The 59,157-nt window shown below is 48.3% G+C and overlaps 3 protein-coding genes across 9 annotated transcripts; 2 read left to right on the forward strand and 1 right to left on the reverse strand.

Moving 5' to 3' along the window:
* Positions 1-698: 698 nt before the first annotated feature.
* Positions 699-22,008, forward strand: FAM83H (family with sequence similarity 83 member H). 3 transcript variants are annotated; one of them, XM_059869350.1, is made up of 5 exons: positions 699-721; positions 14,654-15,114; positions 16,465-16,629; positions 16,940-17,064; positions 19,131-22,008. In XM_059869350.1, the coding sequence occupies exons 2-5, from the start codon at positions 14,668-14,670 to the stop codon at positions 21,772-21,774; spliced, it is 3,381 nt and encodes a 1,126-aa protein (XP_059725333.1). In that variant the 5' UTR covers positions 699-721; positions 14,654-14,667; the 3' UTR covers positions 21,775-22,008. The 3 variants fall into 3 exon arrangements, with proteins under 3 accessions (XP_059725333.1, XP_059725314.1, XP_059725323.1); XM_059869331.1 differs by lacking the exon at positions 699-721 and adding an exon at positions 2,003-2,283; XM_059869340.1 differs by lacking the exon at positions 699-721 and adding an exon at positions 2,003-2,278.
* Positions 21,772-36,136, reverse strand: MAPK15 (mitogen-activated protein kinase 15). The gene is made up of 13 exons (XM_059869361.1): positions 35,995-36,136; positions 32,806-32,904; positions 32,514-32,543; positions 30,406-30,496; positions 30,143-30,273; positions 29,441-29,604; positions 28,381-28,520; positions 27,929-27,986; positions 27,016-27,153; positions 26,690-26,795; positions 25,995-26,298; positions 25,607-25,749; positions 21,772-24,166 (listed from the first exon to the last, which is right to left on the reverse strand). Exons 1-13 carry the CDS (start codon positions 36,118-36,120, stop codon positions 23,960-23,962), a joined length of 1,737 nt encoding a protein of 578 aa, XP_059725344.1. The 5' UTR covers positions 36,121-36,136; the 3' UTR covers positions 21,772-23,959.
* A 2,154-nt stretch (positions 36,137-38,290) lies between these two features.
* Positions 38,291-51,119, forward strand: THUMPD2 (THUMP domain containing 2). Of its 5 annotated transcripts, none has more exons than XM_059869381.1 (11): positions 38,291-38,417; positions 38,869-39,001; positions 40,150-40,565; positions 41,689-41,766; positions 43,143-43,195; positions 43,496-43,583; positions 43,777-43,890; positions 44,239-44,310; positions 44,992-45,106; positions 47,701-47,818; positions 49,993-51,119. In XM_059869381.1, the coding sequence occupies exons 1-11, from the start codon at positions 38,319-38,321 to the stop codon at positions 50,609-50,611; spliced, it is 1,905 nt and encodes a 634-aa protein (XP_059725364.1). In that variant the 5' UTR covers positions 38,291-38,318; the 3' UTR covers positions 50,612-51,119. The 5 variants fall into 5 exon arrangements, with proteins under 5 accessions (XP_059725364.1, XP_059725372.1, XP_059725380.1 ...); XM_059869413.1 differs by lacking the exon at positions 38,291-38,417 and adding an exon at positions 38,542-38,595; XM_059869406.1 differs by lacking the exon at positions 38,291-38,417 and adding an exon at positions 38,615-38,637.
* The last annotated feature ends 8,038 nt before the right edge of the window (positions 51,120-59,157 follow it).

The following is a 59,157-nucleotide window of genomic DNA, read 5'->3' on the forward strand; positions in this document are numbered from 1 at the left end:
TACTACAAGTCATCACTATTTAAGGATATAAGGTTTGTAAAGCCACACACTGAAACCTTGTAGAAAAACTAAGGAAGCAGTTTAAACCTGACTTTCTGAGGGTTTTCACCAATTCATATTTCAGTATCACACAGGGAAAAGCTCCAAACTCATATTGAAACTGGCTTTCCTTACAGGCAGGATTGGTTCAGCTCATTCTGAATCACAGGGGCACTGCTTATATCCCATCTACGTTTATATGTGAGATACCAGATAGATGGTGTAGCTCTCATGTATCCAGTGGGGTTCAGCTACAGTTCATCTTTTTGGCCTGGAAGGTCTGAATTGGCCCCATGTACATAGTGGCACCATTCCAAGGTGTCTGGGATGGCTGGTGTTGATACAGCCACCTCTGCAGCAGTCACCAGTGTTCGGTCTGATAGGTCCTGCCTTAAACAGCCATATCATAACCATGACACTACCAGCAATGCCATCATTTTGGGGCCTCAAAACAGATCCTTTGCAGTTTCCTGATGACAGAAGAGGGATTATATCAAAGATGTAAACAAAGACAACACTGCATTCCGTTAGAGAGCAGAAGTGTTCTGTCCACAGAAGAGAAGCCAAGCCGTTGATGAATCTTTACTTTGATTCCAGTGCCTGAAGGGGCTCCAAGTGATCTGGACTTTAGACAAGAGCCTGGAGTGACAGGACAGAGGGGAATGGCTTCCCACTGCCACAGGTGAGTTTAGTTGGGATGTTGGGAAGAAATCCTTCCCTGTAAGGGTGGTGAGGCCCTGGTACAGGCTGCCCAGAGAAGCTGTGGATGCTCCATGCCTGGCAGTGTTCAGGGCCAGGTTGGACAGGGCTTGGAGCAGCCTGGGCTAGTGGAAGTGTCCATGGCAGGGAGGTGGATGAGATGTAAGGTCCCTTCAGCCCAAACCGTTCATGATTCAATGATCGCTGAGTCCAACTGCTCCCCCAGCACTCGCAGGACCAGCACTAGCCCATGTCCCCAGGTGCCACAGTCACACCACTGTTCAGTCTCCTCAGGGATGGGGACTGGCAGCTGTGCCAGGGCTTTCCAGGAGGAATCTTCCAAATATCCCACCTGAACCTCTTCTGGTGCAGCTTGAGGCCATGACCTCTGTCATTTATTAACTGGCAGCAGAGCCTGACGCCCACCTGGCTCTACCCTGCTGTTATGGAGTTGTAGGGAGCGAGAAGGTCCCTCCTGAACCCCTTTTCTCCAGGCTGAGCCCCCCAGCTCCCTCAGCCCGGTGCTGCAGACTCTTCCGCAGCTCTGTTCCCTCCTTGGACACGCTCCAGCCCCTCAGAGGAGCCCGAGCCTGTCCCCGCACTGCAGACACCCCGGCCCGGGGGCTCGGCCCTCCGTCCCTGCGGACCCCCAGCCCCGCGCGCCTCCCCGCCCCGCCTGAGTCACCGCGGGCCCGGCCCTCACGGCGGCGGCGGCCGGGCGGGACGAGCTGGGACATGAAAGGTGGAACAGGCGCTGCCACGCCCGGGGCTGCGGGGAATCTCGCTTAACCCTTCCCTGCCCGCGGGGCCGCGGGAGCGGGGAGGGTGATGGGGGTGGACAGGAGGCCGCGGCTGTCTCCTCAGAGCCCCTTCCACGGCACCCCCGGGGACACGGGGCCACGGTCCCGCCGCAGGGGAGAGGGCGCTGCCCCCGGCCCCTCCTGTCCCACGGTGCCACTGCCCAGGAGCTGCCGCTCGTCTGTCCCCAACAGGCACAGAGCACCCCAAGTGCCCGAGGAGCCCAGATCCCCCTTCCTGGGAGCCGCAGGGCCACGACCGAGCTGGGGCCAGCGCCCAGGGGCCCTGCCCGGGGCTGGGGGCCGAAGGCCGGGCCCGGGGCCCGGGGCTGGGGGCCGTGTCACGGGCCGGGACAGGAGCGGGGCTACGGCGAGCCCTGCCCCGCTGCCAGTCCCAAGCTGGTCTGACAGGCTCGGGGCAGACGGAAGGGAGAGGCCTCCGGCGGCTCAGGAATGCGCAGCCCTTATCTCTGGCTCCCTGCGCGCCTGGGGAGGGAACAGCTCTCCGGAGTTTGCCTTTCTCTCGCTGTTACTCACCCCCGCTCTGCCCTGGGTGGAGCCTCGCTCGCCTGGCTCCCAGGTGAATCAGGTTCCAGGCACGTCCAAGTGAGCAGACAGTGACCCACCACCTGCCCCAGCTCACCTGGGAAGGTAGAGAAGGGTGGAGACCTCGTGGGTACCTGCATGGCCGCCTGAGCCAGAGAGCGACCCACTACCTACCCACCACCTGGCCGGCTTCCCTGGTAAGGTAGGAGAAGGGCAGGTACCACCTGGGGTACCTGTACGGCTGCCTGAGGTGGAGGGCAAGGGCTGGGGAGGGCCTGTCCTGCTCCTCTGCACAGAACTGGGTATCTGGGACAGGGAATTCCATAGGCAATCCATGGGCTGGAGGTTGCTGCTTCTGTGTGGGAAGGCTCCAGTGGCAGGAGCTCCCAGTCACGCCATGATGGCAGGAAGGGAGAGAGACAGAAGGAGATGAGAGAGGCAAGGGGGGCGAGAGAATGTCCCAGTGCTGGCAGCAGGGACTGGGGATGGGGAAGGAATGGACTCAGGACATCCCAGTACAGGCAGCAGCATTGGAGATGGTGAAGGAGGGGACCTGGAATGTCGCAGCTGTGTTGGGGATGGCAAGGGAAGGGACCCTTCTGTCCTCAGATCAGAATTGCTTATCAAACACTTCATACAATTGTGTCCCTTCCTCTTTGAGAAATCCCTCAGGAGTGGATATTCCCAAGCCCAGCCTCAGGCTTTGGGAAGAGTCTTGCAGCCTGATTGAGCTCCCCGTAACAAAGCCCAACCCGGTCTCCTGTTTGGACCAGGAGTGCTGTAGGGATGTATGGTCAAGAGACTGGGACAGAGGGGATGTGCTGTGAGGGCCGAATCTGCGGTGGGCAAGGAGCTGGGAAGCAGCTCTGAGGCCCCTGCATTCCAAACACAGGGATTGGGTGTGCACGGAGTGCTGACACGGCCCACGAGCCCTGGCATAGCCATGCACGTACAGGCAGGAGCATGGACAGATGCGTGTGGACAGGCACACGGGCTAGCACTTGCTGAGTTTTCCATAGGTGTGAGCCTGACAGACCTCAGGACTTGTGTGTGAGGACAGGAAGGGGATGGTTCCGTGTTGCTCACTCTAAATTGGCCGGGGTCAATAGGGGTCAATTGTGGATCTTGCCTGGCCTGAGGATTGGGTTCTCCATCTAGAACAGTTAGAAAGGGAAGAGGCACCTGTGAATGAACAGAAGTACTGATCACATCATTCTGCTGCTCAAAACATCTAGTTTATGGAAGCTGCAATAAGATCAGCTGCAAGAGAGGCCACAAATAGGTCAGTAACAGCAAACTACCAAACTGGAGCAGTGACAGTGGCAGCAGTGCTGAGCACCAGTTCCCATTCCCTGTGCAGATGTTCTCCCTGGATCAGGAGGCAGGAGAGCACAGTGTGTCCCAGCCGCGTTAGGTGAGCACATGGGAGCTGCATTTTAGGGAGAGAAAGTTGTTTCCATTTTGGTCTCACTCCTATTTACCTGAAGGACTTTAAAGTTGCATTTGAGGGGTAAAAGAGAGTTAGATTTGCTGTGACCTGGCAATAGGAGTATTCTGAGGGGGGGAAAAGGTCTTGCTCTTCATATGGTTTAGGGGAAATTGCATGCCAAAGGAAGAAGTTGTTGTTCCCCCATCCCTGGAAGGTTCAAGGCTGGGATGGGGCTGGGAGCAACCTATCTGTTGGAAGGTATTCCTGCCCATGGCAGGGGGGTGAAACAAGAAGGTCCTTTCCAACTCTAACCAGTCTCTGATTCTGAGATTCTGTAAGTGTGGAAATGTCTGTATGCTTGTGTCAGAGCAGGGTTGTGGCTCAGGACAGATTCACCCATGTTCTAGACATAATTTTTCTGGCAACCAAAACTTTCCAGGCAATGGAAATTTGCCTCCAAACCCTGCAGGATTGGAATTCTTTGCTTTTTACAGTTACATGGGAACACATCTGAATTGCTTATCAGGCCCCATGTGCTGGATTTTTGTTGTCTTAATGACGAAGAGGAGATTGATTAGTGCATTTCTAAAATCAGTGTAGGGGGAGGTAAAAGTCAAGGGCAGCACATGGTTTTCCCCAAATTAGACCTTACACTGATTGTCTTTTTATTTTTAAGTTCTCCATTTTAGACTTCCTTATACTTGCTACCTTTTGAATAATAACCCAGGGGAAGGGATTGGCTGCAGGATAGTGAATGTGACATGAGCACTGCTGTCGTAGATGTGGCACTGGGACATGGGTTAGTGGTGGCCTTGGCAGTGCTGGGAGAGCCGTTGGACTTGAGGGTCTCAGGGGGCTTTTCCAATCCAAAGGACTCCATGATCATTCCGATTATCTGCTAAGAGATGCCTTTTGCCTGCAGGATGACATTTAATTTCCAGCTACTGTAAACATCAGGTTTTGTGTTGGTGACTCCCCACAGCTGAGATTTCCCTGTCTGCTCTGTACCCTTGCTGCATGGGACAGTTAAGGCTGACAGGTTCACATGCTGCCACTGTGGGACACGTTGACAGGTGTCTCAGTAATCACTTCACAAAGAAAATTACAACATGTAACTCTTCTGCCACTTTTCCCTTCCTCTGGCCTGCAGAAAGATCCCCTGGATATTCCGAATGTCTGGCCACTTTCTGATTCTCCAGAAAGAATGTTCTGTGGAAACCCTTGCCCCAGTAAGCAGAAAGGAGTGAGAGTCCAGTGGGTTTTGGAGGTGCAGGCCAGGCACCAGTTCTACTCTACCACATGCCTGCAGCATTCAGGGCATTCACTGCTCACCTGAGACACAGAAAGTGTTCTGGGAGCCATTTATCAGGGTCAGCTGCCACAGCTCTGAACACAGAAAGTGCAGCTGCCATCTCTGGAAACTCAGTGAAAACTTGATTAATTGAAGCAGTTTTTCATCTGATGGTCAAAACTTCTGCAGTGAAACTCCCAGCAGCAGGCAGAGGTACTCTGTTTTTTAATGATGACTGAGATCCACATAAGACCAGCCAGAGTGAAGAATGGGGTGGCATTCTCTCAGATGATTAACACAGAGGGATCAGCTGTTCAGATGACCAAAGGAGAATGTCTGGGAGCATTATATGGCATTGTAACAGGAATAACAAATTCCGACCAGAAATTCTGACAGTAACCCAGACTTTGAGCCCACTGCCTGAAGAGGACATTGAGAAGGAGAACATGGAACTCATCAGGAAATGCAGAGAGAAGAATGGAAAGAGAAAAAATAAGAATTAGGACTTGACAGAGGCAGTTGTAGCTAAAAAAGTGCCTAGTCCAGGTTATTTGCCATATTTCCCTGTCCTGTTGTGAGGAATGTGCCTGAGTCCTGCTTGGTGAGAAGAGCAGTTCATGGGAAGGTGTCCAGCATCCATTATCACGCAGCCACGGGATGGTTTGGGTTGGAAGGGACCTTCAAGACCATCTCCTCCAACCCCCTGCCATGGACACCTTACATTAGCCCAGGGTGCTCCAGGCTCCATCCAACGTGGCCTGGGACACTTCCAGGGATGGGGCAGCCACAGCTTCTCTGGGCAGCCTCCTCTTTGCCCCAGCTCTTGTACAATTCCATGTTCTGACCAAAGTAGGAAATTCTGGGCTACACTTCCGAACTATGGATCCTGCACCCCTGTAAGACTGGCAGGATCCTTCTCAGGAGAAGTCCAGCCCTTGGGACAGAAAATGAGAAGCAGCTTCTGGAGAGGACGAGCATGTCCTGCTCTTCATACAGGTTCTTCCTCTGCAGCAAGATCAGAAGGCTCTGGCTTGTCCTTCCATCACACAGTGCAGAATTAAAAACCCCACACCTTAAACCATATTTGAGGAGACAGGTCCCTTCCCAGATCATTTACCAAGTACAACATTTTCTTGAGAGCAAGCTAACACTTTCCATGTCTCATTGTCACCATGTCTGCTCCAGTCATTTTCCCTCAGGCATTGCTGTCCTCTCCTAAACCCAACCCTCCCAGAGCATCAGAAGTTTGTTTGCTTAGGGTCTTTCCTATTTTTTTTTTTTTTGAGGCTAAAGATTTTCTTTTAAATATTTGATTTGTAAACTAGGTGTATAGAGCCATTTTGGAAACATGAATTTTTTTCACAGCCCACCCTAAGAGATGTCAGTGATGCCACTGAATGTGGTGTACAGGCCAGGTGAGGCCCATCACAGGGATCAAAAGTCCCTTGATTCATTTCTTGCCCATAGTTTGGAAGTCCTTCGAGTGTTGATAGCACAGAGGGGTTTGTGGCTGGCTGTGCAGAGTGTGCCTAAAGAACAGTTTGTGTGTGCTGCCTTTCTCTTCTTGGTGCTGTCTAGGGCAGTGAGAAGATGAAGTGGTTGAGCCCAGGAACTTTTGTCTGTACTTGCACGTAAAGGGTCTGGGGAACAGCTTGGGTCTTCCCAGCCCTTTGCAGACTCTGGGATCCAGCCCTGCTTCCTCGCAGGCAGTTCCTTCCTGGGTGCTCCAGGCAGCCTCGGCTCCTGGGAGTGTCCCAAAGCAGCGGAGCAGGTCCAGCCAGGGAAGGGATCACCTGAGCGAGGCAGCCTGGGAACTGGCTGTGCAGGCAGAACACGTAACAACAAGCACTGGAGTCAGCACAGGGAGGCAGATGGAGCCAGCCCCAGGTGCTGAGGCATCAGCAGGGCTGGCACCAGGCACAGCAGATGAGAGACAAAGGGAGCACTGAGCCAGTTCCCTTTTGCTTAGACTGGGCAAACATGGTCCAGCGCCCTTGATTCACACCTGGCAGAAAGGCTCTGGAGAAAGGCAGGTCCTTTTATTTATTTATTTTAATCTGTAGGGCTTTGTGGTGATCACAGCATGTCTGAATCTGTGATTTCCTGCTGCTCTGTTAGGAAAAGAAACAGTAAAAATCTGTTGAAATGGAACATAATATGGACAGGCACCAAGTGCTGCCCACATCAACAGGTCTGTGCTTTTCCCAGTTTCTGCTCCTGTAATGAATCCAGAGGTAAAGGGACAGTTTTTACCTCCGGCTTCATCTGTCAGCCACTTTTCCTTACATTAAGTATTCCATGTGATTGAGTGTTTTTCAGTGTGGAGGAATCTGCAGGCTGTGATCTGACTCTTCCCTTTATTAAGGGGGTCTGACAGCTTTTGGGAATCTCAAATCCGAATGCATGTGACAGGTATCACAGCCAGTAAAGTCACTCCCATTTATACCAGTGGGAACAGGGGCAGATCTCAGGCCAAGCTGAAGGGAAATTTCCTTTGGAGACTCCCTCCTCACCCCCACCTTGATCATAGCATAGGGATGGCTGAGACCTGCCTGCTCCTTCCTTTCCACCTGTTCCTCTCCTCCTGATGGTTTTTTGGCCGTGGAGGGGAGTGACTCCACTGGGACTCCCCATGCTCCGCTGCAGCAGCAACCACAGCAGCAGTGCAGTGTCTGATGCAGCAGCAGCAGCCGCAGCAGCAGTGCAGTGTCTGACGCAGCAGCCGCAGCAGCAGTGCAGTGTCTGACGCAGCAGCTGCAGCAGCTGCAGCAGTGCAGTGTCTGACGCAGCAGCCGCAGCAGCAGTGCAGTGTCTGATGCAGCAGCTGCAGCAGCCATAGCAGTGCAGTGTCTGACGCAGCAGCCGCAGCAGCAGTGCAGTGTCTCACGCAGCAGCTGCAGCAGCCATAGCAGTGCAGTGTCTGACGCAGCAGCAGCAGCAGCAGCCACAGCAGTGCAGTGTCTGACGCAGCAGCTGCAGCAGCAGTGCAGTGTCTGACGCAGCAGCCGCAGCCGCAGCAGCAGTGCAGTGTCTGATGCAGCAGCCGCAGCCGCAGCAGCAGTGCAGTGTCTGACGCAGCAGCAGCGGCAGCTGCAGCAGTGCAGTGTCTGACGCAGCAGCAGCCACAGCAGTGCAGTGTCTGACGCAGCAGCAGCCACAGCAGTGCAGTGTCTGCCACAGCAGCCGCAGCAGCAGTGAGGTGTCTTTGGCACAGGCCAGGCAGACGGGCGGAGCAGACCTGGATCCTGCTTCTCCTCAGCCCATTCCATCGGCCTTCATCTCCCACTTGTTGGCTTTCCAACAAGCTGCTTCGTGCTCTCCTTTATCCACTGCCCCCGAGCATGGGAGGAGTTGCTGCAAACAGCCACAGAGCTGCCTTCTGTTCTCCTGCAGCCTCCTCCTGCCAAACCCAGCCACCGGCCCAGGTCTGTGTGCGGAGCAGCGTGCCAGCAGCACTCATACCACCTTCTTTCTGTGGGCTTCTTGGGGCTTCCTGTGCAGGGCCCGGAGTTTGGCTTGGTGGCCCTTGTGTGTCCCCTCCAGCTCGGGAGATTCTGTGGTTCTTTACACATCGTTCTGTGTACTTGTCTGTGCTCATGCTTGTCCCAGCTGTTGCATTAGGAGAAGGATTTCTTGGGGAGAAACTAAATTTTGCAGGTTTAGTTCTAAAGGTTCTGATCATGAGTGCTGATACTTCTAAATTTATGGACATAATTTCATAGAATGATCACTTAGGATAGCAGAGATGTGCATGAAATGCCAAATAATGGTAACAAACCTCTAGAATGTCTGAAGAAGTAACACTGTGACACCTAAGTGTGGGCTGGAATCCTGCTGCTCTGGAGCCAGGCTGGGACAGCTGGGACTGTTCAGCCTGGAGAAGAGAAAACTCTGGGGACACATCAGAGCCCCTTCCAGTGCATAAAGGGGCTCCAGGAGAGCTGGAGGGGGGCTTTGGACAAGGGCCTGGAGTGACAGGACAAGAGGGAATGGCTTCCCACTGCCAAAGGACAGGGTTTAGATGGGGTATTTAGATGGGGTATTTATTTAGATGGCAAGGAATCACAGAATGTTTTGGGTTGGAAGCATCTTAAATTTCACCCAGTCCCCCACCCCTGCCATGGGCAGGGACACCTTCCACTAGCCCAGGCTGCTCCAAGCCCCATCCAGCCTGGCTTTGAACACTGCCAGGGATCCAGGGGCAGCCACAGCTCCTATGGGCACCTGTGCCAGGGCCTGCCCACCCTCACAGGAAGGAGTGTGTCCCCAATATCTGACTCATCCTCCTGTCAAAGCTGCCTCCCATCCTCTAGGTAAATTCTGGTATAAAGCACTGACAGTTCCAAGCAGGATCTTGGTAGGATGGATTGTGTGACAGGGTAAGGAGGAATCTCTGAGTTAAAACAGTTGAGGTCTGAGTACTGAGTCTTTAGCAGGCTGATTTGTTAATGTATAGGAGAAAAATTAGGAGAATATTTGACCAAACATGAGCATGTCTGTTAGAAGATGAATCCTATCCCATATCTCTTGGATATTACCTGTAAGGGGTGCAGATAGGCACATTGCACGTGTGTGTTTGGTCACTGATCCTGGAAGAGTAATCCTGGTTCTGAAACCTGGGGGTTTTGGGACATTCCAGGTGCCTTTGGGCATCTAAAGCTCAGCAGGTGTGACACCTGCCATGCAGAGACCCTCAGCCTCCTCAGCAGCAACTGGAGGCCAGGCCAGGTACCTTTGGGCATCCCAGGTGACATGGAGAGCCTGTGTGTGAGCACCTCAATTGCTGCCCTGGCTATGGCTTGTTTGCACTTTAGTTATTGTGACTTTCCCAAGGCCTAAGGGCTCGGTGATGGGGAGAAGTAGATTTCCCTCCTTGCTGCCTAGTTTACCTTCTGGAATTTTTCTTTCATCGAAGCACCAGGGGCTTGGCTGGAATTTTTCTTTCTGGAATTTTTCTTTCCTTGAAGCACGAGGGGCTTGGCTGCAGGATCAGTAGGGATGTTGCCAGTGTGCTCAGTGGTCTGAAGAATGTCTGGTCCTGTATCAGTGTTTTCTGCTCAAAACATCCAGCTTCAAACAATTGCTGGAATTTTCTCCCAGGTCATATGGTCAGGATGTAGCAGGATTCCTTTCCTTTCCTGTCTAATGCTGGGGCAGTTCTCTCCCACTCTACCTGGGAAGCTTTTCCTGGTAAAATTGTGGCTATTGAAGGCGTGGAGGACATTGGTGATGTGCTTGAGCTTTCCTCTTCCCTTCTTTAGGTGCACTGCAGGGTTTTTGGAGTAGGGGACTTCAGGGCCTTAGTTTTCCAATATTGTTGTGGGAATGGAAGGAGGGATGTTCAGGGGTCCCTCTGGCTGAACACATCTCACAGCTGCAGGTGCTGGGTTGGCAGGAGCTCCTCTCCTCCTCTACCCACTGACAGTTCAGTGCCTGAGCTGTAACTGCACACAGAATATCTTGTTACCCATTATAAAAAAATATTATGTTACCCATTATAAAAAATATTTTGTTACCCATTATAAAGACCCCCAAGCAAATTGCCACACCTTACTCTTTTTAGCATTCTCATTTCTCCCTCAAATCCTCATTACTCATGTCAGAAGATTTTGTAAACTGGGACCAGCAATTAAAATAAAATGAAATTCCTAATTAAATAAAATAAACAAGCATGTAAGTAAGTAAAATTCTCGAATAATCAGCACTTACAGGCTGAAATCTACATTTGCGGTATTTTCGGTTTGTGGCTCAGTTTCTTTGACAGTTTTGATGGTTCAGAATTCCAGAAATACAACATTTGTCGTTTTCTGGTGTGAAAGAAACTGCAGAAAATAGATTTGCAGGTGAAATTCAAACAAGGAGCCAACCCATGCTTGGAGTCACAGAGTAAGCTGAGTTGGAAGGGGCCACACATCGAGTCCAGCTGCTGGCCCTGCACAGGACCATCCCCAGGAGTCCCACCCCGTGCCCAAGAGTGTTGTCCAAATGCTTTTTGAACTCTGCCAGGGAACCTGCTCCAGTGCCCAACCACCCTCTGGGGAAAAACCTTTTTTCAGTTTCCAACCTAACCCTCCCCTGATCCAGCTGCAGCTGCTCCCTCGGGTCCTGTCACTGCTCAGCCCAGAGAGGTGATCAGTGTCTGCCCCTCCTCTTCCTCTCATGAGGAAGTTGTGGAGTGCACTGAGGTCTCCCCTCAGTCTGCTGCAGGTTGTTTTACGTGCCCCTGATCAAGGAGAACCCAGCCATCAGGGAAGAAGAGAGCTGATAACTCTCATAACTGATGTGTGTCCAGGCTCCTGTCCCTCTGAGGGGAAACCTGACCTTGTGCTCCCTGAACTCTGGTTGAAAGGAACCGAGGCTTAAAACATGGAATGCCCTACAAAATACATGGAATACACAGTTCTGGAGTAAGAAAATAGCAGGGCAATGTGGCACAGTAAGTAATCCATCTCCTATTTCCTGAGGCATGTGAACTGCTCCTCCACCAAATCCAGCCTTGCACTGGGATAATGGACACACTTGGAATGGAGCAAGACTGCTTAAGAGAGAAGTGAAAAGATAGGAGTTTAGAAGCCAGTTCTGTCTTAGAAACCTCCCTCTGGCACACAAACACCAGTCAGAAGTGGCATGTGATTGCTTACATCTGATTTGGAGAGGAATTGCTTTCCATGTAGTGGATGGTTTGATCCAGAACTGGAGAGCAGGCCTGGCAGTCAGTGGCTTCATGACACCAAATCTGACCCAGGGCCTCAGAGCTCTGCCAGCTGCAAACAGGTCATCCCAGGGGCTGGAACAGAGGAAAACAAAATTATAAAAATCCATCAACTAACTGTAGAATCTATCTGAAGTCAGCAAGATGGGGTGTAGCGGGAGAAATTTCATTTATTCCTTGACCTGAACTCAGCTCACACCCACCAAAGTGACGAAAGGTCATAAATATCCTTTGGGGTTCCAGGTACTTTCTTCCCTTCTGCTTTACCTGACAGGGGAGGATTTTGGGAGATAAATGAAGTAGCCAGAATTTTGTGCCTTTGTGTATGTATATGTATGTGTGTTTATATAGCTATTTATTTATTTATTTACATAATTACTTATATGTGCAAACCAGCATTTTTCATGCAAACTGAGAATTCATCAACATGGTGTTGTTCTTGTTGCAACCCAGGGAATTAAAGGATGCCAGCAATTTTTTGGCATCATTGAAGCACAAGATGGTTTGGGTTGGAAGGGACTCATCTTGTTCCACCCTGTGCAAGGACACCTCCCACCAGACCAGGTGGCTCCGAGCCATGGAACACGTGAAGAGCTGGGGCAGACACCTGTGGGGGCCCAAAGACAACTTCTGGTTTTTATTTCACAGTTATGAGCCATGGGTCTTTTCCAGGCCCCTTCCAAACATCCCCTGCAGGCTCCCCCGATCCTCCCTGATCATCCAGGCCAGCAGCCCACCCCCACTGCTGGGTTCAGTGATACCAGGACACCCCCAGCTCCGTGTCCATGTTCTCCCGGCGTCTCAGGGAGCCCACAAGGAGCAGTTAGCTTTCACATCAAATTTACCTCTTCACTGGTTCCATTTTCTCTGCTTATTCACAAATGTACTCAGTGCTACTTGGGGAACTCAGGTGACTCCTCACTGTAAACTCTGGGAGCAGAGCCTGACCCCCACCTGGCTGCAGCCTGCTGCCAGGGAGCTGCAGAGCAATGAGAGTTCCCCCAGCTCAGCCCAGGGGTTTCCTGGTGGCCCTCGGCCACCTGCAAGGTTCACCTTCTGTCCTTCTGGTCCTTGTGCTGGCAGCTGAGATGCCCTGCTCACAGTTTGTAGGTGTCTTCACCAGACTGAGGAATCGTAGTTCAAGCATAAGCCTCCCTTTTTGGGAGTTGAGGAATAAAACATCCATATGCCCAGCCCACTCCAGCTGTGAGTTCCTCCTGAACCTTTGTAGTGCTGCTGTTTTCTGTGGTCCTGCCCAGTAACAGTCAATATTGCCTGCTTCTTATTTAAAGCTCAGTCTTCTCCCTCTTCATTTATAACTGTAGTGAAATAATTATATTAATCAATATAAAATTGCTTTGCCACTTCACCAGCGTGACCTTTCCTCTGCTGTTTTGATTGCCCAGCAGTACAGAGGGTTCTTCTGATATTCTTCCTTTTGATGCTGCACTTGGTCCTTTGTCTCTCACACGCCCATCTCTGAGCAGTGTGAGCAGTTTGCTGTGGGACCTCTGTCCCCTTCCTGGGTCATGTATGAATGAGCTGGATATGTTGTTCTTCTGCCCAAGATTGATTCAACGTGGGAGCAAGTCCTTAAAATGACACTGCTGAAACAGTTAAAAGCAAGAACATTGGTGACTTGAGCATCCTAAAATCCCAGAATCCCAGGATGGTCTGAGTGGGAAGGGACCCTAAAGCCCACTTTGTTTCACACCCCTGCGATGGGCAGGGGCACCTTCCACCAGAGATACATCCTGGAATGCTCTCTACTTTCTCCTCTTACACAGAGAAAATAAGACAGAATTAGAGAAGGAAGATAAATGCAGACAATTCAGACTGTGTAGCCAGCTGCACGTGAGAACTATAGAGATTATTATCTGTTGCAATACCTCCCATATGGAGCTGTTGGATTTTCTTATCCTTACATTAAGACTATAATTTTTCCTGTTGTATCACACAGATTTACCAGGAGTTCCAGTTTGGAGCAGGAGTAATTTGTGGGAGGTTGAGGCAGGAGTAACACAGCACTGCTGTGTGCTGGGCAGGTGGTCAGATAAGGACTTGAAACTGGTTTATCCTTACAGCTCCTAGTGAGTGACAGTCCGAGTGTGAGGTTTGATCTTCTCCCAGTCCATGGCAATCCCTCCTGCTTTGGGAGCAGATGTGTTGGATGGCAGCAACAGCAGCACCCCTCACCTCCTGTGCTCACTCAGTAACCCCACTCAGCAGGAGTCACTCACTCTTTTGGGATCAGGAGGAAGTCTCTGCTGGCACCTCAGTGGTGGGGTGCAGGAAAAGAACATTCCAGCATTGACATTAGTTCAGAGTCTAAAGCCAAAGTGCTTTGAGCATTTTGTGGATCAGTCAGATATTACTGTTGTGGTAAAACAAACTTTTCTGCCAAAAATGGGTTAAAATCAGATTTGTCAATAGTCTCAAATAATTGTTCCCTATTGACAATTACCAAATATTGCGTGTGAGCCCCTTTCAGCTCTGTTTTTTCTTAGCATGAGGAGACTGAAGAAGTGATCACATCCCTTGTTTTTTATTTCTTCATTCATCTCATGGAGACTCCTCTGCCTTCTGACTGTGTTACACCAGCAGGACACTCCTGCACCCCTGCACCACCTGCTTTGTTCACGTGCTGAGGTGGTGATGACACCCAGTCTGTAAGGGTCCAGAGGGTGCCCTTGTGTTCAGGCAGGTGCTTTTGGTTTAGGGCCACATTACACATAGTGAATAACTTCTGTAGCATTTGGAAATTAATTTTAATGGGGTGTAGATAATAACCACCGAGAGCTTTGCTCTTGACTTTTAAACAAATGATAAATGGAAGCTTAGCCACCAGCAACCTAAAAGAGAAAGCTGATCATTCTGTTGGATGCATTGGCCTTGCTTATCCCAGGGCTGCCTGGCTGATTTGTTCCATATTTTGGCCCAAAACAGTTAACTGTGTGAAGGTAATGGTTCAGTGACTCACACCCCTGCCTAACTTTAGGCTCCCATGCCTTTGGATTGAACTTTCTCCAGCATTGCTCCATGTTGTTTTTATCTCTGCCTTTGCTCCCTGAGGAGGATGTGTTGGGTGTGTTGCTGTCATGACACTGCTGTATCTCATGGATGTTTTTGTTTCCCTCCAGCTCTCCCTCTGCTGATGGCTCGTCGATCCCAAAGCTCCTCACAGGGGGACAACCCCCTGGACCCCAACTACCTTCCCCCCCACTACAAGGAGTACTACCGCCTGGCCCTGGATGTGCTCACGGAGGAGGGCAAGGAGAGTTACCAGCGCTTCCTGGCCGAGGAGGCAGCCCCTGATTTCCTTTGTGACTCCGAGGTGGATCACATAATCCAGAACCTCCAGAAGCCCCAGTACGCCAACCAGGAGGGCAGCACGGACACGGCGGGGGACAATGACATGGACGGATCCTCCGGGACTTACTGGCCCATGAACTCAGACCTGGCCGTGCCTGAGCTTGACCTGGGCTGGCCGATGGTCTTTGGCTTTAGGGGGACAGAGGTGACAACGCTGGTGCAGCCACCCCCGCCAGACAACCCCAGCATTAAGGAGGAGGCTCGCAGGATGATCCGAGCAGCTCAGCAGGTGAGACAGGGAGAGCCCAGCTGGAGCAGAGGTAAAACCACACATGTGCCTGAGAATCATCAGGATAGAGAATCACAGTGCAGTGGTTTGGGTCAGAGGGACCTTAAAGCTCATCCAGGTCCAACTCTCTGCCACGGGGATGGACAGCTTCCACTAGCCCAGCTTGCTCCAAGCCTCCTCCAACCTGGTTTTGGATACTTTAGGGAATGGGGCAGCCAGAGCTGCTCAGGGCATGCTGTACCAGGGCCTTATCCCCCTCACAGGGAACAATTTCTTCCCAATATCTCATCTAACTCTACCCTCTGGCAGTGTAAAGCCACTCCCATTGTTTTGTCACTCCAGGCCCTTGTCCAAAGTTCCTCCTGAGCTCTCAGAGCCACTTGAGGCACTGGAAGGGGCTGTAAGGCTTTCCTGGAGCCTTCTCTTCTCCAGGCTGAGCAACATCAGGTCCTCTGCTAATTTCCTGAGCTTTGCTTCCAGAACCTGACAGAGGAACAGGATGATCCAAATCCACCACTGACTGCACCAAAGCTTGTCTCTGCTCTGCTGTCATGGCACTGTGTCCTAGGCCTTGCTAAAATACACCAAGAGTTCACAGAATCCCAAAACATTAGAGATTGGAAGGGGCCTCTAGAGCTGGTCCTGTCCACCCTCCTGCTCAGAGGAGGTCAGTTAGAGAGGGTCACTCAGGATGTGTCCTTGAGCATCTCCAAGGGTGGAGACTAAACCTTTCTGGACAGCCTGTTCCCATGCTGATGGTCTCCTTACAGTCCCAGAGGCTTTTCTGTAACTGAACTGTAATTTCCTGTGTTTCAGTTTGTCCTTGTCCTCTCCCTGGGCACCACTGGGAAGAGTTTTACTCCTTCCTTACGCCCTTTCCATCAAGTATTTACGTTCAGGGAGCTGGGAAGGACAGGAAGGTAGACCTGTGAAGCTGCTTCCCATAAAATCAGCACCTGGATGCAGCTGAGTAATGACTGCCTGAATGCTGGCCAGGAAGTTACCTAAAAATGGCATGGGGATGTTGGAGTGGGGGGACCAGCTCCATACACCATCCAGTGTGGTTACATGGCCAAAAAATTGATGGAATTATTGGATTGATGAGTCAGGAAACATGCAGGGAGGTTCCCCCTCACCTGCATACCCGGAGCAGGCACCTTCCTGGGCAGAAATTCTCCTTCCAGTTCGGAGCCCACCGTGCTTAACGGGACCTGTAATTGGGAGGTTTCCTGTTTCAAAAGGAAGCTGAGATGGGGCCAGTGCAGCTCTGGGGTGTGAGAGGCTGGGATACACGCTCGGTCAGGGCGTGAGGCAGCGCAGTGGCTCACGTGTCCTGCATCCCTTCCCCAGGTGGTGGCCATCGTGATGGACGTTTTCACTGATGTGGATCTGCTGTTTGAGGTGCTGGATGCTGCTTCTCGCCGGGTGCCTGTCTACATCCTGCTGGATGAAATGAACTCCCAGCTCTTCCTCGACACAGCTGCCAAGTGCAGAGTCAACCTGAATTATGTGGAGGTGAGCAAAGACCTGCCCTACCTGACTGGGGTCCTGAGGGGGTGTGTCCTGCCACGCAGAGGGCAGTATGGCAGGAAACACCTGAGAAGGGGGAGAACCTGGCAAAAGATGAGCGTGAAGAAAGTGAGGAGAGCTGGCACGACATGGGGCGAGGGCTGGAGATGTGCTGAGAAAGGGGTTTACAACCTGGTGTACAACCTGGAGCTGGATAACCCCAGTGGGGGTGGATGGAGGCTAAAAGGAGGCGGGGAAGGAGGGGCAGGGGAGGGAATGAGGGTCCCACCTGAGTCAGTGCCTTTCTGGTTCGCAGTTCCTGAGGGTGAGGACAGTGTCTGGCCCAACCTACTACTGCCGCACGGGGATGTCCTTCAAGGGGCACCTGAAGGAGAAGTTCCTGCTGGTGGACTGCATGGTGGTGCTGAGTGGCAACTACAGGTGAGGAGCTCTGTCCAGCTCAGAGAGAGACTCAGGTGCTTCGTGCACGGGGCTGGCTGCAGAGGAGCTCAGCTCCCATCTGATTCCCAGGGAGAATTTGCCATGGCATAAGGAGTGTAAGATTTGCATCTTAGCCCTGACCAAATGAACTTTGAGCTTCACTCACAGAATCATCAAATCACAGCATGGTTTGTGTGGGAAGGGACTTTAAAGCTCATCTTGTTCCACCCCCACAGCCCCACATGGGCAGGGACACCTTCCACTAGCCCAGGTTGCTCCAAACCCCATCAAGCCTGGCCTTGGACACTTCCAGGGATGGGGCAGCAGAGAGGTGGGTGGTTTTAGTTAGGATTGAGATCAACCATTAACACATTACCATCCTTTTGGGAATAACAATCTTACCTTACCAGCTAAGGCATTTATTTCTGGCAGAATAAGTGTTTTTAGTGAGTTGAAGAATTTCTCCTTCACATCTTAAAAGGGTGATGGGATAAACACCTGTCATGCTCTGAGAATGTAATCATAGAATCACAGAATGGTTTGAGTTGGACAGACCCTAAAGCTCATATGGTTTCTCCCCATGCTGTTGGCAGGGAAACCTTCTAAGCCAGGTTGATCCAAGCCTACCATGAGTTGCTTCTCCTAGTGGAAGTTAAGCAAATAGAATTAAGGGTCTTTAAAAACACAGTATGTGAAGAAAAAATTGTAAGAATCTGATTAAAATGTACATTCCATGACAGTAAGATTTCACTTTGGTTTTTTTCCTGATGTTTGAAAAGAATTACTCACATTTGATGCTGTACCAAACAACTAACTGTTCCGATTGGATCATTTCTTGTTTATGAGAGCATCAAATAAATTGTTCAGGACTACGTCTGCCACACTCCCATGTGCTTTGGGCTTTCCAATTTATCATTTCTAAAGTGGGAAGCTGTGGAAGTGTTCAGGATGAGGCTCACTAAGGCTTGGAGCAGCCTGAGCTAGTGGAAGGTGTCTCTGCGCATGGCAGTGGGGTGAAACCAGGTGTGATGGTCCCTTCCAACCCAAACCAGTCTGGGATTCTGAGAGACAGGCTGGTGAATTGGTAAAGCAGCATTCTTGCACTTCCACGTGGATATCAGGGACAAAAGTTTTGCTCGCTGAAGGACACTGAGTAGCAATTTTTGGGGAAAAATACTCCATTTTGCAGTGGAGGTAGATAAACCAACTGAAGAAGGCCTTGAGCCCAGACAACCCCAAACCAAGCTTCCTTCACATTAAGAATTAAAAAATTTTGGGGGGGGGAAAGACAGTAATTCTAAGGGTTTTGGTTAAGCCCAGCAGGCAGCCAAGCCTCACAAAGGTGTCCCTCATGATTCCCAGCAGGGTGTGGTAGAGAACTGTAAAGGTGAGAACACTCCTGGGTTGTGATACAGTTTAAACAGCTGCAGCAAACCTGCACACACAGGCAGGGCAAAGTAAGGGATCCCTTCCCTGCTTCCCATCCCTCAGCACTTGGGAAAAAAAAAGCAGAGCTTGACTTGGGAAGATGAAGACCATAACACTGAACATCTTCCTCCCCCATTTCCAGCCCAGCTCCTTCTGTTCAGTCCCCTCAAACTGTGGGTGGAAAGGCTGTGCCACCCCAGGAGTAAGATCTTGGGTTTGTCTTTTCAGAGGTTCTGTCCACACATCTCCCAGCCTTTGGGGTCCCCCTGACTGGTGTCACCTGCCAGGCGCTGAGGGGACACACTGACTGTTGTCCAGGTCATTACTGACAGTGCTAAAGACAGGAACGCCTGCTTCACACAAGGGTTATCATCAGCTCACTCTCGGTGACATGACTGACTGGCTTTTTAGCACAGAAATCATTTATTGCCTTGTAAAACTCTCTGCAAAGATGTGATTCCGAATCAGTCAAGGTTTGGGGACAGTCATGTGTAACACACAGCTGCAGGGGAATCGTCTGCCGTTATTTTGCCCTATTTCTGCCCAACCAGAAAATTTAGAATTTGCTTCAGGTGAGCAAATGTTTTAATGCAAGCAGGTACAGCTGAGTTACTCCATCACTTCTGTTCTCTCTTCAGTTTCATGTGGTCCTTTGAGAAGATTCACAGGAGCATTGCACACATCTTCCAGGGTGAGCTGGTGGCCAGCTTTGATGAAGAATTCCGCATTTTGTTTGCGCAGTCGGAACCTCTGGTTCCTCCAGCCAACGTCCTGGCAAAGGCGGAGAACGCGTTCGCCATGGCTCCCTTTGGCAATAACATGCCTTTCTTCCCCAAGAAAGGCCCCCTGATGTTCCAGAGGGACGAGAGTCTCTTCCCCTCCTTCATGGACAGGGTGGATCCGGACAGGTACTTCCTGTCCAACTTCCGGCGGGACGACATGCTGCGGCACACGGTGGAGGGCTCGGCCATGCGGATGTACAAAAAGGTGGAAATGGAGAACTCCCAGATGGATCCGGTCAGGGGCTTCCTCCGTTCCAAGCAGCTGGAGCTGGACGCTTTTAAGAGACACAGTTTTGCGGAAGGAACGTTTGAAAATTTTGCTTCTGCCAAGCAGTACACCCGGCAGATGTTCATGAACAACATGGACGAGTTCAAAATCCAATCCAGTCATTTCCAGAAGGACCAGTTCTACCAGTACCAGTTTGAACATCCCCATCTTCCTGGCAGACCTCAGGGATTCTTTGAGAGGATTCGAGGGGGGAGGCCGGGATTCAATGAACTGGAAGACTATGGGGAGGGATCCCGATACCCTGAACTGGAGCCCAGTTTCCCACAGGAGGGTTTCCCCCTACGGCTGGATTACGTGCCCTCCAACTCTTCCAGGGAGGTGAGACACGGCTCCGACCAGCTGAACCCCGCGGGCAACGGCCCCATGGGAATGATGTTACGGAGGCAGAACATAGGACAGAAATTCATTTGCCAGACTTCTCCCACGCAGAAGCAGAGCCTGGAGCAGCGCCTGTTCCTACAGGACAAGGATGAAGAGCAGGATGACGACAAGAACACGCAGGAAAACAGAACGGGGTTACGGAACTGGAGGATTTCTTCGTACCTCAGCGCATACCAGTCTGAACCGGATGAAGGGCTCCCGATGCCGATGGAGTCCGAGGCGTACAACGATGCTCTTGGGGATCCCCTCACAAAGCACCCCACTGAACTCATCCCAGCCTTCAAACCCCCCACGCCCTTCAATAGCAAGCCACTGGGAATTGACAGTGCCAAGGAATCTGCAGATTCTGATAGAGCAGGTGAAGAAACCTCGATCATGAAACCAGATGCCTTCAGGTCCAGGATAAATCCCTTGATCCAGAGGAGCTCCAGGCTCAGGTCCTCTCTGATTTTCAGTGCTGCCAAATTAGATCAGCCCAACACCACAATAGAAAAGGTGCAGATGATCCAAAAAGAGCAAATGTCCAGTGAGTTAACGAAGGACAATGAAACCATCAAGACGGCTGCCTCCTCCAAAGTGGCCGAGCTGCTGGAGAAGTACAAAGCTGTGGGCAAGGACATGGAACGGGTCACCCACACCAAAGCTGTTTCGGGTTACCTACAGGAGGAATCTCAGAATACGGAGAAGAAATGTACCAAAGCTGTGCAGTATAAGATTCTGGAGAGCAGGGTGCTGGACTCCAAAGACTCCTGCAGTACTTACAAGATGCATGGAGATTTGGACAGAGCATTTGGAATGGCCTCATCCACCCCCCAGCTTGGGGATGCATTGAGTAAAGATCCCCTGGCACATCTTGGCACTAAGGTGGACAAGCTGTCATCCCGGTTTTACCCCATCGAGAACAAACCTCCTCTTCCAGAGAAGGAGAGCCTGATATTTGTAGGAGACACTCAGAAATTGGCTCTTCCAGAGAAGAAGGACAGAGTGACCTTCAGAGAAGACTCTCCAAAATTAGTCAACACAGAAATGAAGAAACCACAGGTGAGGACAAGTACTACATCCTCAGTTCTAGAAAGCCTGTCTAGAAGTCAAGGGTCTGACAGCTCTCTCAACAAATCTGAGGAAGACTGTTCAAAACAAGAGCAAAATCCCATGGAGTTTTTAAGAAAAGGGTCACTACGGCTGAAGCAGCTTTTGAACCCAAAAGGTGAAAAGAAATTGGAGGAGGAACCTGCTTCTGAGAGTGGGAAATGTGACAAGCAGGCAGTGGTGCTCAAACGATCATCCATAGGGGACTGCCAGGAAGCAATGGAGGAAGAAAAACCCCACAAATTCGCAGCACCACTCCCCCCAAAGAGCAGCCAGACAACGCAAGGGAGGTTCCCGTCCTCCACAGCCAACATCCTGTACAGCAGCAACCTGCGTGACGACACCAAGGTGATCCTGGAGCAGATCTCTGCCAACAGCCAGAAGAACAGAGCCGAGCTGGCCAAGCAGCTGCCATCCACCAGCAACCCCGACCTCTCCAGGTCAACCACAAGCTTGGAAAGAAAAGGGGAAAAGGAGAAAAGCTGCAACATCCACAGGTCTGAGAGCTTTGGGAGCCAGAAACGGAACCTGCAGCGGCAGCCGTCGGAGGACAGAGACACCCTCCTGAAGAAGATGGAGAACATGCGGAAGGAGAAGCGAGTCTACAGCAGGTTTGAGGTGTTCTGCAAGAAGGACGAGCACACGAGTCCCAGCGAAGAGGAATATGACACAGATGCCAAAGACAAGAAAATGGGAAAATTCATGCCCAAAATCCTGGGGACCTTCAAGACCAAAAAATGATCCTAGAAATCCTATTTAATTCCATTTAATCACTGACTGTCACAGGGAAACGAGAGAGAAACTTGTCTATGATGGCTACAAACCCCAATGGCAATGCTCTTGATTAGTGAGCAGAAATGTCTCCAGCATGAGCCTCCCACGGCACAGTTTGCTCAATAAAGTCAGGTGGTATCAAACCTTATCACAGTATGTTCCAAATAAAACAATTAAAATGCCAACGTGCTTAAAAAACAAGTCTCTGTTACTGTACAAATCTAAGTGATAGTCTCTGTTAAACCCAAGGAATATTTTCAGCAGAAAAAACATTCAAATTTCAGAAAAAAAATGAAAACAAGAAAATTCAGTACTTGAGTTTGGGCCAGAAAAGATAAATACATACAGACACACACACAGGTATTAACTGGAAAAAAATATTTAAAGCTCAGTGTTTTCTCAGGTGCAGTTAGACTTTTTCTGTATTTCACAATGAATCAAACACAGGAGGCACCGTTTGAAGGTTTACATACAAAAAAAAAAAAATAGTTGTAATCAGCGTTTTGGCCTAATCTGTGGTTCTGATCTTCTCCAGCTTTTGTGTTTACCAGCTCCTGAGCCTGCGGGGTCTGGTTTGTTCCCTTGTGTAAAGGGAATTACCTGCTTTAGGGGCTGAGCTCAAAGAAGCTGCTGAGGTGCTACTGATGGAGAAGGGCTTGGTTTTAGGAGGCCTTTCCAGGTGAGTCTGAGTTTAAATAAGCATCTGAAGTCCTGCCTTGGCCAAGCAGTGACTTCCTTGAGAGTGTAACTGCAGTTCATGAGGTGACAGGTCTGGAGCAGCTGAGAGAGCTGGGGGAACAACAGTCAGTCATCACAGGTAGAGTAAAACCTCAGGGACAGAGACAAGAGCTTCAAGTTAATGAGGAAAATGTATCCAAAATCATCATTGAAACAGGAATATAAAATTTCCTGTAGTCCCACTGTAGACTGGCAACATCTTTACGATGTCTCAGCAATAGTATCTCATGAAACTTTGCTTTCTGAAAGCAAAACCAATAAAAATGACCAATTATTCTTTGAAGAAGACAGCCCTACCAATAGGCAGTTTCAACACAGCAAATGCTGCTTGAAAGACAAAGGTTTTCTGCAGCGCAGTATAAAGGATTTATTATTACAATATTATTACAATATTACATACTAGAGAATGTTAAATATTATCGAAGAGCCCACCTGTATTTCAAATGTTTTTCTACTTGATTTTAACAAAACCAGACCATAATGAATTATTTTCATCTAGCCTAGAACAGTCATGGAAATGAGTGAAGGGCTGTAAGATTATCTGTGAAGAGTTAGGTCTTCGTGGTCTTCAGAGAACAGTTACCTGTTCTGCTCAAAAAATACCCACCACTTAGGCAGACTGCTGAAGAATCCTGGAATGGTTTGGAAAGGACCTTTTAAAGGTCACCCAGTCCCAACCCCAGCCTACCATGGCAGGGACACCTTCCACTGTCCAGGGCTGTTCCAAGCCCTGTCCAACCTGGCCTTGGACACTTCCAGGGATGGGGCAGCCACAGCTTCTCTGGGCTCTCTGTCCCAGGGCCTCACCACCCTCACAGGGAAGGATTTCTTCCCAACACCCCATCCATCCCTGCCCTCTGGCAATGGGGAGCCATTCCCCTAGTCCTGTCACTCCAGGCCCGTGTCCAAAGTCTCTCTCCAGCTCTCCTGGAGCCCCTTCCAGCACTGGAAGGGGCTCTGAGGTCTTCCTTGAGGCTTCTTTCCTCCAGGCTGGACACCTCCAGTTCTCCCAGCCTATCTCCAGAGCAGAAGGACTCAAGCCTCCAGGGTACTTTCTTGGCCTTGCACTAGGCCTTGCTGAACTTCAGGAGGTTCCCCAGATCCTGAATATGTCTAAAAACCACTCAAGTATCAGAATAATGCAGTTTTCTGTGTTTTTTGCAGTAATTCAAACAAGGAGTGGGAAGTGACAGCATTCAGTGTTCTCAGGGTGTGAGAGCTGTGTCCTTGCCTGCTGAGACTGGAAGGCAGAGGAGTGGGATTCCCTTTTCCATGAGCTTGTCCAGAGCAGAGGAGGACAGTGTCCTAAGCAGTGAATAAAGCATTTCCTCACAGTTTGCTCTCCCCTGCTGCTCTTGCTCAGTCAGGGGCTGAGGGATGAGCTGCACTTCACCTGTCTGGAACATCTCCACAGTCACTGCTCGGGGTTTTTGGAGGCCTTTGCTATTGGAAGGCTCTGCAGTGCAGATTTACTGATGGTTCCATAGGCCTGGGAGTAGCTGCCCATGGATGCCCTTGGATCACCTGCAGCTCCCACATTGGCAGTGATCTGGAACATCTTTTTACTGGGCTTCAGAAGGGGACGAACATCTTTGCTGGGACACTGAGAGGTTCTGGGATTCTGTGTGAGAAAGAAAAGTCAAGAAAAGGTAATAAGCTGGAATCAGCTTTCTGGAGTGCAAATAGGACACAGGTTTGGCTTTGGTAAGCACTATCCTCTCAGGAAACAAACACAAACTCAGGACATATGTAGGCTGATCTTCTCCCTCTTCTGCTCTTCTTGTCACAGAAAACTGGTCAGAATTCCCTAAAGATCCTTACAAATGCATTGGTCATGCCTACACCTGCATGTGCAGCAAGCTCCACAATCCCATCCTGGGGAATTAACGGCTTCTCTTTCTTTGAAAACATTTTGGAAGGGATTCCAAATCAGAGGGGCTGAAAGGTGGGCTACAAGTGTGCTACTGGAAATGCTTGAAGGTTTCTGACAACCTGGACTAGTGGAAGGTGTTCCTGACCATGGCAGAGGGGTGGAACCAGATGAGTTTTAGGGCCCTTCCAACCCAGGCAGTCTGTGATACAGTGAATCTGTGCTGCCTCCTTCCATACTCTTCCTTTGTCACAAGCTTCCTCCATCACCTCTGCAGCTGCTAGCAGTCACCAGGCAGCAGACAGCCAGCTCAGGAAGGAAAAAAGCAAGAGCAAGAGGTCATTAAACAACCCAGTGAGGGGGAGGACTTTTCCAAGGAAGCATGGCCAAAATCAGATAAGAGGGAGAGCAGAGAGGAGAGGACTGACACCCTCAGAGCTCAGCAACAGTAACTCATTAGATCCTCAGAATCATGAAATCAGAGAATCACTAAGGCTGGAAAAGCCCTCTGGGCCCACTGAGTCCAGCTGCTCCCCCAGCACTGCCAAGACTACACTGACCCATGTCCCCAGGTGCCATTAAATCCCTCCAGGGATGGGGGCTCCATCACTGCCCTGAGGCAGTCTGTGCCAGGGCTGCACAGCCCTTTGCAGGTGGGTTTTTTCCAGTATCCAACCTAAAGCTCTCCTGGAACTACTTGAGGCCGTTTCCTCTCATCCTGCCACTTGTTTCCTGAGCAGACCCTGACCCCCACCTGCCTGCACCCTCCTGTCAGGGAGCTGCAGAGACTGAGAAGGTCCTCCCTGCGCCTCCTTCTCTCCACAGCTGCTGCTGCAGCTCCAGACCCTCCCCCAGCTCTGCTCCCTTCTCTGGACACACTCCAGCCCCTCAATAGAGCCCCTCCTTTCTTGTTGGGAAGAGCCCAAACTTGCCCCCAGGACTGGAGCTCCCTCAGCAGTGCCCAGCACAGGGGAAGGTCACTGCCCTGGGTGTCTGGCCACACCGTGGCTGCTACAAGCCCGGCGCCACTGACCTCTTGCCCACCTTGGCACACCTGGGCTCATGTTCAGCTGCTGTCATCAGCACCAGCAGGTGACCTTTTCAGCTTTCCAGCCACTCTGCCTGGAGCACTACAGGGAGTTGCTGTGACCCAGGTTACCACAGGTAAGGGCTAGAAGTTAAGCTACTCACATTGTAAAGGTTCTGCACACTTGTAGGAGAGAGCCGAGTGTTTGGCCATGTGGTTTGTCTCCCTAGTTTCTCATTGCTGGAGATTCTGGACTGTTGAGGTGGTGCAGAACAGTTCCTGATCCCAGCACCAGGATTTGCATTTCCTGCAGAAGGAAAAACATGAGAGAAAGTAGGAAAATCAGAAGAACACAGAACACATTGACTGAGGCAGGGACAGTCCCACACTCAACACTTATTCAACAGTGTTTTGTTCTTGTCATTTCCCTCCCACACTTCCAGCCCCTCATTTTACCATGCCAACTCCATTTATTTTACAGCACTCACGCTCTCTTCCCCACACCAACATCCCAAGGTGGGTCACACCCCAGTGTAGGAGGGTGGTACCCACTCTGCACAGTGGTGTGTGTGATGGGGTTGTATATCATCACACTCATCTGTGATCTCTGACCCAGAGTTCTGGCCAAATCCTTGCTCTGGCTGGACCCTGCTGGCTGGACCCCAGCTGTGGATCCAGGGTGCACATGTGAAGGGTTTAGCAGAGGGGGTGCTGGCTCTTGCTGGCCTTTCCTGGTGGGTGCAGCCTCTGAGCTGAAACCTGGCAGAGGTGAGCTGGACTCAGACTGGCTCAGCTGAACGTTTTCTCTCTGCCCTTGCTCCTTTGGAAGGCTCTTTGACTTCTTTTCAAGGATCATCTGCAGAACAGAAAAGCTAGTTAGACTTAACACAGCAATACAGCAGAAAAATAAAACATCAAAACAAAGAAGAATACTTATAAATATCTGCAAGGGTAAGTCAAATTTTGGAACTAGATGATCTTTAAAGTACCTTTCAACCCAAACCATTCTGTGAATCTTTCTCAGACATCATGCTTCAGAGATTTTTCTTTGCCCTGTGGGAATTTTACATGTAAAGGTCTCTCAAAGATTAGGACAGTATGGAACTGATCAAACACCCAGCTGTACCTGTGCCAGCAGGTACAGAAAGCCCAGGGGAACACAGAGACAAGACGATGACAGAATTTGTTAAGTGTGTGTAAGAATGGCTGGTTACCTGGAGGATTAGGATTTGGGAAAATGAAAGTACCTCATATAATTTACTTCTATATTCTGCCACAGACAGCTGGACATCATCACCCAAAGGAAGGATCACATCAAAATCCAAAGAGGGCTCCCTGGAAGGACAGTGGAATCTGAGGGAATGAGAACACATCATGTAATTCACTGACTGGAAACAGATTATTAAAATTTAAACAGGATTGTTAAACAATCTCGTGTAAATAGGGTTGGAGAAAATAAAGAATTAGCTTTGCCATTTTTTCTGTAATGCATTTAAAGAAAATGTGTGCCAAGAGCAGGTTTGTAATGTCTTAGAAGCCATCAGGGGAAGCTGGACATTGGTGTCACTCTCACCTGCTCACATAAGGATGCTGCAGAGCCTCCTCTGCTGTCAGCCTTTTGTCAGGGTTAAAGACCAGAAGTTTCTTCAGCAGATCCAAGGCAGGCAGTGGAGTGGAGGATGGGAAAATCTCCTCAAATGCTACTCGCTGCCTAAAAGTCAGAAAAAAATGATACAAGCTCTCAGTGTCTAACTTCCAGTGAAGGCAGGAGTGACAATTCCAGGATCATGTCAAGGTGACACCAGGCACAAGTTAACTCACTAAGTGTGCCATAATCACTGAATCTTAGAATGGTTTGTTCAGGAAGGAACCTTAAGGCTCATCACTTCCCAGCCCCATGATCCCACAAATCTAGACCTGAGATTATAGAAACATACTTCTCTGCAATTTACAGAGAAGATAAAATTCAAAAATTTTGGTTTTGCATTTTGAAATCCTAAATACAATTGTGAACATAATGAAGAAGAAAGTATCTTGAAAAAAATCAGTTTTAAGCACCAAATCTTACTCATATTTTAAATAATTTTTATTTAAGGAGACAACTTAGAGCCCCTTCCAGTGCTGTAGGAGGCTCAAAGGCAGCTGGAGAGGGACTTTGGACAAGGGTGTGGAGTGACAGCACAAGTGGGAAGGGCTTCCCACAGCCAGAGGGGAGGGTTAGATGGGGTACTGGGAAGGAATTATTGCTTGTGAGGGTACTGAGGCACTGGAATGGTTTCCTGGAGAAGCTGTGGCTGCCCCATCCCTGGAAGCCCAGGTTGGATGGGGCTTGAAGCAGCCTGGTCTAGTGAAAGGTGTCCCTGTCCATGTCAGGGGGTGGAATGAGATAAGCCTTGAGGCTCCTTCCCACCCAAACTGTTCTGTGGTTCCATGACTCCAGGGTCCTACATTAGATGATCTGAGACACACAAACACCTCAGGCTTACCTGGAACTCATGTGCTTAATAACTGAGGCCTTGTACTCCGACTGCAGAGCCAAAATATCTGCAAGAATAAAAAACCATACTGTTACTGCCAAGAGCTGCACAGTTTACAAAGGAAAGCCAATATTTGATACTAATGTAGGAAATTATCTACACAGAACCTGGTCGGAGATCTGTGGAAGAGGGATGGAATGCTTAGGAAGTTTCTAAGCTGATTTTTGAATTCTTATTTATTAATCATACAGTTAATAAACTCGCATTTTCACAGCAACAGATGCAGAGCACCATGATATCTGAATTTCTGACTTTCTCTAACACTAACAATCAAGATGAAGATTTTAATTCCTTTGGAAAGGTGCCAGAATGAATGAAATACCTTCTTCCCTGACCCAGCCAGGCTGCTTTCTGCCACTGAGCCGCTTCTCCAGATCCCTTTCCCCACAGCAGAGTCCTACCTTCTGGGGACGGAGCAGGGATGACCCTCAGGATCTGCTCTATTTGGTTCATTGTTGATGTTCCAGGAAAAAGAGGCTTTCCAAGCAGCATCTCTCCAAGAATACAGCCAATGCTCCACATGTCCACACCCTTAGTGTAACTACAAACAGGAACAGAACAGAGGGAGGATTAAATCAAGCAAATAGTTTCCTGTACCTGGTATTCACATCACCTACATTGATTTATTCGTTAGAAAGTGTGCTTAGTGACTTCTCAAACATCAATTTGAACTATAAATTGAATAACATTTGGGAATCCTGAGACTGGCAAGCATGAAACAGAAAGGAGATTTATCTTACTCAAAGTCTAGTCTAAGAAACCATAAAAGAAAATACATTACAGGGAAATGCTAGAACAAGGTAATATATTAAAGGTAATGCCAGAACAAGGTATTATATCCTTTTCATATGACCAAGAATGAATATAAACATTGTTCTTTGGTCATAATGCATGTACCAAGTAGTTACAATTACTTAAGAATTACATTTTTAAGCAAAGTAAATGCCAAACAGTGGGTATGGGACAGTTTGCAAAACACCCACATTTAAAAGTTGGGATACTACCCCGCATCTGTTTATTGTCTTTTCTGGTTTTTCGTATTTAATTTTTATAAAAAGTACTTAGCCCAAGGAACAGGCAGCTGGTTTAACATTCGATTAGGGAATATTTTGTGAAGGTCTATCAAAAAACACTGCTTCAATTTTGAAAAGAAGATTGACATTCTCAAGCAGATGTTGTAAAGTTGTGGGTTTAAGGGAGAAGCCATAAATCTGGTGGGAGAAAGGGTGACAAGCAGATGAGCTGCTCGTGTATGTCCATTGACACTATTAAGAACACAGGAAGGACATGTACATGTTCTTAAGAGGTTTTTGTGTTGCAGAAGTTTAATTGTTTACTGAGAAAACAGATTACTGACATGACACTGCATCTGTTGACACTGACAATGGAAAGACTGAAGACGTTTAGACAAAGCAATGTGCAAGTGGTGCAGTGCCAGGCTCCCCTGCCCCCGAGACTCACCGGCGGGAGGCCAGCAGGATCTCGGGCGCTCGGTACCAGCGCGTGGCCACGTACTCGGTGAGCGCGGGGCCGGCCTGGGGCTCCCCCCGCTGGCACAGCGAGCGGGCCAGCCCGAAGTCACACAGCTTCACACGGCACTGGGCATCCAGCAGCACGTTGGAAGGCTGCGTGGGACACAGCACAACTGATGAGCCTTTTACTCTCTGAACAGCAGATTATCAAGGTTCTTTTACTAGTCTCGTACATTCCTTCATACTTTTCCTACGGAGACAGGCTGGGACAGCTGGAGCTATGCGGAGAAAAGGCTCCAGGGGAGACCTTAGAGCCCCTTCAAGTGCCTGAAGGGGTGCCAAGAGAGCTTGAGAGGGACTTTGAAAACAGCCTGGACAGCACAGGGGGGAATGGCTCCCCACTGGCAGAGGGCAGGGTTAAATAGGATATTGGGAAGGAATTCTGCCCTGTGAGAGTGGTGAGGCCCTGGCACAGGTTGCCCAGGGAAGCTGGGGCTGCCCCATCCCTGGCAGTGTCCAAAGCTGGACAGGGCTTGGAGCAACCTGGGATAGTGGAAGGTGGCCCTGTCAATGGCAGGGGGTGGGAATGGATGGGCTTTGAAGGGCCCTCCCATCCCAAATCAATCTGTGATTTTATTTAGTGTTCAACAGAAAGCTGGAGTGAAGGATACAGACCATGACTGAAATGTACCTTCTGATCCCTGTGAATAACATTCCCTGAGTGGATGAACTTAGTTGCCTTCAGGAGTTGGTAGAGAATGTAACATTTGTGGATGTCTTTCAGCAAATTCCCCTTCTTAATCACAGCATGTAAATCAGTCTCTGTAATACACCAGTAATATACTGACATCAGTAAATATCAATAGTATCATGAGCATTCACTACCAAAGTGATAACAAAGCTAAATCCTAAGAGAGGCTGGGTTTGACTGGCTAATGCAGTGCTGAGTCTCACCCATGGACTCGAAGATGAGGTAGATGTCCTTGTCATTCTCTGCTGGGATAACATCGAGCAGCTTGATGATATTTGGATGTTCTCCAAATTCCTGCACAGGGAAGAGACACAGCTGTCAAAATCATGTGTTTTATCGTGAATTAGAATTATTGTGGCATGAAAATAGATCATAGCTGTCATCAACAATCAGAACATGTCGATCTGAGGGCTGGCTCAGACACTCACAGGCTGCACGGAGGAACTGACTGCATGTAGATCAGACAGAGATACCTGAACACAGGTACCACAGGTACCACACTGCAGGTGGAGGCCATCCTCACATTTCCCCATGACTGACATTTCACAGACTGACATTTCCCATGACTGACATCATAGGATCATTAAGTTCATCCCCAGCTTTAACAGCTTTTATTCCCAACTTCTGTGCAGCCAGGGACACCGTAAACACTTCATAATACTGAGACATTTTATAACATGTAACATCCAGGAAAGCTCCCAAAACAACACATGCACCTGCAGCAACCTGTGAAAACACTCACAAGGCAGTGAGACACAGCCAGCCCATCATACACTTTGTTTTCATTCTGAGCACAGCCACAATACCCATCCAAATAATCTAAAGAAGGTTTTTACCCAAAAGGGGGTATTGTTCTAGAGATGCAGCTAAATCTGGGCAGTGTTACTTGAGTACTATTTAAGAAGGAAAATTCCACTGTCTCACACTGCCTTGCCCTGGGACTGATAACAGAAAGTCATGACAAAACTTCAATCTGTACTAAAAAATAACATTACCTGGAAAACAACCTTGTCAGGGCCAGTTCTATTAATCTTTGCTTAAAGAATAATAATGCTACTAACACACTTACCAAAATGACATTCTAAAATTGGCCTAAAATACACCTGAAGATCTACAACTACACTGAACAGCAAACACAAAACCTGCAAGCAATGACCAGAGCATCAGAGAATCATTCGCACCCCAGATTCTACAGCAACTTCTCCGTTAGAATAATTGAGATACACAACATAAAACAATAACCTAGTCCATCAAATGACCTTGTGATCAACATCAAGATTGAACAAAACAATTATTATGCACAGACAAACAAATAAAGACAAACATGCCATTAGGAATAACAGAGTATTTTTCACATCTTTTCCTTTCTGAGCCCTCAGTCTTGAACCTCAAGAAAGAGCTTTAAAATAGGAGGGGAAACTAAAATTCTTAAAGTCTATTGAGCACCAGAAGTTATGGAAGTGTGGGCTGAGCAGCACATTAACTTCCCTCTCTCTGCCCTCCTCTGCCAAGTGACTCCTCCTTTCCTTCAGAAGAAATATCCTTTTTCCCCTGCTCCTACTCCATCCATCCATTCCAAGAGTGCTGAACCTTCAGAGATGATCAAACTTCTAAGGTAGTTCATTTCTAAGGAACTGTTTCTATTTTTAGCTTTAAAGTTTGCAGCTTCTATTTCAGGCTTCAAGAATGACTAAAAAGTTAAAAAAAATAATCTCTTTCCTACTTAAACTTGGCAGTCTTAGGAAATACCTCTTCTATGAGCCCTGCCTCACTTGTGTCCTTAGAAAATCACAAGTTATAACAACATTATTCCAAAATATTGATGTTTCTACATTGTAAGTCTAAAGAGGAGAGGACAGATAACTGAAAAGCCACTGATAAAGTCAATTATATGAAAACAACAGTAGTCTTTATTCCCTGCCTAACTTCCCTTTTTTTGGTTAGATTATTTTAAGTGATTAAATTGCTTACTGCATGATGGAGGAAAACAATTTTGGAGTGTAAATCCCTCTCCTACCCTAGCTGTCCTCCAATCATGGCAGTTAAAATATAAGAGAAAACAGTTTCTATCCACAAAGCAGCAGTAAGTGACAGAAGGTGCTGATGTGCTGTGCAGCAGACACATTGCTAAAAATGGGGAAAGAGTAAAAACAAACCCAAATGGAGAGTGTTTTATTCAGGTGGGTTCAGCCTGAAAGGCTCTTTGCCAAGACGGTGCAGAATGCACTATATTTTGGAAAACAGTGGGAAGAAAATACTTAGACATCAGAGATAATAAAAAATAAGAGAAGAGGGGGAACATGGACATTACCTGCAGGAACATAATCTCTCGAAATGTTCTCTAGAAATAAAGAAAAAACAGTTTATTATCACCTCAAGAGAACAGCAGAACAGAGATGCAGTTCAATGACAGGGTTAAATCCACTCCTCTTTTATACATGCCATGATACACAAAGCTTGATATTTATTGCTTGTTTTTATCCCAATATAGCTGCAGACTGTATTGTTATGTGCATAATTATCATCTTTCAGAGACAAAAGTCCTGAAAATACCTATGGAATCTCACCACATCTCAGAACACATCAGGACAGTAATTTCTCACCTGAGCATCTGTTCTGTTCCTGAAAGCATCAAAAATCTTTTTAACAGCAACTGTTTCTCCTGTCTGGCGGTCGGTTGCCCTCCAGACGATGCCGTAGGCCTGCGGAGAAGCAGGGCAGGTGAGCAGGGGGCCAGCACCTGCACGCAGCCCAGGCCCAGACACCAGAACGGGCGCAGTGACGGACTGGAGCAGGGGTGATGGGAGCCACACAGGAGACAGAGAGATCAGGCCAAGGAGACAGACTCAGGAGACACACTGAAAGGGTTGGGGTTGGGCAGCCTGGAGAAGGCTGCAGGGAGACTTTAGAGCTCCTCCCAGCCACTGAAAGGGCTCCAAGAGAGCTCAGGAGGGACTCTGGACGAGGGCCTGGAGGGACAACACAACTGGGAAGGGCTTTCCACTGCCAGAGGGTCGGGTTTAGATGGGATTTGGGAATAAATCCCTCTGTGTGAGGGTGGTAAGGCCCTGGCACAGGGTGCCCAGAGAAGCCGTGGCTGCCCCATTGCTGGAAGTGTCCAAGGCCAGGCTGGATGGGGCTTGCAGCAACCTGGAACAGTGTAAGGTGTCCCTGCCCATGGCAGGGGGTAGGAATGAGCAGGCTTTGAAGTCTCTTCCAACCCAGAATGTTCTGTGGTTCCAGAACTCTGTATGGAGAGCAGCCCTGAGGACTTGGAGGTGCTGGTGGAAAAAAACCTGGCAATGAGCTGACAATGTCCACTAGCAGCCCAGACAGCCAACCATGTCCTGGGACGCACCAAAAGGAGGACAGCCAGGATTCCACAAACCAGGGCATTGGGCCCAGCTGGTGTGAGGCTGTGACAGGCAGGTCCTGCCTGATCTCCCTCTGTGCCAGCATCACCTGGAAGGGCTGCAGGGATGGGATGGGATGGGATGAGATGGGATGGGATGGGATAATGGGATGGGATGGGATGGGATGGGATGGGATGGGATGGGATGGGATGGGATGGGATGGGATGGGATGGGATGGGATGGGATGGGATGGGATGGGATGGGATGGGATGGGATGGATAGGCCGAGGCTAGTGGTGCACAGGTCAACAGGGCCACGGTCTTGCTCTTGGGCCACAACAACCCCATGAAACATGCCAGGTTTGGGACAGAGTGGCTGGGAAGCTGGAAAGGACCCGGTGGTGCTGGTGACAGTGGCTGAACATGAGCCCAGGTGTGGTATTCACATGCCCTCTGAACAGAGAGATGCTGTGAGACAAGCAGAGAAGAAGGAAAACACAGTTCTTATCTCGCTTGCTGTGCCTGTGTTGTGCTAAAGTAGAATGCAATATGGAGATTGTTTACCCAAAGTGAGGATGTTTTGTTCCCTTGGCCTATCAGGGCCCAGAAGTGTGTGTGTGTGGGACTGTCATGGGACAGTCACCAGAGAATCAGAGATGAGTGCAGTTCTATGCAGTTGTGAGCAAGAGTGAGTGCCTGGCAGATTCAGTTTAGATACAATGTACATAGGACAGTATGATAAAGTAATTCATTAGCCTTCTGATGGTGGAGTCAGATGCATCATTCTCTCTCCCCTTCATCGGGGGATTTACAAAACCCAGGTGTGTCCAGGTGGCAGGATGCCAATGGCACCTGGCTTGCACCAGCCATGGTGTGGCTGGCAGGTCGAGAGAGATCATTCTGCCCCGCATTTGACTTTGGTGAGATTCCCAGTTGGAGCACTGCATCCAGCTTGGAGCTGCTCAGTACAAGAAGGACACGGAGCAGTTGGAGCAGCTGCAGAGAAGGGCCACGGAGGTGCTCCAAGGGCTGGAGGCCCTCTGCTCTGCAGCCAGTCTGGGACACCTGGGGTGCTCAGTCTGGACAAGAGAAGGCTCCAAGGACAACTTACTCTGCTCTTTCAGAACTGAAAGGGGGGTGGTAAGAAGGATGGAGAGAGACTTTTTACCAAAGTCTGTAGTGACAGCATCCCAGAATTGCTGAGGTTGGAAAAGCCCTCCAAAACCACTGGGTCCAACCACTAACACAGCACTGTCAGGTCCAACACTAAACTTTTTTTTTCAATTAAAAGCTGTGTTGTCTGTTAAGGGAACGGGAACTTCTACTTGTGTTTTCCCTATTCTGCATGACTGTGATACTTGCAAATGATGATTACTCATTCTCACTTGTGGTACAGATCCAGTTTTTTCATTTTAGGCCATAGATTTGAATCTGGACTTTTCACAGCCTAGGAGCTGCCTTACCTTTACACAAAGGGATCACATCCTGCTCAGAAATGCCCATTTACTGCTTAAATACTTGTACAAAAAAAGAGCAGCAATGTATGATTCTAGTGATTAAACACTCATGTAAGGACATCAAGGAGGCCTCCCAGTAACATGTGTGGTTCCCAGCCATCAGGCAGTACAAACAGTTGTACAAGTACCTCAGATAAGTGGTACATTACTACCCTGCTGGCAACTGGGAAACAGCCTTGAGTTGTGCCAGGAGAGGTTTAGGTTGGATATTGGAAAAAAAACTTTTCTGCAAAGGGCTGTGCAGCCCTGGCACAGACTGCCTCAGGGCAGAGGGGAGTCCCCATTCCTGGGGGGATTTAACAGCCACGTGGATGTGCACTGGGGGACAGGGGTCAGTGGTGGCCTTGGCACTACTGGGGGAGCAGCTGGACTCCACAGCCTCAGAGGGCTTTTCCACCTCAGTGACTCCTTGACTTTGTGAACATAATGAGGGAAATACTTAAATACTGTTATCAATGCAACTAAATGATAGCAAAGAGCTGCCAGAATAGTAAAGCAGATAACTCGGGAGGGTTTAGAGGCTGTCTGAGCAGTCATATATTAGAAGTTGCCACTGGCTTACGTTTAAAAATACATTTTATAGAGAAGATATGACTTGATGCAGCATGATCCGAAGTGATGGGGTCACAGTAAATGTAGAAAGATTTGGCAGGCACAAAGAGAATGTACTTTGAGACTCAGATCTATTTTACTATTTACTTTTTAGAGTCCCCTAGAGCTCCCCTGGGTCCCAGAGGGCCCTGAGCGACAGACAGAGTTCCCACGGGCGTCTGAACTACCAAACACCCCCTCAGCTCCGCCGGGCCGCCTGGAGCCCGCACGGGTGCCCTGAACCCCACACGGGCCCCCCGAGCTCTCATGGGCACTCCGTGCTCCCACAGGCCACCCCAGCTCCCCCAGGCCAGTCCCCGCTAGGCACTCACCCCCTTGCCCAGGCGCCTTTTGATTTCGTACTTGCGGCCCACGAGCGGCTCCACCTCGGGCGGGCTCATGGCGGCACCTCCCTGTTGGCTCCCGCTGCTATGGCAACGGCCCCGCGCACCGCGCATGCGCACACCCCGCGGGGCCCGCCAGGGGGCGCAGTGAGACTGAGTGCTGAGGGAGGGGAAAGAGCGGGAGAGGAGAGGGGGAGGGAGGAGAGGAGAAGGGAGAGGGGAGCAGGAGAGGGGAAAGGAGGGGAGAAGGGAGAGGAGAGGCGAGGGGAGGCGGGGGAGGGGAGAAGAGAGGAGGGGAGAAGGAGAGGAGAGGAGGGGAGAAGGAAAGAGAGGAGAGGAGAGGAGAAGGGAAGAGAGGAGAAGGGAGAGGAGATTGGGAGGAGAGAAGAGCAGAGCAGAGCAGAGCCCCTTGTAGGGCTCTGGGTGAGCCGGAGGGCGGCTTGGGGCGCGGGCCCGGAGGGACGGCACAAGGGGACTGGCTTCCCACTGCCAGGGGGCAGGGCTGGGATATTGGGCAGGAATTGTTCCCTGGGAGGATGGGCAGGCGCTGGCGCAGGTGCCCAGAGCAGCTGTGGCTGCCCCCGGGTCCCTGGCAGTGCCCGAGGCCAGGCTGGATGGGGCTGGGAGCAGGCCGGGACAGTGGGAAGTGTCCTTCCCGTGGCAGGTTGATGGGACTGGACGAGTTTTAAGATGCGTTCTCAGGTAAACCATTCTGAGATTAAATGATACTTTTTAGGGTTTTTTCTCCCCCAATTTTGATCCTTCCTCCCTACCCCCACCCAATTCCAGCTTTTCTGATTCCAACTTTTCTGATGAGGCTAAAGTTTATTCAATGACACTTCAGTGAGAGTTAACACTTTTGTCACGTTCTCTAGAGCTTTGTTTTTTTCCTTGAGTTTTATAGCAAGAAGAGAAGATTTCTGATCCATGTCCGAATTAGATAGTTGAAATCAAAATTGCCAAGCCAAATGCACTCACTAGATACTATGTTGTGACTTTTTTTAAATGAGGATATTGTGGACATAGATTTAGTGCAGTGGATTTGTATGACTGTAAATGTTTCTCTGAGATACAAATTCAGATTTGTTAGTGAACTGGCATCTTCTGTCATGCAGGGATTTGGATTGCTGGTGTATGCTTCCATCACTGACATTCATTATGTGTGCAGATTTCTTTTATATAATAAATATATATAATATATATAATATATTATATAATAATTCTGACTCTTGCAAAGAGGCTTATTCCTCTCAGCCCATGATTTTTAAGAAATTGCGTTCAGTTTAGTTTTAAATGTTCATTTAGGATTCCCAAAGGGACTCACTAATTCCTTTAGGCTGTATTGTTCCTGTCTACTGGGATACATTTATCTGCCTTATCCTGCTCATAGAGACATAAAGCTGTGTGTGTGCACTTAGCAGCAGACTCCAAAGTTCAGGTCTGAGTTGTGACAATTGAGGATTAGATTGTGGACAGTTGTGACTTAGTCGTGCTGTCCTGTGGAAGGTGGTAATGAGAACAACCCTTGAATTGTATGAGCTTCTGCTCAGGCTCCTAAGTCTTTGTAAACTTGATGTTTGAAGTTTATTTCTAGAAGAAACTTTAACCTATTGTAGTGAAATTTTCTGGATTGTTAAAGATGACGAATTTTAAAGCAGGATTTGTGTGGTGATTTTTCTGGTATTTTTCTCCTGGGTAAGCTTTTAAACAGTCCAGAAAATATTTCTGTATTTGAATGTACTGAACTCAGTAAGAACAACACAATCTAATGTTTTCACACCTGTTGGCTGTTTATTAAATACCATTGTGGAGAGGGGGTGGGTGCTAATTTACACTTTCATTACCTTTTTTTCATTCACTTTACATTATTTGAGTCTTGTCTGTTGAATAATACACACAACTGCACAAAAATATTAAATGAGTAATTCTCAGACATTTATGCTGAAAGCTTTTCCGTGAGAATCTTGAAGGTTTCTGTCTTCTCCAAATGCTTCGGTTCCAATATGATTGCATATTGCATTTGCAGACTCCAGATGAAAACTCTGTTCTCCATTAGTAATTCCCAAAACTCACACATTTATCTGGCAATTGAGGCAAAAGCAACTTGAACTTCTCAAAAGTAGAGAGCTGTTCAAGTCTGTGCTGCCCTGTTTGAGTGAAAGAGCAGTTACTCAAATAACAGTATGGAATTTTGCAGGGAGCTAACTAGGATTTTCAAAATTTACTTTTAATTTAATTTAAATTTTTTAGTTAAATTTTAATTTAATCTGACTGAATTGGGCCCCGCCCCCAGCAGGCCACGCCTCTTCAAGATGGCGTCGGCCGAGCCCGCGCGGTTCTTCTGCACGGCGGGCCGCGGGCTGGAGCCCTTCCTGGCGCGGGAGGTGCGGGCGCGGCTCGGCGCCACCGAGGTGAGCGGGGAGCCGGAGCCAGTGACTAGCCGGGGTGTCCGGGTGAGCTGAGTGTCGGAGCCAGTGACCAGCCGGAGGGTCTGGTCCGGGTGAGCGGGGAGCCGGAGCCAGTGACTAGCCGGGGTGTCCGGGTGAGCTGAGTGTCGGAGCCAGTGACCAGCCGGAGGGTCCGGTCCGGGTGAGCGGGGAGCCGGAGCCAGTGACCAGCCGGGGTGTCCGGGTGAGCGGGGAGCCGGAGCCAGTGACCAGCCGGGCGGTCAGGTCCGGCTCAGCAGGGAGCTCCGCGCCCGGAGCTCGGCGAGCACGGCCCGGGCTGTGCCGTCCCCCCGCGCGGTGATTGCCCGGGTCGGAGGGGCTCCCCTCCGGGGAGCTGGGGCTGCGCTGCCCGCGGGGCTGCGGGAGGACCTCACCCCTCCCGCCCGGCCTGGTCCGATGGGTGTTCTCCCCGGAGGTGGACTGCGTCTCGGGAAAAGTGTTCTTCAGGGCGGCGGCGGGGCCCGGAGAGCTGCGGCAGCTGCGGTCGGGGGAGCGCCTGTTCTTGCTGCTGAAGAAGCACAGCCCGCTGCCAGTGTCCGGGAACAGAGGTACGGACACGGGAAGCCTTGGTTTGAGTCCTGGTTATAACATTGAAGTGTTTTTTTTTATTTTTACTGGTGGCTGTAGTTCTAATTGACAGTAATCGATTCTGAAGTGTCTTTCACCCATGTGTGTTTTCAACATGTTTTTGACCTGAAAAGGGCTTTTAAATTATTTCAATAGCTACCTTGCAGCCTGTATTCTGCCGGCACTGAGTGTATATGTGTATTTTAGAGACTCTCTCCCCGCCTAGCCCCAAAAAAGAGAATAATACTCCACCCGAAAACCAAAGTTCAGTCCTGGATCTCTTGTGTTTATTTTAACAAGTCTTATTTTCTGTTAAACAAGGTGAATCCCAACCTATATATTGTGTCAATTTACTCCTAAGTGCGCAGCTTCCTTCTAAGTCTCAGCTGCTTGGGTCATGCTCTCTGTCAATGTTGGAGTGAGAGTTTCAAGTTAGATGGATGGATAGCTGCCTGCTGCTGGATTTTTATTAGGGAGATTACCTTCAGCTTTGAGGATGAAATTTGATCATGATTCTAAGATTTTAAGTGATAACTAGAAAGACCTTTATTTTTTTTCCTCGACCAGCTTTGACATATTTAAGTGAATTGGCCTCTCTGTTCCTCATGCCTCTCTTGTGGCTAGCTTGGGACTGCCCACACGTGTAGGTGTGTGTTGCAGGATTGAAGGCACAGTGATGAATGGGAAGCAGAAATTTTCTTTCTGAGAGAATAAACTTGGTTTTGCCTGAGATGACTCAAAGTAATTCATGTTTGTATGTCTTTCAATTCTGGAGAGTGTTCTGCATCACTTAAACCTGTGCCAAGTGCTTTCTGGGGAGGGTGGCATGGTAGACTGGTGCTCTGTCCCTGGGAATGACTCTGGCAGGTGCTCTGGTTTTCTACAGCTGCTGAGTTCTCATGCACAATTCAACCCTTGTGGGATTTAGTCCTGGTTGTGCAGAGCTGGTAATCAGAGGGGTGCCTGTGTTGCTCCTGGTGGGTGCTGAGAGCTCAGCTGTGCCTGGGATTCTGGACTCACACATGAATGAAATCTGAACACAGCTGCTGTGAACAGCTGTTCTCAGTCCCTAGGGAAGTGAAATGCTGAGGTTGAGGTACTTAACCCAAAACTGCTTTTTTTCTTCCAGGGAAAATGCTTCATGAGATTAAAAGCCTTGTCATTGAGAACCCAAAATACTGGCTGGATATTATCTCTGTTTGGAGAAAGCTTCATGGACTGGAGGGGAAAACAGATGATGGCTCTCAAGAAAACACATTGGCTCTGAAGAGAAAGTCAGAAGAAGAGACAAATACTGCAAGTAAAAGGCAGAAAACGGAACAAGTGAGGGCAATTGTGTCTGAGGAGTGTCAGGTGGGAGCTGGAGAGACCTGTGAGGCACCAGACAGAATGAGCAGGCAGGAGTGCTGGCCTGAGAGCAGGACTTGCTCAGAATTGCCTTCCAGAGGCAGTGGAGAGGATCCTGCTGCCAGTGAGGAGCTTAGCTTCAGCTTCAGAGTGTCATGTCGCTGCAGTGGAGCGATTGCCAGAATACTGACTTCACAGGTATGCTGAGGTACCTGCTTTAAAAGAATTCAGCAAGGGTGAACAGAGAGGTGTAGTTTGTTTGTCATTTCACTTGTGTTGTGTCTTCTGGAATAATAAACTGATGTAAGCTTTTTCTGTATTTTCTCAAAAAGCCCTTAACCTGCATTCACCTTAAACAAGTGGAAATACAAATGCTGGTTTTGATTTCTGTGCACTATTACCCTTCATGTTTTTCAAGTCAATACCTTTTGCTGAGGAAAAGCAAAGGTAAGAGTTTGAGGCTCTGGGCCTCTACAGGCTGAGGAGTAATTGGATAATTTACAGCTACTTGAAGGGCCATTGCAAGGACTGTGGGGCCAGACTCCTCTCAGCTGTGCGGTGTGGACAAAGGGGTAAAAGCCAGAACTCACAGCTTCAGTTGCCTCTGGTTGGGTATTGGGGAGAATTTGTTCTTCAGGAATACAGCCCTGGGAATCTTGGGAGAAGTGGAGCTTGGTCCTTGGAAAAGAATCGTGACATGCAGTCCTCCAGGGGTCTGTTCCATTCAGCCCTCTTCCCATCTGGGCAGGTTACTCTTACTGGAAGGTGTCAGTAGTTTAGATTTTTTCCTACTAAAGCTAGTACCTTGGTGAGGTGAGACTTTGTGCTGTGTTTGAGCCTATACTCTGAAGGTAATCAGAGCTTTCTATATGTAGTGAAAGCATTAAAACTATGAGCTGTAGTTGTGCAGTTGCAGGTTTTCTGTTGGATAATCTGCCCTAGAGCCACTGGAAGTGTTTTGTGCATGTGATTAAGGATTCCAAAATGGTGGCAGTCACAGAATATTCTCAGTTGAAAGGGATGCACAAGGATCAAGTCCAGCTCAGGTGGATGTTTTATTGTGACTCGGTCAGGACTGGAACTTCTGCCTCTCCTCTCTTGCTGCAGCTGAGCATTGGTTGTTTGCCTTGTGCTATGTTTGCTTTGCCCCTCACTCACCTGCTCTGCCCTGTTCTACCTCTTCTGCTGTGAGTTGTGTGAGTTACTCTCTTAGGCATAGACTCTTCCCCATGATTTCTGAGGGTTGTGCATCCAAGGCTGTGCTCTGCAGTTTCCCCAGTTCTGTGGTTTTTCGTGCCTGTGACTGTTCTCTCCCTCGCAGGAGGTCGGAAGAGCCATTGGCCTGGCGCTGGTGAAGCAGTGCAGGTGGCGTGCTGATCTGCGGGACCCTGACCTGGAGGTAGGACTGCTTGTGTGCTTGTGGATGCTTCCAGACTCATCCTGACGCCTCTGGTTTGGTTCTCCGCTCTCTCTGCATGTGGGACCATGGCCTGTCCCTGCTGGTCTTCCTGCTGCTGAATTTACCCAAAAATCAGCATGTGTGTGGCCCTGGTGTGTGTGTGTGTGTGTGTCTGGGTCTGGGTCTGCCTGTGTGGGAAGGGAAGGATCCCCTGAGGAGCAGTTGCAGGATCCAGCACCCTCTGACTGTGTGAAAGTGGAACTCACTTGAGCCATGGGGTGTCTGTGAAAGGATCTCCAGAGGAGGCGTTTCAGGATCACATACTGCTGGGCTCTGACTATGTGAAAATGGAACTCACCTGAGCCATGGAGTGTCTGTGGCCTCTGGAGGGGAAGGGAGCAGGCAGCATGGGCTGTTCTCAAGGAGCTGGACTTGAGAGTAGGGCAGAAAAGGCCTGGGGGAAGGCTCCTCCACATATAGCAAACAGCTCCCTTTGTGCACCCTCGCTGGTGCAGCTGCCTGGAGACCTCCCAGAGGACTCCTTGCTCCTGACAAGGAGTGTTTCTCCAGGGATGTTTGTCCATCCCTGCCCTTGGCTTGTGGAAGCTGCTCTCAGCTCTGATGCTGAGAGATCCCAGACCTGCAGAAACTCTGGAGTTCATTTCCTGGCACTGGTGCCCACACTGAGCCCTGTGTACTATGTATAACTTTGGTGAGGCTCATGTGCACCTCCTGTTCTTGCTCAGGTTTTTGTCTGAAGCTGTTCAAGTGCTGAGGACTGGGATTTTCCAGCAGTGTCGTGTTTCTCTTTGTGCTTCCTGGGGGCAGGGATTGCAGTCATGCAAGACCTGCTGGGGAGCTGAGTCTTCTTTTGGGATGTTCTCTATGGTACAGCAGATCAAGTTCTTGTAGCTGCCTGCAGCTGCTTGTTGTTGTTTGTTTTGGGTTTTTTTGTTTGGTGGGGTTTGGTTTGGATTTTTTTGTTTAGTTGGTGTTTTAAAAATATTTATTATTTTGTTGCTAGTATACAGTGAATAATATTCTTCCACTTGCAGTAAATGGATTTATAACTAAAAATTCCTATGCTGTGTTAAGGAAAAATAGGCCCCCTTATAAATTCAAGTGCTTGCTGATGGATTCCTGGCTGACAAAATACCCCTCAGCTTGATTAAGCATTAAATAATCTGTAAAGTGGCATTCAGATAATCTAGTAGGATTTCTTCCAATTAATTGTTATTGTTTATAGTATGCATTTTTGTTCTTAAAAACTGAAATCAGAGGTTGTAGAAGCATCTATTTCTGGTTTAAATGAGTTATTGTCGTATCAGTTTGAGACTTTAAAATGTTGGAGTTGGTTTTTTTTTTTCCTCTTCTAGATCTTTGTACATCTTAATGACATTCACTCTGTGGTGGGGATTCCTCTTTTCAGGTAAGTGTTCTCCCCACCGGATTTGTTGTGGCAGTATCAGACAGGATTTGTAAATCTTGCTATCCACCATGAGTATTTATCTTTTGGTTTGATAATCACTGTTGTCAAATAAGTCTTGTGATCTGCCTGGGTTTTAAATGAACACACAGACCAGACTTTGCAGTGAATTATGGTTAAAAGCAGAATTCTCTGTCTCTCAGGAGATCTGTCCTGTTCATATGTTCTTTGGCATCACATGGGCTTTTCTGGGTGATTCTGCTGCTGTTTTAGTTAACTTTTTTGGTTTTTTGCTGTCTGCAGGCTTCCATTGGCAAACAGAGAGTATATCAGAACGGCAGGACTGCGGTCAACAGTGGCATGGGCCATGGCATCTCTGGCTGAAATCAGGGTCAGTGAATGTTCCTTGTGAAGAAATGGGTCCTGAATTAAGGGAATGGGGTGCTGCTTGTGGGGTCTGGAGCTGGGGAGGAGTGGGGTGATTTCAGTGCCCCATCCTCCCCACTGGCTGTGAAGGAGTGGGGTGATTTCAATGCTGCATTTACTGGGGAGGAGTGGGGTGATTTCAGTGCCCCATTCCCTAGTGCCTGTGGACGGGGTCTGCCATGCCTGTGATGAGTGTGCTGTCACCTGCAGTTCAGCCAGGTGTCTGCTGTAACTCCAGGGGCTTCTCAACAGAGCTGGTAATCCCTGTACAGGTACATGTCTAAGTGGTAAGATTTTTTCTGCTGTTCTTTGACAGTGAAAAAATGAAACATTGATTGGTGTTTTTTCCAAGGAAATGTGATCTCTTTTCACGGTGGTACCAATACCTATCTGCAGTCCACTTGTAATATTTCCTCCTGAAAGTCTCCTCAGGGCTGTCTGCAGTGAAGCTACTGGTGCTTTTCACTATATTCCCTTACAGGCAAGTCTAGCCAGGGATTACCAGAGATTCTTGTTAACCTGTGCTGGGTTCAGTGGGATTATGCACATCCCTCTGTGAGCTCTGTCCTGGGTGAGGAGTCTGTCTTGCTGGGGATGCAGTAACCCCTCTGTTTTTGTAGGCTGGTGGCCTTGTGCTGGATCCCATGTGTGGGCTAGGAACCATCCTGCTGGAGGCTGCCAAGGAGTGGCCTGTGAGTACCACAGTCCCAGCTGCTGGACCCCTGCAGGGAAACTGGTACTTGTGGGACAGGGTTTTCTCTCTGCCAGTTAGGCCAAAGCCCATTTCTGCCTGGAAAGGTGAAACCAAACCAGTCTTTCTAGGCAGCTGCTAGAAAGATTTGGTACAAAGGTTCCCCCAGATGAATGTGTCCTGAAGGCTGGTGCAGCTGGTGATTCCCACTGCAGGGTTTGTGTGAGGCAGCCATGAGCTTGTGAAGCTTCCTGGGCTTGTCCTGGGGTCTGAGGAGTCGGTGTCATGGGACAGTTGTCAGCATTAGGGGCAGTGGGGCTGGCTGTACCTAGCTGGGGTCGTGCTGTTAGGACATGCTCTTGGTATTTCTGTCATTTCAAGTGTCTTGAGCAGACCAAAACATTAAAGGAGTGGAGACATCACATACTTCTGAACATTAATATTTCTGAACATGAAAAGAGTGGAAACAGCATGTATTTGTGAACATTAAAAGAGTGGAGGCAGCACATACTTCCTCCGTTCCTCCACCCTCTGGATTGTGAATTGCTTTGTATAACAACAGCAGATGTCCCTGAAAGGGGGTTGTCTTGCAAGAGCTGTGCAACAAGGCAGTTCGAGAAGGGTTTATGAAATAAAGAACTGTGGTGTTCACAAAATTACTTTTCTCTCTCCCTCTGGACAGGAAGCCTGTTACTGGGGTGCTGATATAAGTGACTCGCAGTTAGAGGGTGCAGATGGCAATATCAGAGCTGCAGGCCTGGTGGATAAGATTGAGCTGCTGAAAGCTTCTGTGAAAGGTATGTCTGTGGGATTTCCAGGTGGATTTGTTGTGTTTCTGGGATTGTACAGGTAGGTTCTCCTGAGGTGATACTTTCAAAAGCTAACTCACAACAAGTAGCTGGGTGGTGACTCTGGTGCTGGTGAAGGGATAACTATTTGTACTTCCTCCTTGCTGCCTGCACCTGGACCTTTGGTAAGAATGAAGTCAGCAGAAGACAATAAAAATCACAATTGTCTGCCATGGACAGTAGTTGTCTCTCTCCATGGTAAATGCGTGATTTACCACCACAATACCATAAAGAGTATGTACCATGTGAGAGTTCTTTGTATCTTAGTGGAACACAGCCAGGACAAATCCAAATGAAATGCAGCATTTAGGTTAAATTTACGGGTGAGTATTAGTGAGGACACATTAAGCTGAGCTGAATTGTTCATATTTTGCAGTAGTATTTTGAATGATGGTTCCCTTCTCCTGTAAGAGGGAGTCTGTTTGCTCTTGATTTACAAGCTATTCTGTAGAGAAGGAAATAATTTCATGACCTTATTCTGGACCTCAGAGTCTGAGGCTAAATTGTGCCTATATGAAATCTGTGACAGACAAGCTGGCTGAGTTTCCCTGTGCATGAGTGATGAAATGTACATATTTTTTTACCTTGCAGTATTTATTGCTTACTGTAATGGTAAGAAACATTATTGATTTTTTTATAAAAAGGTAGGTTTATTTCTCACTTAAAAGCTGTATTTGACTTTGGTTTCTAGTATAATGGAAGGTACTCAGCTGTCAGGTTTCCTAAACAGAGCAAACTGGTGTCTCCATCACTGGTCAGAAGCTGTTCTGCATGTCTTGAGCAAGGCTGTAGGTGGCATGTCCTTTCATTTGCAGATAAAATTGATACCCAGTTCTTGTGCTCCAAGTGTTGACCTGAGAATGGTCCAGGAAACATCTCCAGCTAGTTGTAGAAAAGTTGGCATAGAATCTCAGCAGAGTTTAGGAGGGACTGTTGGAAGTCTTTAGTCCTGCTGTCTGCTCAAGGCTGTGTCCAGTGAGTTTGGAGCACCCTGAGGGATGGGGGACCCCAGGGTCTGTGCAGGGCCCAGGCCTGCTGGCCTGCACAGCCTGGGACAGGATGGAGGACCCCCAGGATGTGAGGAGGGATCCCAGCCTGGCTGCACAGCCTGGGACAGGATGGAGGACCCCCAGGATCCCAGCCTGGCTGCACAGCCTGGCATGGGATGGAGGGACCCCAAGGGTGTCAGGAGGGGTCTCAGCTGACCTGCACGGCCTGGCAGGGGATGGAGGATCCCCGGGATCTCAGCCTGGCCTGCACAGCCTGGCATGGGATGGAGGGACCCCGAGGGTGTCAGGAGGGGTCTCAGCTGACCTGCACAGCCTGGCACGGGATGGAGGACCCCCAGGATCCCAGCCTGGCTGCATGGCCTGGCACAGGATGGAGGATCCCTGGGATCCCAGCCTGGCTGCATGGCCTCTGGCACAGGATGGAGGATCCCTGGGATCCCAGCCTGGCTGCATGGCCTCTGGCACAGGATGGAGGATCCCTGGGATCCCAGCCTGGCTGCATGGCCTGGCACAGGATGGAGGATCCCCGGGATCTCAGCCTGGCCTGCACAGCCTGGCACAGGATGGAGGGACCCCCAGGGTCTAAGGAGGGGTCTCAGCTGACCTGCACAGCCTGGCATGAGATGGAGGGACCCCCAGGGTCTAAGGAGGGGTCTCAGCTGGCCTGCACAGCCTGGCATGAGATGGAGGGACCCCCAGGGTCTAAGGAGGGGTCTCAGCTGACCTGCACAGCCTGGCATGAGATGGAGGGACCCCCAGGGTCTAAGGAGGGGTCTCAGCTGGCCTGCACAGCCTGGCATGAGATGGAGGGACCCCCAGGGTCTAAGGAGGGGTCTCAGCTGGCCTGCACAGCCTGGCATGAGATGGAGGGACCCCCAGGGTCTAAGGAGGGGTCTCAGCTGGCCTGCACAGCCTGGCATGTGGCCAGCCTTCATCACCACAGACAGCAGTGCTGCATCTTCCTTAGGGGAGCTGACCTCGGCTGGGATGCAGAAGCTCTAAGGTGACCCGTCAAAGGCATGAGCTCTGGCAGAATCCAAGTGATTCTGGCTGTAACCAGATTCCTGGGGGGAGAAAAGGGGCAGGGAGAGGAATTGGAGGTGGCTCCTTGCCATTCATACATGTGCACTTGAACGTTTGCACTGAGTAAAGTGCTCACAAACATAGCTCTTCTTTTGTGTTCTGCTCAATGATTTTCATGTTTAAGATGTACTGGGTGTTGAGAGGCAGTGGTTAATTTGGGACCAGGTAGTGCCCTAGGAGAGTCTTGCTGCAGGGGCAGACGTCCTCAGGAGCAGAGACTCTGCAGACTGAATGGTGCTACCACACATTTGTCTCCTCCCAGTCTGCAGAGGGGTGGTGTCTCCGTGGTGGAGGGCAAGTGCAGAAGGAGCTGTGAATCTGCCTAATCCAAAATGTGGATTATGTCAGTGTGCATAGCCCATAGGCAGTGTTGAAGGGGGAGCAGGAGCAGAACTGCTGTGCGTTCTTCACACAGTCAGAAATAAATAAAGTCCTGCCTTTATTCTGCAGCGCTGCCATTGCCTTCAGACAGCTTTGACAGCGTTATTTCGGATATTCCGTTTGGGAAGAAGTTCAAGACCACGAGTGATGCCCAGCTCCTACCAGATCTTCTCCATGAAATGGAGAGGTACGTGTGGCCTTTGGCACGGTCAGGGTTTGATGGAAGTGCCATGATGGTTTGTGATCTGAGCACTCAGCCAGCTTCGGATCTGCTTTGTTCCATAGTCTCCAGCTCTGTAGTGTGACCCTGTGCAGGCTGTGGAGGTCTCAGCCTGTTACTTGTCCCTTGGAGGCTGTTGTGTTGTGTCTCACCAGCTGTGAGTGCCGATGGCAGCACAGCTGCCAAGGGAGGATCCTGTGGGAGCCATGCTCACAAATGCTCTTTGCAAGGCACAATGGGGAAATGTTTCTGAGCCACACTCTAGTGTGGCAGAAAGGAGAAAGAGGAGAGGCCTGCCTGGGCAGAGTTAAAGCATGGCCAGGCAAATAAAGCTATAATCCTTTTCTAGCTGAGGCCTGCTTGTATAATCATAGTCTTTCCTTTTTGAGGTCACAGCCCAGCTTTGACCAGCTTGCCTTGGCAGGAAGGATCTCACACTAGAAGAAGGGGCGTGTCCAGGGGCATGTCCTTGCTGTCCAGGAATGCCTCGCTAGCAAGCTGGCTTTAGGTGTGTCCTTTCATCTCTCACCACGTCATTTGATGGCAGAGTTGGGCCAAGCTGATAGCTGGGCTGCTTCTAACAGACAGGTCAAGCCATCTTCCCCTCTACTTCTTGCCTGAAAAGAAGCCCTTTCTCTAGGATTGCTCTTCAGCAGGTGTTGATCTCACTCAGCCAATGCAGGAATGTGGTGGGAAGGTAATGGAGAAGGTGGCATTGCTCCACAGAATGGTGTGGCAATCTTACTGTGCTTGTTTTCTGGCCTTATTTATTCTATTAGTCCATCCTAAGTAAAATATTCCCTTAGGAAGGTGGAGATGAGGAAGGGGCTGTGGGGTTCCACTGTCCGTCTCTGCTCTCACACACACGTAGGATGGTTCTTTGCACGCTGGGCCTCAAAAGATGAGTCTGGACTCTAGGTTTTTCAGTCTTCAGAATTGTTTATTGTCTCTTATCTACAAAGTTCCTTCTCTGCCCAGCCAGGATCTGACCAGCAGGGCAGCCAAAGGCACTCTGACCGCCCCTGAGGCAGTCACGTCTTTTTATAGCAAAAACTACATATATCATATTTACTCTTTATTCCCAATACCTATCACCCTCCTCACCAAGTGCACCTTCACCCCAGACCAATCCACAAGTGCCAGTGTCACACAGAAGATGGATGACAAGAAGGAGAAAGAAGAACCTTGTGACACGCCCTGATCCCTCCATCTTGTCTCCATAACCCCCCTGTACCCAAACCCCAAAATCTGTGCTTCACCCTATAATTATGTCTTCCCTTCACCATTCACACCCCAGTGATTCTCACAGGTTTCATCTCCTCATACACAGGTGGCACCTCCCTAGATGGATCAAAATCAAGCCACCAAGTGCTTCTGGCAACATTCCAAGACTCCCGAGCGCCCCCCCCCCCCCCCCCCCCCCCCCCCAAGGGTTCTTTTGGTAGCTCTGGACATCCAAAGTGATGTGCTGAGTTGGGGCCATGAGAGCTCCACCAGTAAAGCTGTTCAAACTACTTGCTGTAAACTGAGTCAGGATAGTATTTCTTTTTCCCTTCTTTCAAAGCCACATGTAATGTTTGGACATACACCTAGAAAATTTAATTGCAAACATTGATTAATTTTTTTCTGCTTCCTGTGTTTGAAAGCCATTAAGGATCAGTGGAATAGGAAAAGTTCCACAAGGCTGGTTTTTGAAGTTTCCAAAAGGAAGGGCCAGTTTCAGAACTGGCTAATCAGAACCATGCTAATCTGAGCAGCCCTTGCTGCACTGGGAGGCTGTTCCTTTGCCATCTCCAAAACCCTGGGCTTCATGGTGCCCTTGATCCTTGAAAGAATGCTGAGGGGAGTAAAAAATTAGTCCCTCTTTCCTGCTAACCCAATAGAAAGAACTGCTAACATCAGAAATGTTTTGGAGTCGGGACAGGGCCCTGTTCTGAAAGGGCCTCATTTAGAAAGAGGTAAGAAGATGGAGGATTTAAATTCCTCTTGGAGGTGCAGCTCACTGAGGTGAGCCGTGACACACTCAGTGTCTCACTGAATGCAGGTGGCATCTGAAGTGTCAGTGGTGGCAAAGCTCTGCACAGGCAAAGGCATGCCACGAAGGATCAACACCTAACCTTTCTTTTTCCTGTGATTGCCAGAGTGCTTCGTGTAGGAGGGACCCTGGTGTTGCTGCTGAGCCAGGAGCTCTGCAGACGCATGGATGGTTTGACCAGGTGTGCTGGAGGTGACCCTGCTGAGGCCTCTGCTGATGGTGACAGTGGAGCAGCCCCTGCACAAGCCATGGATGGTTTGACCAGGTGTGCTGGAGGTGGCCCTGCTGAGGCCTCTGCTGATGGTGACAGTGGAGCAGCCCCTGCACAAGCCATGGATGGTTTGACCAGGTGTGCTGGAGGTGGCCCTGCTGAGGCCTCTGCTGATGGTGACAGTGGAGCAGCCCCTGCACAAGCCATGGATGGTTTGACCAGGTGTGCTGGAGGTGACCCTGCTGAGGCCTCTGCTGATGGTGACAGTGGAGCAGCCCTGAGTGTGGATGGGAATTCCTCCTCCTTGGCCCAGGGGGGTGGAGAACCCGTTCTCAGCAGACATTTCAGTTCTCTGCTGCCAGAGGGTGTCTATGCCATTAGCCTGGGCAAGACTGATGCTTTCATACACAAATACAGGAAGGTGTCTGCTGCTGGGAGCAGCAGAACTGGGACTGGGAGCTGTCCCAGTACTGGGACACTCCCTGGAACTGGGAGCTCTCTGGCCCTGTGCTGAAGGGAACTTGAATGCTTCAGGAGCAGCAGGGCAGGACTCGGTGGGGCTCTGCTGATGCAAAGACACCCACTGCCATCCCTTAGATAGCCTCACGTTCTTGGGATGTCCTAAGGCACTGTGCTGTTGTGTCTCTGGTTTTTAGGAGGGGTGGAAGATGCTGATTCTACTGTATTGGATACAGTGAAAGAGGATACAGTGTATTGTAAAGTGGCAGAGTCCTCCAGTCCTTGTTTAGGCAAAGCTGCTCGGTGTTGGGAGGAGTTTCTGTAGGAGAGAAAGTCTTGATTTGCAGAACTGCAAACCCAGATGTGGCAGCCCATGATCTTTGGGCTGTGCACTCCAGCTGTTCATTTTAAAGTAATATTTAAGCTACAGCTTTGTCTATTCTAACTATTCTTAGTGTTCAGGTTGTTCTTAGGTGGAGGATAGGTGGTCCCCCTGAGATGCTGAGCAGGGAGGCCAGAAGGAGAAGAAGTAGCACTGACAGCTGGAGTTGCAGCCAGTCCCAGGCCAGAAGGAGAAGTAGCACTGACAGCTGGAGTTGCAGCCAGTCCCAGGCCCTGGGCCCCAACTCTGGTTTGTGTGTCCTGGGTCCTCCCTGCCCTGTCTCTCCCCTTCTCTCCTGCCCTTTTGTGGCACCCTCTTTTCTTCCTTGTACCTTTTCTCTTTGTTCCTCTGTCCCATAAAAATAGGGCTTTTAGAACTGTACCAGCATTAAAGAAAGGGCCCAAGGCAATACTGAAATCACTCTCTCCTTTGGGTTTTAGCATCCTTTGTGCAAAGGCTGAGGTAGCAAAAACCAAAAATCATTGCACATTTTCTGTGAGAACAAAACATAAAGACCTATCACTGCTTTCCTAAGCCATGTCAATCTGCAGGAATACTGGAGGCCTTTTGGGAAGGGAAAATTAGGATAAAATACATTTCTGTATGTTTCTGTGTCAAGCTTTTGTCTGAAGATCATCTCAAAGAGCAGAGTTGGGTTTAATAATGTTATTTTCTTTACTTCAACACTGTTTCTCTAAAATGTTTTTACTGGGAAAAGTATAAAATAGGACTATATTTGCATTTTCAAACACACTTTTCTGTCCTTAAATATCTTGTAGTTGTTAATGTATATTTTTGCAGCTGTGCAGTCTGTGATAAGGACTTTCTTTTGAAACTCAGCAGCATTTTGGACTAAAGCAAACTTTGTTATGTAAGGGTAGGGTTTGGGGGAGGTTTGTTTTTGTTTGTTCTAGTTCCTGGTTTTGTTTTTGTTTCATTTGGCTTGCCTTTTTTTTAACACTGAGTGTATCAAAGAAATCAAAGAATAATGTGTAATTGTAGTTTGAAATTGTTACTTTTTTTACAAACAATTCCTTTGAACTCTAGTTAACTGTATTTATCTAGTGTGGTTCAGTATTCTTCGACCATTGTGCTTCCAAAAACATTTAGAAATGTCTTGGTGAGAATTTTTGCTTTGGTATTTTAGAAGAAAGCAGCTTAGGCCACGTTGTGCTGCCCACATGCAGCTGTGAGAGATTTGTTACCTTGCCCATGAGACATGAAAGGATGGTTTTGTGTTGTCCTGCCAAGTTCTGTTTGTGTCCTGTAGTGCCTTTACCTATGTCCTAGGGCTATTTTTGGTCCCTTGGTGGTTTTTTTTGGGTTTTTTTGGGGTTTTTTTGTATGAAAGCTGATTTATCTAGTCTTGCAACACCAACAAAAAAGGAATGTAAATGGAACTTGCAGTGCTAATGTCACATTGACCCTCACTGTTTGTATGTACTCCATTTTTGGAGGCAATGAACTGATGTCTTCAGTCTGTTGCTTTTTGAAGTTGTTGGATGTTTTGGGGTTTGCAGTGATGAGACCTGAATATAATGGTGTGTGCCCTGTAGTTATACCAACACTGAACATTTTCCAGGTGTTCCCTCTAAGTTTCTTTGGTGCTGAACTACAGACACATTTAAAAACTACCAAAAAAAAACCATTCTGTGGAAAAACACATCCTAAAGAAGCATCTGTGTGTGAAATTCTGAGACTTGCTGTAAGAATAGATGAATTATTCTGTAATTACTTGGATCATACATTATCATATATAGAAGTCATACAAAAATAATAGAGCTGTTCTTCACAAAAGTCATTTTCTGAGGAATGACAAGCAAAGTTTTCTGTATGTTATCAAAGCAAGTCAACTACAAATACAAATAAATATGTACTTTTACGTCTGTACTTCAAAATACTAAAATATATGCAGCTCTTTGGAAGAAATTAAAAGTGAACCCAGACCTTTGTGAATATTTGTTCATGTACCATATACACTGTCTAGAAACTGGATCCATTAAAATGATATTTTAGCAACAGTAGAGTTATGGTAATTTGCTGTATTCACAGAATATATAAAAGCAGACTAAATAGATTCTCAATACGCTTCAGTATTGGATAAAGTTCTGTGTTATATATGCAAGAATATAATTTTAAATGTTAATGCTGTTATGTTGTCACAATTCTTTTAACTTGAGGAGAATAATAGATTAAAACTGACTTATCAGGGATTTTACAGTCAGGAGCTGTAATTTAACCAGAAGTGAGGTAATTACAGGTGGATCCCAAGCTGCATGTTACCAGATTATAATTGGTCTTCTTTGAATAGCAGATCATGAGACTCACTTGGTTTGTTACATATTGCCATTCAAAAAATCCTAGTATTAAATATAGCTATATTAAACACTCTGTGCTTGTGTAACTGTGGACATCAGCATGTCTGGAATAAATACAGAATTTCTGCTCGTACTCATTTATGTATTACAACCTGTAAAGTTTCTCATTTTTATATACAGGAAAAAATACTAATTTGTATATAGATGGATTTTAAAATAAAAATATATCTATTCTATACAAGATTTTAGAATATAAGAAATTATATGGAGACCCCTTCTGCAGGGGGCTGTATGTATGTAAATGGCATTATTAAAGCAACACCCTGCTGTTTGGACTAGTTTCATTCATTTTGTGCCTGCTTTGGGGGCAAGTAAAAAGGGGAAGAGTTGGAATCTAGGGGCTGGTGGTGTAATTTGGGGCACCCCAATGTCAGTGGGAAAGTGAAGGTGCAGTGGAGGAGAAGGTGAGTTGGATGTTAGAGGGATAGGTGGGGTCCTCCCAAAAAAGGAGATTACAGCCCAAAAATGCTTGGAAGTTTAGGGGCTGTGTTTGTGCAAAAAATATTTAAAACTGTAGCTTTCCTTATCTCTATACAAAAAGAATATTTTAAAAATTTGATTTGAAACAACAAGCCTGTATCTACTGGATTGCATACAGGAGTCTTGGAGTACAAGAAATTCTAAATATAGATATAGAGGGTTTAAAAATGCAAATACAACTTTTATGTATATAATTTAAGGGCTTGAAAATGGGAGTAGGTATCTCTGTGAAGAGCATAGAAATAGCTATCAGTGTTCAGAGGGTTTTCTGTGTGACACAGCTGGAGGTCTCCGCCGGGACTGAAATCGCTGCTGCTGCCGCTGCCTGATGCTGAGCCCTGCGAGCCCCGCGGGAAATGCCCCCCTCGAGGTGGCGGCCCCGGCGCGTGGGTGACGCCGCCCTTGCCGAGGTGGCGGCCAGTCACCCTGAGGTTGGAGGAGGACAAAGCGGCAGCACGGCAGCGCCTCTCTCCTTTTCCCGCCTGCCTGAGCCTGACCCCAAGCCCAACCACGACTCCGCACTTGCAGCACAATCTTGTGCGGCGCTTTCCAGTATGGGGACGCGATTCCTCACCTCACTTTTCTATTTCGGACTTTATTTTTGTCTGTCTCTAACTGCATCTCTAACTCCGTTTCTGTTTCTCACTGTTTCTAACTCTAGCTCTCTGCTTCTCTATCTCTGTGACTATTTTCCTACCTCCCTCTATTTTTTTTCTCTTTTTCTCTAATTCTCTTTTCCTATTTCTTTTTCTCTATACACTTTATACTTTTTAACTCTGTTTATTTTTCCTCTCTAGCTTTAACTATATTTCTTTTTCTCTCTCTTATAAATATAATGCATCAATAAAACTATAAATGTAAATGTGAATATAAATATGAAAAATTTAAATTTTAAAAAATTAAATACTGTTTAAAAGAAAGGGCTTTTTTGGTTTTTACTTGGGTAGAGGCATTATAGAAATACAAATTAAATAGAGAAATATATAATATATAAAGATATGTATGAAAATAGAAATATAAATAGGATAAAAGGAACAGATGTCATATAGAATATAAATAACAATATACATCAATATACATTTTGAATATAAATGTGAATATTAATATGAAAAATAGAAAATTATATTTCAATATTGTTTAAAAAAAGGGGGGGGGGTTATTTTGGTTTTTATTTGGTTAGAGGCAGGGTTTTTTCTTTTTTCTTGGGAGATTTTTTAAGACATTTCTTTCAGAGGAGTTTTCGGCGGGGGCCGCCCCTGTTCTCTCTCGCCGCCTTCCCTGCCCGCAGCCCCAAGGCGCGCGGCTGCCCCCGGCTGGGGCGCGCGGCGGTGCTGCCGCCTTGTGGGCAGAGCGCGGTACTGCAGCCCGGCACGGGCGGGCGTCCCCGCTGCCGCCATGTTGGGAGTGGCGTGCGGCGGGTGTCGCGGAGCCGCTTGACCTTCTCAAGGTGGCGGCCAAAAGGGCGGGAAAGTTGAAGACCCGCGGTCCGTCTAACCGAACTGCCTGCACGGCACCCCGGCGCCAGGGCGGCCCCGGCAGGATTTTCTGTGGCGTTTCATGTGTCCCGGAGGCGGGCTGTCGGCTCAGCGGCGCGGTGGGCGGGCACTTTTCGGCGGGTTTCTGACAGGCATCTGCGTAAACGCCTCTCTCTGCTGCTGGGGCTTCTCGCGGCCGCCATGTTGGGAGTGGCGTGTCGCGAATGTCGCGGACTTTCTTTGACCTTCTCAAAATGGCGGTGCAAAAGGGCGGGAAAAAGAAGGCCCCGCGGTCCGTCTAACCGGACTGCCTGCACAGCACCCTGACGCCTGCGCGGCCACGGCGGGATTTTTTGTGGCGTATCAAGTGCCGCGGACACGAGCTGTCCCCTCAGGTGAGTCGCGGACGGTTGTAATTTGGCGTGTTTCTTACAGGCATCTGCGTAAACGCCTCACGGTTGGGAGGGGGGGGGGGGGGTCCTCGTTTGGCCGCCATGTTGGGAGTGGAGTGTCGCGGATGTCGCGGACTCGCTTGACCTTCTCAAGGTGGCGGCATAAAGGGCGGGAAAATCGAAGAGCGCCCCTCCCGGTAAGTCTGCCGCCTTGTGGACAGAGAGCGGTACTGCAGCCCCCCCGAGCCAGCGCCCTGCCCATCCCCAGGCGTTGGGAGCGACCGCAAAAAGGGCGGTAGAGGGATAGAGATCTGTATAAAGAAATAGAAATAGGGATCGTAAACAGAAAAATATTTAAATGTCGTTGAAAATAAATTGGGGCTTTTTTGGTTTTTATTAGGTCATAGGCTGGAGTTTTTGAAAAATAATATAAATATAAATAATATAAAAATATAAATCCGACTATACAAATATATACTATATATACCGATACCTGTAAATATCTAATATAAATAAATTAAACTTATAGAAATACCTATTATAAAAATAATATATCTGATAGATTAAAAGGTTTTCTCTAGACTATATATCACATCTATAAATATAATGAATAAAAATTATAAATGTACATGTAAATATAATTATGCAAAACAAAATTATTTTTAAATCTTTAAATAGGTTGTAAATAAAGGGGTGTTTCTGGTTTTCATTTGGTTAGAGGCAAGGGTTTTATTTTAAATAATGTAAATATTTTAGAAATATTTTCTATATCTAAATATAGAAAGATAAAATAAATGTATCAAGATATACACCTATAACTAAACGATAAATTTAAATTTAAATATGAATATATGTAAGTAATATGAAGAGGTGTCATTTAGAATATAAATAATATTAGGCGGCAAAATAATTCATTCGTATGAATGTGTATATAAATATGAAAAATGTAAATATAAAGATATGTAAATATAGGTTAAGAGAAAGGGTTCCTTTCGTTTTTATTTGGTTAGAGGCAGGGCTTTTCTTTTAAATAATATGAATATATATATTATTGTTTTATATTTCTAAATATAGAACTATATAATCAGGATATAAATGTAGATATAAAGTATAAATCAATAGAAATAATAGGAAGAGATGTAATAGAGAGCAGAAATAATTAATATATACATTAATATACATTTGAAATGTAAATGTGAGTCTAAATATAAAAACCATAAGTAAAAAAAAAATTAAATACAGTTAAAAAAAAGTGGTTCTTCTCGGCTTTTATTTGGTTCGAGGCAGGTTTATTTTTTTAAATAATAGAAGTGTTACAGAAGTAAAAAACTTAACCAGACATATATAATCAAGATAAAAACATATGTATAAAAATATATAAATAAATATAAACAATAGGAATGTATGTAATATAGAATATAAATTTATATACAGATAGAAAACGATAAACATAAATGTACAAATAAACGTTATACATCAATATACATTTTAAATAGAAAGGAATATAAATCTAAAAAAAAAAATTTAAATATTTTTTACAACAAAGGGTTGGTGGGGTTTTTTTTTTCGTTTTTATTGGGTTAGAGGCAGGATTTTTGTTTTAAATAATATGAATATAGATATTATTTTTGTATATTTCTAAATATAGAAATATATAATCAGGATATAAATATATAGATAGAGAAATATAAAATAGAAATAAATATAATAGGAAGAGATGTAATATAGAGCACAAATGACACTATACATGAATATACATTTAAACCGTAAATGGGAGTATAAATATGAAAAATGTAATTTTAAAAAAATTAAATAGAGTTTGAAAGAAAGGGCTTCTTTTTGGGTTTTATTTGGGTAGAGGCAGGGGTTTTATTTTAAATAATATGATTGTTACAGAATTATAAAATCTTAACCAGAAATATATAATCAATATGTAAAAATATATTAATAAATCTAAGTAATAGGAATAGATTAAATATAGAGTATAAATTTATATATAAATAGAAAATTATAAATATATAAATCAACATTATGCATCAATATACATTATAAATCGAAATTTGGGTGTAAACATGAAAAATTTGAAAATAAAATATATTTAAATATTGTTTAAAAGAAAGGCTTGGGTTGTTCTTTGTTGACTTTTTTTTGCTTTTTTGCCGCCTGGTGGGCAGAGCGCGGTACTGCAGCCCCCCGAGGTTAGCCGACAATAGCCGAGTGGAGCCGAAGAACCGAAAATAGCCGAGTGTGGACGAAAATAGCCGAGTGCAGCCGAAGAACCGAATAGGACCGAGTTTAGACGAACCGTGCCGAGTTCAGCCCAAGAACCGAACCCAGCCGAATTTAGCCGAGTTCAATGGAACAGAACCGAACGCCGCCGCCTTCGGCCGAATCGAACGAGCTCAGCCGAACCAAGGCGACACCAGCCCAACCTTGCGACCTCGACCGAACCGAGGCGAAGCTTACGAGGCTGGCTGACCCGAAGCGAGCTCAGCCGAACCGAGCCGCCTGCTCTCGTGCCCGCTAATTAGCGCGAGTGCGGTCGCAGCCTAATGAGCTCCTGACCAACCCCGCGCTGCCGTCCGTGTCCGTGCGACGGCCGGGCCGCCCGCGGCAGCAGGAGAGCCCCGAGCTGTGCGAGTTTAACGTGAGGCGGCGCCGCTTTCCCGACCTCCGAACACACAGAGCGGCTCCGAGTTCGGCAGAAGCGAACCGAGCCGCGCCGAACACACAGAGCGGCTCCGAGTTCGGCCGAAGCGAGCCCAGCGTTGCCGAACAGCCGAATCTCGCTGGATGCAGCCGGTAATATCCGAGTTTAGCAAAAAACAGCTGAATTCAGCCGAACAGCCGACTCTAGCAGAGCGTCGCCTAACCGAGCCGAGCTCCGCCGAGCGCAGCATCCCGGGCAGGGCGGGACGCCGGGCGGGCTCGGGGTGGAGCCGGGGCTCTGTGGGGCTTCCCCGCCTGTCCCTCTCTATCCCTCCTTCCCCATCCCCGTATTCGTCATCTCTCGCTCCTTCCCCCATTCCCTCGTCCCCGCAAGCCCGGCTACTTCCTTTCCTGTCCCTACTCCGCTACTCCCTTCTATTCCCCGTCTCTCTCTCCTCAGTCCACCATCCCTCTTCCCCCCTCCCGGGCTTTCCCTTCCCCTCCCGCTTTCCTCCACAGCCCGACCTCTCTCCCTGCCCTTTCTCTTCCCCTGCTATCGCTCCTCTCTTCCCGTCCCCCCTTTCCTTCTTTTCCCCCGCAGCCGCGGGGCTCGGGGTGCCGGAGAATAAAGCCCAGAGGGCCGGAGCCCGGCGCCCCTCGGCCCCTGCAGGAGTCCCCGCACGGGGCCGGAGGCTCTCGGCGGATCCCCCCGTGCCGGTCAAACACCCCAACCTGCCGGACCTGCGGCTTTCCCGACATCCCGCTGAGAGTGGACCCCGCTCTGTGCCGTCCCGTCCCCGCCGTCTCTGTCACTCCCTCTCGCTGCCCCTCGCCCGTGACAGCGA

This window comes from Haemorhous mexicanus, chromosome 1, assembly GCF_027477595.1.
Source record: "Haemorhous mexicanus isolate bHaeMex1 chromosome 1, bHaeMex1.pri, whole genome shotgun sequence".
Lineage (NCBI taxonomy): Eukaryota > Metazoa > Chordata > Aves > Passeriformes > Fringillidae > Haemorhous > Haemorhous mexicanus.

Excerpts from the sequence above, each read along its gene's own strand:
- FAM83H (XM_059869350.1), top strand. The coding sequence starts at position 14,668 with ATGGCTCGTCGATCCCAAAGCTCCTCACAGGGGGACAACCCCCTGGAC. Across the intron at positions 16,630-16,939 it reads TCAACCTGAATTATGTGGAG|TTCCTGAGGGTGAGGACAGT; the intron begins GTGAGCAAAGAC and ends TCTGGTTCGCAG. Across the intron at positions 17,065-19,130 it reads GTGCTGAGTGGCAACTACAG|TTTCATGTGGTCCTTTGAGA; the intron begins GTGAGGAGCTCT and ends TTCTCTCTTCAG.
- MAPK15 (XM_059869361.1), bottom strand. The coding sequence starts at position 36,120 with ATGCGCGGTGCGCGGGGCCGTTGCCATAGCAGCGGGAGCCAACAGGGA. Across the intron at positions 30,274-30,405 it reads CCTCATCTTCGAGTCCATGG|AGACTGATTTACATGCTGTG; the intron begins GTGAGACTCAGC and ends GGTGTATTACAG. Across the intron at positions 24,167-25,606 it reads GTGTGCAGAACCTTTACAAT|AATCCCAGAACCTCTCAGTG; the intron begins GTGAGTAGCTTA and ends TTTCTCACACAG.
- THUMPD2 (XM_059869381.1), top strand. The coding sequence starts at position 38,319 with ATGGCGTCGGCCGAGCCCGCGCGGTTCTTCTGCACGGCGGGCCGCGGG. Across the intron at positions 40,566-41,688 it reads CCAGAATACTGACTTCACAG|GAGGTCGGAAGAGCCATTGG; the intron begins GTATGCTGAGGT and ends TCTCCCTCGCAG. Across the intron at positions 43,891-44,238 it reads AGCTGGTAATCCCTGTACAG|GCTGGTGGCCTTGTGCTGGA; the intron begins GTACATGTCTAA and ends CTGTTTTTGTAG.